Raw genomic sequence first — 72089 nt, forward strand, 5'->3', positions numbered from 1 at the left:
AGATTAGATTAATCATGATCTGTAGTGCTCCAAGTGGCTCAGTGGTTTGTTGCGCTACCACTATGGCCCAGGGGACGCAAGGTCAAATCCTGATCCATGCCGCTTTGCCATCAGCAGCCAGGGTCAGAGTCAGAGAGAGCACAATTGGCTGTTTTCTCTCCAGGAGGGTAGATGATGCTCTCTCCCCTCATCATTCTTAAGCGATGATGGCTGACACAGGTGATGGGGTGGACTAGGGACTTGCCACTTTCCTCTGAGCGTGTTGGCTGCCCAGCGATGCCGCATTGCTATTAGTTTGAAAAGAGGCATAGGCTGGCTTCACATGTATTGTAGGAGATGTGTTAAGTCCTTGTCAGGAGCATTGCTAGTGCTAGGGGGAGCTATGAACGGGTGAGTTAATCGGCAGTATTGGAAGAAAATGGGAGAAACAAGCAAACAAAACAGACTTTGTACATTCATCTGTTTGTTTAATCACTCCTATGTTGCTTTGGTCTTGTGTCTGGGCTTAGTGTCCTGCTAAAAGGTCTCAAGCTTTATTTTTGTTTAGCTGACAAAAATAGCAGGTTGTCTTGCAGCATCTCATTGTTCTTTGCACCTTCCATCCATCCTTCAGTGTTAAAAAGATCCCCAGTCCCAGCTAAGGAAAGGATCCCAGCAACATGTATATGATATATAAGTACATATATGTATATACACGGGTGCCATGTTAAAGACGTGTAACACCCACTTGCTTCTCTGGGTTTGATTTTGTCGTTGAGCTTTCTGTCTCACAGAAAAAGCCTTGGTAACAAGGCCTTGTTAATGTAGCAACATGTATTCCCATAACTAACAGAGTAATTGGAATTGGCCCATTTTCCAGCCATGTTTAGGTTATGGCAGATTTTCTTTTCACACAAGTGCTTGAGGTTCACTGTATGTCTATGTCTCATTATTCTGCTGTGCTAAGGTAAGTACAGTTTCCCTTCTAATGCACCTTTAACTTGCCCACATTTTTTGTGTTTTTAATGAGTGAGTGGGATGTTAATGAGATCAAAGAGATAAAACAGACTTCTCTGACATATTTAATGTTATTCCTCAGCCCCTTTGCATTTCTTACAGCCCTGCAATACATGTGTTTTTATTGGTTTATTTTCTTTTACAGTTAACAGTACCACAACAATGCTAAAATGCTTTTAGGGCACCTCATTTAAAAGAGAGACAGAGAGAGACAGAGAGAGAGAGAGAGAGAGAGAGAGAGAGAGAGAGAGAGAGAAACCATGTTCACTTACTGTACAGCACATTTTACATATGGGTACACTAGATTGAATCATCAACCTTGGTACACTGTTCAACACTCATGTACACTGTTAAACACATCAGATGATATTGTACACAGCAGTGGTGATATTACGGCTATAAATGTGCTAAATCTGTAATAAAAGAAATCAGGCTGGTATTGTTAAAGCAGGTGGTCAGAATGCTCTTATGTTTTGCTTCCCATAAAAACTGCAGTTGATGCTAAACATTCTTGGCTTCAAAGAAAATGCCATTTGACGGACAGTGAATGAATGAAGTCCATAGCGATTACCAAATTGACCTAATCATGCTGTGACCACTAATGCGTTCTTTCACAGCAACGTTGGACAAGCTTTACAGAATATTGGAAATAGTCCAATTCAGTCTAATGGGAAAATTGAGTTGTAGACTTTGAGTTTTTTTTTTAAACAAACTGCCAGCAAATTTGTCACCATGCTAATGTTAAAAATAAATAAATAAATAAAATAGTAAATATAAAACAGAACTGAGCTGTGCACTACAGTTTCTCATTAGCTTCAATTTGATTTTTGCCTGCAGGTGACCAGTAAGCCTCATATTGAGCAAATTCGAGATTTCCACAGTTGTAAGTGTAAATAACTGGATCCGACAAATGCCTTCAGCTTATCGCACACTGTTAAAAGTATAAGATCCTTAGGGAGCTCTTAACGTGCTTTGAGAAACCTTCACGGAAGCTTTTTTTTTAAGAAAACGACTCACTGAAGGTTCTTTAAAACACCTTAAGAGGTTCCTCCACAGTTTCAAACTGAAGAACTTCCAAAAGCTCCCCAAAGATCTCGTACTTTAACCAGTGTATGTCTGAGGTCCCCAGTCTCTTCTTTCTGAACTCCTTAAAAACCACAGAAAGCTGTGCAGCTGAGCAGCCCTGAACACATCCACAGGAGACAAACACAGGGGCGACTCGTGGGGAGACTCACATCGTCAACTCGTCCTACAGTTGTACATTTGTATGCAGAGCATGGCTAGGTCATTTCTGAAGGTTCCAAAACACTTTGTCTGTCTGTCTGTCTGTGTTTCTGTCTCGCACTGTGTGTCCTCACCTTGTGTCCTTTGGCTCTGTATGTGTCAGCCATACTAGAGCCAGATAGAAGAGACGATGCTTGCTCATCATAAGAGATGCAGTGAACAGGATTAGTTGGCAGATGCTTTTCTGAAATGTGGGACTGCAGCTGAGCACAAGAGGTTACAAGCTTTTCTCTGATATCTTTAAAAGAGGAAATTAAAGTCTGTCTACTTTGGAGTCTCTTCCTGTTACCAAAAAATGGAGGGTCCTTATTGTCTTCAGCGATCCTCGTGTTTCTCTGCAACTCCCTTTTCAACAGCCCTTGTGGACGATAAGTAGCACAAAAAAACAAGCAATCTCCAACGCTGTATTAAACTTTGCACAAGTCCAGTCTTCACAAAGTTCGCGGATGACCTTTTGCTTCCATGTCAGTAACTCGCCATTTTTACTTCTGTCCATCAGCACAGGTCCTCCATCGGTCCGAAAGAAAAAGCGGCTTTAGCACATGTAGACATCAACACCTCGTACAGCATCACTTGCAGGAGAAGATCAAATACAACAGAGTGGTGAGTATGATACAGGAGCAGTCCTACTTGGGGCCGGGCTACAAAAGCAGGGCCTTGTGGGGCAGCAGATGAACAGTGGAGAACAGAGCCAGCAGCAGCACGTGGAAGGTCACAGAGTGGACGTGGCCGGCCGAGCTCCCTGCTATAGCATTGAAGTTGCTGGGGTCAGCCAGGGGAGGATCCTGAGGGACACAGGAAGGTAAGCGCTCATGTATTTAACACAGTTTTAACTTTTTTGAGACTTTTTTTTAATTCTACCACGTCAAAAGTTTGGGGACAACTGTTCTTTTAGATTTTTTTCCCTGTTGCTTTCCCCAATAAGCAAGGTAAATACCAGCCCAGGCTTTCTCAACACAGAAATACATAAACATGGTAATTTACGGTAATTTTGGACACTTTATAACACTTCATGCTGTTACAAGCACATGCTGTTATTTATTTATTTACGCCCAGTTTTCTCCCTCATTTAGTCATGGTCAGTTTCATCCAAGTTTGGGCTCCTCCTATTACACAATGCTACTAAGCTTACTGTCTTGGTTGGTTACATCAACGAACACACCACAATGTCTAGCAAGGGACAGAGAGAGCTTCTCCCAGGGACAGAACAAACTGGCAGTCTCCTGACAATAATAAACAAAACATCTAATCCTAATCCTGGAAATCCTGCAGTGAGTTTGGCTCCAACACCAATATAACACACCTGATCCAGACCTTCTGGGGTGTCCTGACCCATGTAATGACTTGTAGGGCAGTTTTCAAAAAAAACAAAAAAACTAACAAAAAAAGTCTTGACATGCACTGTAAAGCCAGTCGTTTAATGGAAACTGTGTGCATGACTATATTCAATGTATTTTTGGAACAATTAGAATATGGTTAATTATACAACAGTTAGTTCTGATCTCACAATCTGACTGGTTGAGAGGCGTTCTAACCGTGCCGATATTTGGTGATAACAGCATGGCTTTTTCACACTGGAACTGCATGACTCCACTGGCAACAATTAAAAGGCAAGTGTGTTCACACGACGGCCATCTTTGCAAGACCTCTGTGCAGTTATTGTTAGTCCCACGTGAACAGGGAGCCATCTCTATGAATGAGGAGAGACCAAAATACTCCAAACTGAAGATCAAATTACTGAATTTTTTTGGCTTGTTCTAGCAGATCTCCACATTGAGGGGGGCTTTCCCCCATCGTCTCTGGCTAAACGTGATACTTCAACAGTTCTATGTCTCTATCCGTTCCACAAAAGATGAGCCTTACAGTATCAGCAGTTATTTCAGACTCTGTACCTTAACGAACCTCCACACAGTCTGGACTGTTGTTTTGGAATTGTTACTGTTGTACAGCTGTACTACTTTTTGGTGGAAGGAAAGTATTAAAGCAGTTTCTTTATTTTGTACAAACTGTTGTATAAAAGCAATACAATCCTCAAGGTTTTGTGTTATTTGCATTAACACGTTCCCTCTCATAGTCTATTGCTTAAACATGAGCAGAACTTACCATGCATGGAACTTCTATTGTGGTGTTCGCCTTTAGTTTCTGAGCCTAGAGAGAGAGAGAGAGAGAGAGAGAGAGTGAGAGAGAGAGAGCAGAGGAAATTAAATGAGGTATTTATTAAGACGGAAACCCATTCTGGTTAAGTGACGGAGATGGTGTCTCCTGCTGAAGCGGTTCTGTCTGGTCTAGCTCCAGGGACTCTTGGCCTTTCAGTGTGAAACAGTTTAGTTCAGGCCAGCAGGGTAACAGTCTACTCTTACCAGTGGTCAGCGAGCCTTCAGAGCGATGCTTCTCTAAAGAAGTGTAATGTTACCATAATGAGTGCTATAGGCTGCACTGACTGCAGTAAACTCTCGCCGGGCCGATCGCTCACAAATCGATCCGCTGCTGTGTGAGGCTGTGTTCCGGTAGCAGTGACTGCATTAGTGTGTGTGTGACAGACCAATACATTATAATAGCCAGTTTTATGAAACTTTGCTGTGCTGTTCACTTTCCGTACACACACACACAGGGAGATGGGATTTGGTGGCATGATAAAGTGATTCCATAGAGAGTTTAGAACATAATAAACCTGCTGCACAATAGAGAGAATGGAACTAATTCTGGGGGATAGGATTGTGGGAAAGGATGATTAATGGCCTTCCCGGAGGTCTATTCTGCTGAAGAAACTGCGCTCACTAATAAATCATATTATCACTATTAAAACAATATGATGAATAGTCGCGCTAAAGGTATGAGAGTATATCTAAGGCGATCAGATTCAGCTGTAAAGGTCTACATGTTTGGATGGGAGGGGAGGCATAGGTTTATAATCTTTATTAAAGGGATGCACTGATCTGGGAATTGTGGGCAGATAGCTGATGATCAGTCAGTGCTGATGCTGATCTATTTGCATTTACCAGACGTAGCAACTAGGACTACCTTGTGTGAGTTAGCATTACAGAGAACAGTAACATGTTTTAGTAAGTAGATGGAAGTAGATGTTTCCCTTCCCAAAAATGTCTTACTTTTTAAGTTGTTATCTTACAACTAAACCACTGAGAGTAAACGATGAGAGCAGTCCGTACCCTTCCCACAACCCAATTAATACAACGGAAATCATATGTACTAGCTTGAATTGTGTAGTTAGCATGTGCCTAGTATTACCTATATATTATGGCAGCATTACATCCTCCCACTATAAAGGAAATAAATCTGAGCATTATTGTATGCAGTATTTCATTGTATACTAGGGTTTAAACCATTTCATTCAAATGACAAACAAGTTAAACTGATTGACGAAGAAAAATAGATTATTTGTTAATTAACAATAATTAATATTCTCTAAGTTTTGAAATGAATTTTGTTCCTTTCCAGCCAACAAGGTCAACAAAGGTAACTCCTTAAAACTTGTATTTTTGTACAATCCATAATTTTCAAGACTAAAAAGGCTTTTGAGAAACTCTTGCAAAGCTGGTGTTCGTAATGGTGTTTGTAATTCACTACGATGAATCGTTATTGAAAAATGGGAGCTCGGAAAAAACTCACCAATGTTCAATCGGCTTAAAAATATACAGTTAAGTGACAATGAGTTAATAAATGCTCCACAGGACATCGAAATATGGGCATTTTTGTACAAGTAAACAGTAACTCTGCAGGAAAATGTTGTCTGTAGAGGATGTGTAGGGCAAAACCTGACCCCTCATTTTTTTGTTAAACATGATTAAAAGTATTTGAGCAAGATTAATAATGCTTCTAAACAAGCCACCTGCACATCTCTGCTACAAAAAAAAGGTAAACTTTGCTTCCAGCGTTTATGAACAATTCAGCAGTAAAGTGTGTACAAGCATAACAACTTACCCCATAGGCTAGGTTTATTTGAACAGATGGAGGGACTAATTGTAACAAATGATAACAAATTGTTGCTACTTGATTCAAACCAGGGTTCCAACCTAAATACATAAAAATATCTGCATCAAAATAAACCTGATTAGAAAAGAAGCTGCTAAACGTGGGAAATTTATTTTTGACTTCAAAGTAGAAGAGCAAATACCAACAATATCGTACCTTTCTGATCATTTTGTGCATTAAAAAAAACAACAACTTTCAACCTTTCTGACTTTATTTGATTGATATGAGCTTCTCCCATTTTTCTCACTTTTGTGGAGGCAGTAGCATGGCTAGCTCTCACTGTGGTTTTGCTTACATGCTTCAGCTTTCTGCTACTTTACAGCCACCAAGAAGGAGATTAAAATAATTCTGGGACATATACACACAACGTGAGTATATGAATATTGAATATAGCCAGAATTAACAAATGACTAAAAGACTACTATAAGAATATAATAACACATAAAAGTAGTGAAAATAGTAGATAAAAATAGTTTGCATTGATCTGCATTTTTCACATTTAGCAACTGTTAGAACTGTGGGGTAAGTTGTAACATCTAAGCTGAATGGTCAATAAATAACGGGTGCAAGTTTACATTGTCACTTGAGATGTGTAGAGTGCTTGTATTAAAAAATAACTACATAAACTATATAAAAGAAGGAACAGTTGAGTACTGCAATGATATTCTGTCATTTTTGCCTCTGTGTAATATTCCCATAGTTCTTTAAACTTCAATACTTACTGATCTATAGTGATTGCCTAGTGAGTACCCAATCACTGCCTAAACTTTCTACTCTTCTGTAATTTAATAAATGACTCAGCATTTAAAAAAACTACAAAAAAAATATTATCTGCTGATACCAATAGGATCCTAATATGTATCCCTACTTTTCATCTTTGGAAGTTCTGAAATCTTGATACACCAGTCAGCCAAATAGAGAAAAAAAAGTCTTCTCGTAGTCTGGGTGTGTGTTGAAGCTGATGCCAGATGAGGCAGATGATGGGTGGGTGAGATATGCTATCCTCAGTGGAGACTCAGTGCTGCTGGTGTAAAGGGAGAAATGTTATGGGTGGGTTGCTCCTGCTTAAGGGTTTTCCTTATGATAATGCGACAGCCAATTAGGCGTGACATGGCAGCTCTGGCAGTTTGATGTATCTCGTTTCTACCCACAGGGGTCCTGTGTGTATGTCAGTGTATGCATGTGTGTGTGTGTGTGTTATCACTGTGACAGCTCACACCCATCAATCAAAAGTGAGCCTGCGTCTCACTCGCTGAGTGAAAGGCATCATATGCAAAGCTTCATCTGTAAACAAGCTCCTGGCTGTTTGTAAAGTCAGCAGAGGTCATGCACCATCTGTGAAGGGCCACCGAAGTGTGTGTGTGTGTGTGTGCGTGTGTGTTTGCGAGCAGCACTGCTAGTAGTGTGTGGCATCTCCTGATTGACACAGCTCAGTCTGTACCTGGACTGCTGTGTCTGTGCCTGGGACACGTCCAGGGCAAAAGCCGTGAACTGTGCTAGTAGTGAAAGTCACTCACTCAGCTTGCCCTAATCGACAGCTATTTCTAATGGTGTGTCACATCTTGCAAGTCACACAGCTGCCTTCACATGAGCAGGTCCTGTTTTAGATAGAATAAACAAAAATATACAACTTAACTTAAAGGATCTGTTGCTAATGTATTGGTGCCAGATACCACAGGACATCTTCAGAGGTCTTGTGGAGTCCATGCCTCGAATGGTCAGATCTGTTGTGGTGGCACAAAGGGGACCTAATCAATATTAGGCAGATTATGTTATGGCTGATTGGTGCATAGCTTTTTGTTATTCCCACAATTCTTTACTTCACCAGATTTATGAAACTACCTCATGCTTTGGTCAAAAAAATCCTAAGGAGGAGTTGTTGATTATTGATGGATTATTGATGCCCAACAGTCTGGAAAAGCTTATAAAATCAGTTCTAAAGCGTGTGTCCTCCATTAATCGACTGTGAGGCAGATGGTAAATTTATCAACAAAATTTAGCACCGCTGTCACTCTCCCAAGGAGTGTCTGTCCAGCAGAAATCATTTCAAGAGGGTAGTGAATAATAGAATGCTTGGGTTTTTAATGCTTGGGTAAATTAAGTAAGTTATGGTTGGTGAAAACGACTGCGTCCCATCAGTGAAGCATGCGGGTGGCAATCTCGTGGATGGCGGCTGCTTTGGTGCTCCTGAGAAGAAGCCTCCTGACCTCACTAACGCCCTTGTCGCTGAATGCAATCAAATTCTCACAGCATAATTTAGTAGAAAGCTTTGGCTGGACAGTAAAGACAGTTACTCAAACAAAAGCAGGTGAAACTCTTTTTATATGAATTCCTGTTTTCTAAAGAAACAATGAATCAGTAGGTGTCCCAATGCTTTTGTCCACATAGTGTATTTGTCTATTGTCCAAGAATTTAGACAATGTAAAGAATAGCTGTTGTGAAAAAACTTACATTTTCTCACAATTATAAAATATCAAAAATGAATTTTGAACAGTGGTGGAGCTTTTGATAACGCTCATGGTCTCCTACCTGAAGGCTTCCACAGAAGCTGTAGAGATGGTCATTGCTTGGATCCAGGTCATTGGGGAGTGTTTGGTCATCCAGTGCGTTAGATGTCCTGTCCCGTCCTCTTTGGGGGTTGTTGGGTTGGGGACCAGTGGGTGGGATCGGGGGCTGGGGCTGCCACACTCCAACATCTGTACCGTTACCAAACGCCTGGATTGCATTACCTACATAAGGTGCACATGGAGTCACAGGTGCAGATTAACACACTGCACACGCATGGCCACTGTGCTGACAGAGGAATTACATTCATCTCTGTTTGTTTTGTGTAGAGCTAATATTAATAGGTTGGGTCCACTGCATTCAGTGCCAGAGCTGATAAGCTGATAAAGATCCTCATGCTGCATAGAGTCCCCAGACAGGAGCATTACTATTCCAACATATAAGCCTCAGGAGGGCTGTACAAATTTTTTGGATGATAAAATGGAGGATCATCAGAACAGAGATGCCTCTTTTATAACAACTTCATTCCTTAAACCACCTTGAAAGGGTATTCTTCTCTCTTTCGTCCTATTTTTAGTCTATATGGAAGGAGAAAGGACATCCGAGATGCGCTCTGCACGTACACGAGTCCTGAAAACAGGGCTGGTATTCTACTGTTATTACATAAATATATACAATTGTTTATAATAATTTCAAGTATTATTGCAGCATATAGGTAATGACAAATGTAAAGATGGACAACTCAGGTATAAAAAGAAAAAATCCACCTCAGGATTTTGTTCCAACTGCCTTGGTTCCAATTTTTATTTCCCGTACCTGAATTTTCCATCTTTAGATATAAGTATAATGCATAATGTGTAATTTTACCATAATTAAGTGTTGATTTGCCAAAGCAGGGTGTTGGATGAAACATGTAGTACTGGGTTATTATGAAGAGATCTTATATACATACATACACACAAACACACTGTATATGTCGATTGTGTGTGTGTATAAGCAAGTAATTTGTGACTGCTATTTCTAAAGCACCACACAGATCCTGATCCTGAGCTCTTATAGCTGAATGCAATCAAATTCTCACAACAATGCTCCAAAATCTCCAACAAACAGGATGAACTCTTTTTAATACCCTTGATTCCCATGAATGAGCAGGTGTCCCAATACTTTAGTCCATATGGTGTATGTGTGTTTATGTGCTGCCTACTTTCAGAGTGTGTAGCTGTTGTGTTGGCACAGAGTTTTCTCTCTTTTCCTACCCTTTGCTTGTTTACCCTTTCCTAGGTCTCTGTCTTTCCCTGTAGGTGGGCATGTTGTTGGCCGGCCCACCCCTCAAGCAGAGACATGGTATAAAGGGGGTGTATTTATCCCCTGTATTTCTGGCTAGTTTAGCCAAGTGTGGTTAGTAAGGATTGCTTTTTTGTGTTGATAAACAGGCTAGACCTTAAAATGCAGTTCAGGGTAGCTTTGTCTTGCTCTGCTCTTTTCTTTGGTGCCATCTGTGTTCTGTCCTGGGTATGATTAGCTTAGTCTTAATACCTGTGTTGTGAGGCTTGTTTATGTCTTTGATTTTTGCTGAATAAATCCTATTTTACTATGCGCAAATCCTATGTGTCATTCTACTATCACCAGCACTCCCACAATATATCTAAATGAATATCAGATTTTTGTTTACCGTCTCTGCCTACTGCCCCTGAACCAGAGAGAGCCCTCTCTGCAAAGACGTAGCAGCAGCTGTTTGGCAAAAGGTGCTGAACCGGTGATGTTGAAAGATGCTCAGACTTATAAACCTTTTGGTTGTATTGTGCTTCATCATTGTGCATCACTGGCTCTGTAAGTGTAATGTCTGCCTCTCAGCACAATAGTCCATCGATCTGTATCTGCACACTCTATTCCCTTGGCACCACATTCCAGTAATCTTATAAGTAAAGTTAATGGTGTCATTTCAGGTATATTATGGAGGCTTCAGGGCTAAATTATGTGATGTGGATTATCCAGATCAACTCTTTCCACATTTTCCTTGTTTGAGACCATCTTTGCTGTTCTGTGACCTTCTCCTCGCATTCATTTTTACACAGAGAGGATGGAGGCGATTACATAGCCACTTCACATAACAACACTGTAAAAGAGGATCCTTCACCAGCTCTCCAACTGAAGCTAAAGGTTCACTATTAAACTGAGCCTTTAGAAGTCATTGTGATTTTGTCTACATTCATTTTCCACTGCAATTATTGTAATTACATCCCAATTATTACACTGCAATTACCTAATTAAGTAGTTATAGCGAATAACATTTGTATTGTTTTCTTTATCGAGGAGGAGAAGATTTGGTGTCTGACATTCCTTCAGTTTCACACTGGAACTACTATTAAAAAAAAAAAAAAAGTAATGGAAGCTAACAGTTCCAGTATAGTTACAGTTATATTTTCTAAATGATCACACACTTGTCTCATGCAGTATGGAGTTATTAAGTAATTTCCAATAGACTGTTTACATGGTATCTGACAGAGTATGCAATAAAATATATGACATTATAATATAAACGAATCAGCCAAAACATTATCACCACCTGACTAATGTTGAATAGGTCCCCCTTGTGCTGCCACAGCAGATCCAATCATTCGAGGCATGGGCTCCACAAGACCTCTAAAGGCATCATTTTAAGATGCTCTGACCCAGCCGTCTAGCCATCACAATCTGGGCCTTGTCAAAGTGGCTCCGATTTTTATGCTTGCCTGTTTTGTTGTCCTCACCTTCAAGAACTGACTGTTCACTTGCTGCCTAATGTATCCCACCCATTGACAGATGCCACTGTAGATAAAGATAATCAATGTTTTACACTTCACCAATGGTGTTAATCTTATGGCTGATCAGTGTTCACACTATGCAATACAACATGTAATACAATAACCAGTTCTACACAGCAATCATGAAGTCCATCCTGACCTCCTCCATAACTGTCTGGTTTGGTGGTGCGTGTGCTCAGGCCAAAGGCATTATGCATTATCCATGCTTTTTAAAGGATAATTGACTAAAGTCTGGCAGTCATCCAAAGCTTCTATGAGTCCCTTCCCACCTATGCCCCCCTATGTACCACCTATGTAATGCTTCTGATGCTTCAGCTAGCAGTCCCCTGCGACTGAGGCGATGTTGGGAGAGAGAGCAAGCCCACCTGCAGAGAGAAAAGCCAATTGTGCTCTCTGGCCGCTGATGGCAGGCAGCATGATCCACGAATCAAACAGGCAATACTTCATGGTGGCAGAGCCTTAGCCTTAGTACTGCTGTGAAGATTTGACTGAATTCAGGATTAGTGAGGTCAGGATGTTGGATGATTACCACCCTACCTCATCCCCAACTCACCCCAGAAGTATTGGATGGAGCATCATCATTCCAGAGAGTAAAGTTCCACTGCTCAAGGGAGTCATACTGTATATTCATATACTGTTAACAGCGTGCCATTCTGTATCAGAAACCACATAAGCAAGTGTGCTGGTGGACTTAGCGACTTTTTTACTGTGTCCCGTACACAAGTACGGGATGGTTTAGCATGTAGTTTGCGTGACGCTATTGGTGGGACATAAGCTTCTATTACATGTAGCTATGTTAGCCACTTAGCTCCTGTGGAAAGCTAAAGAAACAAACTTTAGGCTTCAGAAGAATGTCTGGACTAATGTCTGGACTAATTCTCCAGCAAGCTATTTCTATATGATGCTCCCTGTGCTGTTCTGTGTAATAACTAAACTCTAAACTTCCCTTACCTACTGAATCTGTTGTATGTTAAGTGTGTTTGTGCAGGTGACCCTTCAGAGTTGTTGTTTTCAGATGTGACAAAATTCCTCGACTGTTCTCCCAAAAGGCCTCATAAACACACATCCTCCATCTCATCTCCTTCCTGTCCATCTGCACACATGTCTGCTTCATCTGCCTGACAAAATAATACCTGTTTTCCACTTTCCCCAGTTCAGACACCTGAGTAATACTTTATTGCCTTTTTACGTCAAAGCCTCCCTGACTCGCCCCACTTAAGCATGATTTCTCTGTCTTGCTGCTGTCTGACTGTCCCTCACGAGTGCTGAGCATTTACACACTACTCAGGCTTTAGATTTACAGGTGTGGATAATGAATAATCACCAGGCCGCAATAAAGCAGAGCTCCACACTGCACTTCACATTGTAGTCCTGTCAGTCAGCGCACTGTGAGGTACAACCGCCAGGCCCTGAGTAAGCTGTCAATCAAACAAGAGTGGACGTGTAGGAGCCTGCTGATGTTGAGAATTAACAAGAGCAGGGGGAACTCACGGAGACAGCGGTTGTTAGTGAAGAATTCAGAGAACTTGTCACACTCTGGCTTCCCATTGCCGCTGCTGCTGCAGTCGCACCAAGGGGACACGCTGATGCTGGGAGAGCGAAGGTAGTTTGGGGTCATCACTGTACCTGTGTTGAAAAAACAAACAGCCAACACAGTCAACCCATAAGAACTCTGAATAATAACTTCTGAATCCTACAATTAAAGGATTACTACAGTGATTTCCCATTAACGCATTTCCTTGTACTTAGAATAGAACAGAAACCCTTTGACTCAAAGCTCACTTATAATAGATGTTATTGGGTAGCTGCTGAATTCCATTAGTAAACCATGTGCAAATAAAGTGTGGTGGTGAGGAAATGGGTACAATGGAACAAGCCCCTCACCTGGGCCTGGAGACAGTCTCTAACGTGACACACCTGGAGTTGGCTAATAGGAATCTCCCCAGGTGTTTAAAAGGGACAATACAAGGAGTGGAGAAACCCTGGAAGGACATGTCAGCTAGACACTATGTCGGAGTTGACACACAGGGGTAAGCACACAGGACCTGGAAGCCCCATGGAACTTTAAATGGATTGTTTAAAGCCAAGCAGTATCCTGCCAGTAAAGTGTAGCCCTTAAAGGCTCATTCAGGCTTAGTATTGTGAGTTACTTTGTGGTGACGGTGTTTTGTGTGTAAATAAAGGGCGCTTTGTGTTGCTCAGAAATGTGTGTTGCCTCTATGCTAAGCTAAGGTCATAAATGGCCAGGCCCTTTCCACAAGAGGGGAAAATTTGTGCTGAAAATTGTATCCTGCTTTTGTTGGAGTAACTTTCTAGAGTCCAGGAAAGCCTTTCTACTAGATTTGAGCATTGCTGTGAGGATTTGGTTCAGCAACAAAAGTGTTAGCAAGGACAGGATGTTGGATGATCACCACCCTACCTCACCCCCAGCTCCCCAACTCATTCCAAAAGTATTGGATAGAGGACCATTGTTCCAGAGAACACAGTTCCACTGCTCCATAGATCAATGCTTGGGGCTTTTTACCATTCTAGCCCACATCTGGCATTAGGTGTGGTGCCAATAAGTTAATATTTATCTGCTCAAGAGAGTTCTAATTTATTGCCCATACTTCTGTATTTCTGTGCATTTGAACAACTGTGTCATCAATGGGTGCGACTTAAAGTAGCTGAACGCATTAATTAGAAGGGGTGTCCACAAACATTTGCACATATAGTGCATATCAAATATATACATTTTATAATTTAAATCCTCAAGACTCTGCAGGACAACATGTTTGATGAGAGCAGTAAGATGTAGTTAACAGTTAGGAGTGTTATATGGCTTATCCTATAGCACAGACAGCTGTAGCAGTATAAATCTGTATTCAGTTATACGCTCCCTCTGTAGCTGTAACTCACCTATAAGACCAGAGTAAGCCAGCAGACAGTCAGCATAGCTCTCCTTCAGACAGCCCGATATTGAACGAGCCTCTGGCTGGCAGTTGGTGAAGAAGTCAGCTAGGCGAGATCTAGGAAGCACAGAAGCACAAAAAAGTTCTCTTGAAATAAGCTCACATCACGGACCCGGAACTTACTCTGTAAGTGACAAGCCATTACTTCTTCTCAAACACTTCTACCCTGGAGGGAAAAGGCAAAGTGATAATGCATATGTTCACCTCTGATTTCAGTCACATTGCTTCCTGCTTCCAGCCTCATTCATTAGACGTAGTCCTTCTGTACTCTACTAGACACTGGAGCAAGTAGTGTGTTCACACTAGGAAATGAAATGGGATGTAGTGGACTGCTAATCAGTGTGATATGCAAGTCTGTATAGTGTATATGTTTACTAGGACTGCTAGTGGTGCTTCCACCTTATTTGCCTGCCTGGTTGATTAATCGATCAAGATATATCAACAGCCCTTTAGAATCTTGATGCTGAAGGCTGGCAGAGAAATGCTCTTTTCCACTTTATCGCAGCAGTGAGCAATTCTGAGTGAAACCAGTAGCTATTTCAATCAGCACTGGAGGCGGTGTCTAAAATAATGAAGTGAAATTACACTGCAAATGTAATGTTAATGGGTGTTTTAGTTACATTAAAATGTGCTAGCAAAGGCTCGTTTTGCTAACAGCTTCACACACAGTCATGAGGGTAAACAGTTTTATTTATTTATGTATTACAGAGTGATTCAATATCATGAGTGACCATGCGCTAATTTGTCACTTGCACTATTGTTCAGACAATAGATCTGGCTTGTCCTGGAGAACCATACCTTTGCATATACACTGAGATACCAAATCAAGGGATAGCAGTAGGTAAATTGATTATAAAGCATTACCTCAGGGGACCGCTTGGGAATACCCATACCTGTATAATTTAGCTTTCATGGGATATGGGAGCAGAAGACCCACCAGACCCACCAGCCACTGTTAACATCACAACACCGGACACATTGCCTGACCTGGGCTCTAACTTGCAAAGGTTGATAACTAGAGGACTACTAGAGGCAACATGTGGTGTGGTCTAATGAGTCACAGTTGTTTGGGGCTGATGGTAAGGTTTGTGTGGCGGAGACCCCATGAAGCCATTGAACTGAGCAGTCAACAAGGCACTGTACAGGGTGTATTGTAATGGCATGGGTTGGGTCCACTGGTCCCCCAAAACATGCAATTTACCAGTGTCCATAATTTTCACATTGGTAACCATTTGCAGCCCTTCATGGACCTTATATACCCTCACAATGATGGGATATTCCAGCAGGGTAATATGCACTGTGCTATCGGACCTGGAGTGACCAGCATGTTCATCCAACAATTGAATTAAGCATTTATGGGATGTGGTGCAGAGGTCAATTCGCACCTACAAATACCACAGAGCTGTGTCCAGACTGCATAGCTCAACATTACTATATATATAGCCTCTATACTGTGGTACCTAGATCCTGAATGTTCTGATAATACATACTGTATGAATACTGTATGCACTTCTGGAGAGCTAGGTCATGGCTTACTTGCAGATGTAGTTGGTCTTGCAGGAGTCTTGCAGGTTCAGGCAGTTGGGTTTATCCTTGTCCTCGTAGGAGCATGCTGGAACGATGGTCTGACGCCTGCGCTCGGAGCAGGCAGAGTGGTCTCCAGACGGACATGAGCAGAAGAGCATGCCGTAGCTGTGCTTGGCCGGCACCTTGTCGAAAAACTGCCGCAGGGCCTTGTGGCACTTGCGCTTGTTGCACACCTCAGTGGTGGAGACCCTGCTGGTGCAGGGGCTGATGTAGGCAGAGCGGTATTTCTTGCACGTGTCGTTCAGGTTGCAGGCTTTGGCTGCACTCAGGCAGTTGTTGTCCTTGGTAAATGCCGCTTCACCTGTGCAGGAAGCGTAGAGGACAGGAGAAGTTTAATGCAAGAGTCCTGAGAAGCAGTCATGCCTGATCTTTCTGATGCTTATATTTGTGACTCTGCAAATGTCACAGAGCAGTACTGCAGAAAGGGGCAATTCTGTGACCTTTCTGAACTCCTCTAGCTCAAGTTTCTATACAGTTTTCAGCGCAGGAGGCTATGAGTGTCACCGTGCAGTGTTTACATGAGTGCATGAATAAATCATGCGCTTGTAACCCAACACATGCAGGGAAACAAATGACTCCGCTTCTGTATGCACGTAAGTAATGATTTTACTGACATTTACTAACCTGAGTGCCTCGGAACAGAATGGGTTTGCATGTCAGATCGGCTTTGTTTAGGGCAGCGGCAAACATGCAAACATTAAGCAGCAATTCCTCTCTCTCTATAAGCTCTGAACTGTAGCCGCTCGCTGATAGATCCTTCAGAACATATCCTGAATCCCCTTAGCCGTGCTCCTCAGGCAGTCTGCTTGTACTGTAAAGCCCAAGACCGATATGATTCAACAAATATTAAATAATGTGTGGAAAAGTGTGTAATATATGAGCGTATGGCTCTGTTTTCTGGGTCTGCTTTCTTGTTTGTTTTTCTCTTTCCTCACATCTTGCTCTTTTTCACCCTCACTCATTCTCTACTCCTTACTCTTACAATTTTACTGCTCCTTTTTCTCACTTTCACTCACACTCTACCACTTTCTAATATACAGACTTTGGATCCTGCACACAAACACACAACTAAGTACTAAACTGCATATCAAAAACTGGTTATGCACACGTCACTTTAAGAGTCTACAAGCTCCAGTTTGCACTACTGTTTATATTTGCACTGACCATACCCAGATTTCAAATCTGCTGCATCTGTCATTTCACAAGTGTCTGAACTGAAATGACATAAAAATGTACACTGCTGCATATGACACCTCTATTTATTTACACAAACTAATAGCTTAATAACACTAAAACCCTTACATTCCTACAAATTAGTAAATTACCATTTCTTGCTTTGTGTTATATGTTTATTTAAATGTTTGATGCAAATTTTGAATGTCTCCCACTCTTTCCCTGTTCCTGTTCTTCTATTTTCTTGCTAATTTCTCGCTTACTCATCCCCTGCTTCTGTCTTACACTCTATTCCTGCTCCTTTCTTTCTCTCTTCTCTTGCTCCTTTCTCTCTCTCTCTTCTCTTGCTCCTTTCTCTCTCTCTCTTCTCTTGCTCCTTTCTCTCTTCTCTTGCTCCTTTCTCTCTCTCTCTTCTCTTGCTCCTTTCTCTCTCTCTCTCTTCTCTTGCTCCTTTCTCTCTCTCTCTCTTCTCTTCCTCCTTTCTCTCTCTCTTCTCTTGCTCCTTTCTCTCTCTCTCTTCTCTTGCTCCTTTCTCTTTCACTTGCTCCTTTCTCGTTCTCTCTCTCCTTTCTCTCTCTTCTCTTGCTCCTTTCTCTCTCTCAGTCTTCTCTTACTCCTTTCTCTCTCTCTCTGTCTTCTCTTGCTCCTTTTTCTCTGTCTTCTCTTGCTCCTTTTTCTTTCTCTCTCTTCTCTTGCTCCTTTCTCTCTCTCTCTCTTCTCTTTCTCCTTTCTCTCTCTCTCTTCTATTGCTCCTTTCTCCTTCTCTTGCTTCTTTCTCTGTCTCTCTTCTCTTGCTCCTTTCTCTCTCTCTCTCTTCTCTTGCTCCTTTCTTCACTCTCTCTTTCTCTACCTCTTTCTCACGCTCACTCTTTCCCTGTTCCCTTCTGTTGCCCTCACATTTTCTTTTGATGTTCTCAACCTTTTCCCTGTCTCTTTTTCACTCTCCCTGCTCTTTTCTCTACTCCTCCTTCTCTTTACCTTCCGTTTTCTATTTTCCACTTTTATTTCCTTTCTCTTTCCTCTTCTTTCCCTCCATCATTCTTTTCATTACTCTTTTACTCTCCTCTCCTCTCTCTCCCTCAATCTCACTCATCAACTTCCTCAACTGTTCCTGTCTTCGTCTCTTTTTATCTTTCTTTTTCTATCACACTCTTTCTATTTGCCTCTCTTCATCTTTCTCACACTCTCCATCTGTCCTCTATCTATTACTCTCATTCCCCCTCTTCATCTTACTTTCTCCCTTTGTTGTCTTTCTGCCCCTTACCCACACCCCCTCCTATATTCAGTCTTTAAACAGCCCTCTGATCAAACAGCCTCAGGTAAGTTATGAACCATCGCTCATGTGAATCGCTTCACCGCCCCTCAACCTCGCTGTTTGTCTCACACATAAATATGATCAACAATCCTAAAACGTCCTGCCAGCAGCAGCAGCAGTCCATTCAGACCCTGCATGCTTTGACTAGAGGGTCGAACGTTAGAAGAAAAATAATCCATCCATCTTCTTCCTGGTCGGGGTTCCGGTGTCATTGGGCACAATGCAGAAACACCCTTTGGACATGGAGCCAGTCCATTGCAGGGTACCACACACACCCATTCAATCACACACTTACACTTAGGGACAATTTAGCATAGCCAATTCACCTACCATAAGTGTTATGGGGAGGTATGAGGAAACCAGAGCACCCCGTCAAGAAAACCACTTCAACACGAGAGGACAAACCCCTCACAAACAGACCCAAGCTTGAGGATTGAACCCACAAACCCTAGCTTACCTGTATATGGGGCTGGGTGAGGCAGAGGATGACTCACAGCACTCCATTATAGTCTCTTTTTAGCGGAAGTGCTTACCGCTTCACTAATTCATCCCACTCAGACGAGCCGCAGCTTTTGCCTGTGCATGGAACACTGCGTTCTGTAATTATGCTTTTTGATGTGGAATTTAAGTTTATTGTGGCCTTTCATGCATCAGAGAGCTAGACATGATTAAATGTGAATACAGCCCTGAACCTGAGGTTAATCACATATTACAAAAACCATTACTTACATCTGACAAGATCAGAAAGGTGGGTTTAACGATTACTACAGGGATGCTTATTGTGTATGATGTGTTCATTATTATGTCAGATATTATTAATTATATATCAGAGTAGCTATTATGCCAAACAACTGAGCTCTAGAGTTAAGTTTTTTTTATTTATTTATATAAATAAAACCTGCATTTAAAGACATCATTAAAGACATATGATATAATGACCAGCAGGATCTACATGTAGACTATATGTGTGCACATATACACTATATGAACAAAAGTATTGGGATACCTTTTGAATTCATTTAATTCAGATGTGTCCTTTAAATTCAGTCTCATTGTCACAGGTGTATAAAATCAAGCACCTAGCCATGCAGTCTGCCTTTACAAACACGTGAAAAAAATGGGTAGTTCGAAAGAGCTCACTGAATTCCAGCGTTGTACTGGAATAGGATGCCACCAGTGCAACACGTCAGTTGACATTTCTACCCTCCTAGATATTTCACAATCCACTGTGAGTGCTATTACTGAAAAGTGGAAGTGTTTAGGAACCACAGCAACCACAGTGGCAGACCACATAAGGTTACATAGTGGGGTCACAGAGTGCTGGGGCGTATAGTGCATAAAAGTCACCAACACACTGCTGAACTGCAATTCCTAACCTGCTGTTAGAGCTGCACAGGAGGGCAATGTTAATACATATGGATTTAGAATGAGATGCCATAAATGCTACTCTAGGTGTGATGTGTAGGTGTCCCAAAACCTTTGTCCATATAGTATATATGTCATTGCTACCATGACATGACATATGACAAATATGACGTCTCATATTTGTCTTTTGCTGATTAGGGGATTAGGGGAAAACCTCAAGCTAAATGTAAAAGAGATATTTGGCAACTGAGAAATTCATAATCCAAATAATGGATTGTTCTTTTCAATAATCGGTAGGTAATAGGATAGGATATAGTCACGGGTATCATCAGTACTTCTAGAGCGCTGGAAAAGTGCATTGTAATAACCAGTACACGGTTAAAAAAAAAATAATTATGACAACATGATAAAGTAACTGATAGTGACAAAGCATTTTTGATTGCTCAGTTGGGCAACAGCACATATTGATTTGAAAAGATGTGCTGCAGCTGAAACTGCTCACATAGTCTGTAAAAACGTTTAGTCTGTCTGCCTCCACCTCAAGATCTTATACTGATAATTCCAATCTGCAGTAAGAACTACCCATATCACATGATGTTCCCAGACTGGGAGTGTTGAGCCTTTGGGGATTTTAACTCTCTAATCTCCTCACACTCAAAGTGCAGCAGTTAGACTGTTGTGCCACCCTAGATCTGTGCAATTACACTACATAAAGACAGTTCTGAGTAAATTTACCTTTCTGTTCTTTCTTGGACACAGCAGTGTACTAGGGTGGCACAACTGTCTGAGAGAGATGATTATTAGTTCAACATTACAGTCCTCCATGGGCAGAAGTCTGGGAATGGGGAAAAGCTCCCCTGATGTGATAGAGGGAGTCCGAACATGCAGATGGGAATAAACAGTAAACAGTACAAATGTATTTGTATACACATAATGTATAATGTCAGCTGCAGCCCATTTAGTAATGCATTAGGCTCACCTTAATGGGTTTTGTTGACCAGATTGACATGCAGAACTGAAACATGTGCGTTAGGAGAACTTTTCACTACACTAAATTGAAACATCAGTTCATTTCACAAATTTAAATATTTAATGTTGTGTAGAAGCCTGGATATCAACTCATGCCATTATCTTATTTCATTCATTTATCTGAACAACTATTTGGTGAACCTCACTGACCATTAGATAAACATACATCCACATATAAGAGACATTAAGTGTACTGTGATGTTTGACTGTATAGCGCCTCTTAGCAAGGAGCTTCAGTATTCACTTTCACACATTTCCCTTGTGTCATATTGCTAGAGTACATTTATATAATAACCATCGCACTGGGATACCACCATTAGGAAACAGCTTAGTCAGGAGTGTCACTGTATTTCATTTTTCATTCTACTAATGGCCTAGTCTTGGCTTCATTTTTGCTGATTAACAAATACTGGCTCATGTGTTTCACTGCTAATGCAAGGAAATTGAAGGCGGAAACCTGAGGGTAAAAGAAAAATGTCTTGACAGCCACCGGTGGTCAAACAGTAAATGACACAATAGCGGATTAAACATTGATTTTGCAGAGGAATGAAAGCTATGTACATTAGATGGTTTTTAATCACAGAAATGAGACTTGATGTGGTGTAACATCTTGTTTGCACATGGATGATCTAACTGCTTTGACATACTTGGCCTGAGTGTGAGTGTGTGTATAAGAGAGACACACACAAAGGGAACAAAACCCACCGCTGTCTCTAAAAGAGAACAGAATGAGTTCATGCTGGAGAGGCTCCTCATTCTTAGTACAGGGTCTCAGCCTCTAGAGTCACCTTAGAGCCATGATTACTGCAGGCTCCAGACACACACACACACCTCAATGTTCTCATTATACTTTATTTTTCTCTCTCCTGCGCACACACACATACACACACACACATATTAGCTGTGGGCACTGACCTGACACCCACCACTTCAACACAATGTCACAAAGAAAACTTCCCCAGCAGGGTAAATCTTGAAGCTGTCATTTGAAGTCAGTTGCACTGCTCAAGTATCAATGACCAAATAGCTTTAAGCCTCTGTTAATTATATAGGATCAGTCTTATGTCATGGACCCGTAATGGCCTTAAAGAATCCATGGATCAGGAGTTTCAATTCCAAGTGCACACTGTAGGGAGCCCCTTTTTATAGGATTCAAGCTAGCATAACACTTACTGCTAGCAAGAACTGGAGAGACTACAAAGACTGCAGAGAATGCTGGGAGGCGTAGTTCTTTGTTTTTGTCAGCATGCTCAACTGATTAAACACACCAGCTGTTTTGTTAGTTGTTGTTCAGTTGTTAACTGAACTCGAAAGGTTGTCTGAACAAAGTTATACTCATTCTCTGAATACAGTGTGAATGTAGTGTTTTAGGTTGAACTATAAAAATGACAGTTAATGACGCATTTTCTTTGGTTTAATATTTACATCTATAAACATAGGCCACTAGTCTTTAATCTGAATGCTATTATTTTGAATTAGTATTATAGTATCCAACTCTGAATTTTTCAAGTCAAGTGGCTTTTATTGTCATTTCTGTAAAAGTACAGTGAAATGAAATTACGTTTTTTTACAGAACAAGGGGGCCACATAGAACAAAACGAGAACAAAAAAACAATACAGTACAGACAAAAACAATACAGTACAGGACAGACTGCAGAAAGTGCAATGTGGAAGGTGCATCGTGGGGATGCTGTATACATAATGAGGCAGTTTGCTCTACGACACCACTGTTTCTGCCCCAGAAGTTGTGAAAACTCCATTCCTGCCACCTAGTAACCTTAACGGCTGCAGTTGGCATGCAATGAATTTTGAGATATATTGGCTGGCTTTGTTGCCTTGAAAAAGAACTACGTGTTTCTCAGCCACATTCAAAGGAGCCATCGAAATGGCACAGCCTAGTTGCACCGCTGTGGCGCAACTGTTCTTCGAATGCAGCCTCCAAAAGAGGCAGTCCCTCTTGTAATGTGAAATTACTAGAGTAATGTAAAATCTGACACTAAATTAAATTCCGTACCTAGCCGATTTATTAAAGCTGGGTATCCAGCGCTTTCCTTAGACTACTTTGTTTGCCAGGGGATGTTGCATCGGTGGCAGTTTGAAAAGAACGGTGGCTGGTTGCGCATGTGTCGAAGGATGCATGTGTCAGTCCTCACATTCCCAGTGTCAGAAGCATTACATGTGATAGGGGGAGAGTGAGCTGGGTAATTAGCTATGTCAAATCGGGGAGAAAAATTGGGTAAAAAAAATTAATGCGCCAAAAAAAATTGCCAGTACTCACAATGACTTTTAAGGTTTAAAATTCACTGAAACTTTAAGCATTCTGATCTGCAAAACCAAAGATATAGATCCACAATGCTCATCCTCTCGGCTAAAAGCCATTCATCAATAAATCAATACACTTTCTTCATGCGCCAAATATATATAGGTATCAATAGGAATGGCTAATTCCTCTAATAAGCTCTCCAAAGCTTAGCTATTGGCAGGGATCACTCCAGAGCTCCATTAAATATCCCTTGGCAGTTGTTTATTAGGTTGGTCATTTGCACAGAGCTGATCCATCTGCAGCCTTGAGCACACATCCGGTTTAACTAGCAGAGCCTCTTCATTAAGGCATAGAAGAGAGAGTTTGTCTCATAACAAGCCTCAATGTGCTGAAACAGCACTCTTGCCGATTGATAGAGACTTGGAGGCACATCGACTCGATTGCTGTAATTCTTTTTCTCAGTAGATTGTCTGTTTTTTTTTAGCTGCCTGCCGGTATGTGTGAGAGGAACTAATGAAGAGAGAGGGCTGCGTACGTGCAAAAGGAGAGGAGAAAGCGAAGTGGGAAAGAAAAATAGAAGCACTGAGTGCTACAGAGAGAGCAGAGTGACATCGGAGCGAGGGAGAGACAGCGTGAGCGTTAGATCAATTATGGGGGTCGAGTCCTTGTATGATTTGATTTGCCGCAGTGGCGTGTGTTTTTATTTGAGTGGGGCCGAGTTGGGGATAAGCAGTGAGATTATTAAGTGGCAGCCAGAAGAGCTCGAGGTGCCCTCCATCAGCACTTTCTGCATCGCCTGCACTCTCAACCCACTCAAGGAGCCAGCTGTGGAGTGCACTTATTATTTGAAAACCCACAGAGCAAGATCGGGCCGAGCCATCTACAGCCAAAACACACATCCAACTAGCCATCTGCACAAACATCGTGCCAAACACACTCACAATTGTTTTTGCACCATGTCAGGACATTTGAGATTCCAGATTTCAGTGTTTACACAGGGAGCACAGATTACTATACACTGACTATTTCATGTAATTATCTCATCAGCCTAACCTGTGCCCGCAGTGCATATGATCATGCAGAAACGGGCCAGAAGCATCAGGTAATGTACAGATCAACCATCAGAATAGGAAAAATGTCAGTGATTCTGAGTAGGATTCGTGGTAGGACTGATGGTGCCAGACAGGCTGATTTGAGTATTTTAGAACAGGGCCCTATAGGGCATTGGTATAGTGTGTAAATACACACACACACACAAGGTGTCCATTATAGAGGTTAACTGGTCCACAGTGCCACATCAATTGCTCTGCACTTTCACTACGGCAGCTCTAAAACATCCTACAAAGACAGCGGTTTCTGAGATACTGCCACCCTTTCCTACTATTATCACGGGTAGAATCACGGGTCATGCTCCAAAAAGTCCTCTTTCTTAACCTTTGATTTCAAAAGAAACAATGAATGAGCAGGTGCCCCAATACTTGTATATAGTACTTGTATATGTGTATATAGCGTATCATCCATCATCTTGTCCTCTCCTGATGTTTGTTTTATAATAATATGTGGCCAGTGTGTACAGTACAGGAGCCACAGCCGCTTGGTTTAGGAGCTAAATCCAGCATTTGGGATTTATGCAGGGGAATACAGTCTACAGGGCTGTCAGTGTCAGCTCAGCACATCAAAAAATAGCTCTTTCCTCCCTTCAGTTACTTCCCAAGCCATATTCTTATATATGACATGCATCAAATCGGTGTGACAGACAGTAAAATCACACACTGCTGGAAGAATGTTCAGCAGCTACTACACTGTACACGCATGTGTTCATGTGTGTGTGAGTGCATGTATTTAGTTTTTTGTTTTTAATGGACACATAATAAACAGGAAAAGGCTGACCTAATTAAGCTATTTTTATATGAATACATTCATAGTGATACTACAGGAATTACTACAGGATTCCTAAAAAAACATGATACGACAATACATTATGATCATCTACTACTACGATATGGAAATGTGTTCTCTGTATTAGGTTTATTTTTGGTCAAATATATATATATACTTTTATTGGATGTATAATTTGCAATGAACTAGAATCAAATAAAAATGATGGTTCAATCACTTGCATCAAACCATTGTTCTTAAATGATCATTTTTTTTGTAACATTTAAGCTCATCATGATCTCTACTGGGTCTCTGCTCCAGTAATGTAGTACAGAGGTAGAAACAATCAGATAGATATGACCACATATCATTTCATTTCTGCTTCAGACTGTAGAACGAAAATAGAACACATCTGTTTAACAAACTGATCAGATCACAAACTGACAGAAACGTCAGAACTTACAGGCTTGAACAACCAGACGTTAATCCTTCAGCAGAAAAAAATCAACTTGAAGGGAGCTGGATTAGAGGTTCTCTCATTGTGGGTTCACAAACATTTTTATTACAAACCCATTCAGATTTCTATCAAATTACAGCTCCGGAACTGTTCTTTCTATTTGCTGCTGAGACGAATCAAAGCTAGCTAACATACTACGGTCCAGTTTAACCCCCGAGCTGCTGCTGCGAGAACGTCAACTTGCACAGGTGGCCATTAAAGAGCAAAAATGGCTTTAAACAGTATTTGGACTTTGGTCTCGACCAGAAAATCAGACTGAACGGAAAATTGCGAAGAACAAGTATCTGTTAATACGACAAACAGAGCAACACAACACGACTGTCAAAACATCTAACAGTAATAAGTATTAAGTAATGCTAAATAATAATAATAATAATAATAATAATAAATTATATGTTGTTATATATAATAATAATACCATTTACTAGCTAGTTTGACCACTTCACTACAACTCAGGTTCCGCAAGTGGTCTCTTTGAGTCAAAACTGTCAATCACTTCCTTCTAAGTGTAACCCCGCCTTCCTACAATATAGCAAAATCTGATTTCTGGGGGAAAATGTGTCAGTATTAGATTAGGGACAACTAACTAACTGTTGGAGTTAGACACTGGAGATGGAAAACTGGCTGTTTTGTCATTAAAACACAGGGAGATGGGTGGAGAAACACATCATTCTGCAACCAGCCAACAGAGGTGGTGGACCTGTGGTTGCTTCACTTTTGAGAGGACCATGCGCTGTCATCGGTCATCTCCAAAGACTCGTGTTGTGCTTGACCAGTTGGGGCATCAAACCCTAAACTGCTGCAGGGAAGCTGTTGAGGTCACCCACTACACCTCAATAACCATTTCAAAGGGAAATAAAACACTTATTTGACGGTTGCTAAGGCTCCGTAGCTATACACACAGTACATAAAAGCAACTGTTGTACAGGAACAGATATGAAGTTTGTAAATGTGTGTGCTACATAAGCAGGTACATAAACACACACACTCGTAAAGCGGTACTGTGTCTCCTTAATCTTTTTATAAAGCAGAGGTCACAGTGACTTCAACAGCACAGCTCTGTAAACCCACTCAGCAATGAACTGGGAGCAATTTCACTGTTTATGATGGATTTAATGTCCAACATCAGCGTCATATTATAATGAAATGTCAATCTTCGGGCGTGTAAAGGCCCTCGGAGATTGATGTTAAAATGTGTATGTAGCGAGGCAGTATATTCATAGCCCCTCAGTGACCCCGTTAATGACGGCTAATTAATCACACTCATCTCTCTGGCATATTGAGTGTCCAGACTCACTGCAACATGATCCATATTCACAACATGTGACATATATGATGTCACTGACTTTTCAGAGTTTTCATCTCTATAGACAGAAATATGGCAATAAACAAATGAACCATTTAAATTTCATGATGAATTGACTTGCAATAAAATCTTTTTTTACGCTGACTTCCACTGAAAGTTAAGTAGCTTTTAGTTTTTTTTTCTGTAAAGTAGACATTTATGTTTATTGCTACTTATGTACACTGTAAATTAACAAAGATTAACAATATATAAGGAAAAAAAATTTTTTTCTAGGACAAAACACAAGTTTTTAGTTTTCTTTTCACATTAAAGTTGAAGTCATCTTCATTTTCACTGATCATACCGCCATTAAATGCTTACAAAATATAAAGAGAAGCAGGAGCTTTAGCGCAAACTAATTTAAAAAGCCACATTGTGTCTTTATAGATCCAGACCTGTACTCAAATGTTAAATTGTGGTAAGTACTTTATATTTCTCAAAAGTGGAAAATTTCTTTTTATTGCTCGGAAATTAAGCTGTTTATTCAGTAACATCGAGCTTTCTAACCTGATTTAAAACCATTCAGAAATGAATGTATTCAACCAGGATAAGACAATCAGGTTTAGCCAAATATATATTTATTTATATAAGGTACAATGGTGTAGATATCAGTATTTTTAGACACCTATCGAGTGGTTGGGTAGAAAGAGTTGGTGTCTGTATCCATATTGTATTGTATTGAGGATTGGGTATCAGTATCAGAAAGGAAAAACAAGTGCACCCTTAGTTCATTGGTATTTACGGTCATGTCTAAATCTAAATATCAAATGCTTTATGCAGTACTGTACAAACTCAATACCCAAAACCACATGTGTATATATATATATATATATGGAAAATGTCTCTCTTTTGATAAAAACAAACTGCATGTGAGGAGGAGCTCTACTGAACAATTTTATTTCTAGCTAATGATTATTTTCATTATTTATTTCTCCATTAACTAAACAACTAGTGCCATTTTTTGCATAATTTTTATACCATGGTAAATATGTACACAAAATGATGAAAAAAATTCCATCAGTCATTTAGCTAATCTGTTGTATGCAAACCTCATGAACTCATATTCCGAGCTCTGTCGGTTTACTGTATTATGCATAATAAGTGCACCACTGCAACCATAGTGTAAATATATATATATTAGAGTTGCAGTGGTATATCACTTTTAGATACACTTATTATTATACAATAAACAGACAGAGCTCAGAATATGAGGTCATGGGGTTTGCATATGACTGATAAAGTGATACTACATTACAAGTGACACAGTTTACAATACTGAAGATAAGATGTACAGAAGTGCACAGAATTTACACTGAAGTAAAGTTCACCACTATGAATCGTTTCTTAAGGTGACAAACCAAGCAAACATGGCAGCAGAAGTAAAATCTAACAGTAATGCAGAACTATCCTACACCTCAACATGTCCCGACACCGTATCTCTCCTTTACAGCCTGCACACAATGTAGCTATTTCTGCATTTTACTACACGAACACTTCTGTATTTATAGAGTGGCTTTTCCAGGAGAGAGTGTGTTCAGAGTTTTGCACACACTCTGATAATGCTCAAGGCCACAGAAGGAGATTCCTGGAAGAAGAATGAAGGAATGTCCAGGTGATTAAGACCCACACTCCTGAACACAGCCCTCCACTGCATGTGATGTGTGGTCATGTTTAGTGCTATGAGGGCAGAAGTCAGAGTCCGCAGCAGTGCTGTCCTGATATGGTACTGAGAACAGGTTCAGTGAGTTGATTTTACACCATGTGTTTTTATACTACGCTAATAAACTCCACATGCAGTGGTGAAGGGCAGCCGAGCACCAGTATGTTGCTATCGTAATTAAAGGGCTCATTTTATCCATTTTTCCTTCTCCTTCACCTTCCTCTCTCTCTCTCTCTCTCTCTCTCTCTCTCCTTTCTTCATTCTCTTTCGCTAGTCCTCTCCTTCACCTTCCTCTCTTCTTTCTTTTCCCGCTCTCTCCATTCCTCATTCTTACATTCCTTTTCTCACTCTCTGGCTTCCTTCTTTACTTTTCTCTAGCTCGCCCACACCCCTTTCTCTCTCGCTGTCTCTCTTCCTTTTTCACTCTTTTTCTCTCTCTTTCACTTTCTCCCTGTCACCTCTTCTCTTACTCAACTTCCTTTCTCTCTTTTCTTCATTCTCTCTCTAGCCTTCTCCTTCTCCTCTCTCTCTCTCTTTTCTTCATTCTCTCTCTAGCCTTCTCCTTCTCCTCTCTCTCTCTCTCTCTTTTCTTCATTCTCTCTCTAGCCTTCTCCTCTCTCTCTCCCCCCTTTCTTCATTCTCTCTCTAGCCTTCTCCTTCCTCTCTCTCCTTTCTTCATTCTCTCTCTAGCCTTCTCTTTCCTTCCTCTCTCTCTCTCTCTTTTCTTTATTCTCTCTCTAGCCTTCTCCTTCTCCTCTCTCTCTTTTCTTCATTCTCTCTCTAGCCTTCTGCTTCCTCTCTCTCTCTCTCTCTCTCTCTCTCTCTCTTTTCTTCATTCTCTCTCTAGCCTTCTCCTTCTCCTTCCTCTCTCTCCTTTCTTCATTCTCTCTCTAGCCTTCTCCTTCCTCGCTCGCCTACTCTCTCTACCCTCTTCTCTCTTTTCCCTCTTTCAATTCCTCATTCTCACACTCCCTTTCTCACTCTCACTTACTGTCTCTTTCTCTTCTTTCCTCTCTCACTTTACACTCCCTCTCTAACTCTCTCTCTCGGTCACCCAAACCCACACACCTTCCTCTCTGTTTCTCTCACTCTTTCTCTCTCCTTCACTCTGTTTCTCTCACCCTTTCTCCCTCCTTCACTCTCCGTTTCTCTCACTCCTTCTCTCTCCTTCACTCTCTGTTTCTCTCACCCTTTCTCCCTCCTTTACTCTCCGTTTCTCTTACTCTTTCTCACCCCCCGTATCCTCACTCTCTCAGGCCTCTGGCAGCTGGCTGGTTGGCATGCATGAACAGCTCAGGCCTGGTGTCCATATCAATGATGTGAAATGAGACTGGAAATCAAATTGCACTTCCGAACGATAACTGCTGACAGGGCCATATTTTCATATTTAATAAAATCTTTCCCTCGTAGAGCTGCGTTTAGATTCATGCCAATACTAGAGAAGTTTGAATAGATTTCCTTCAGACAAACTGATTCCATTCTCCTGAATATTGCATTTAAGGTGTAATTTAGATCCAGGCAGACATTTAAGACAATGGAAGAATTTATTGGGAATATCCGGAATACTAATTTATTATAGCTTTAGGAGTGCAAACGGAAACGAGGCAACAAAAGATACTCTAAATGTATTAGACACCAGAATGAAATTACAAACATATCTATAGCTTTTCAACATGAAATGAATATATGTTAAAATCATATTCATAGTCACTCAGGCTAACAGTCTCTCACCCTCATTCAGCAGCTTTTTATTAATCTCCTCATTGCTGTTCCCATTATTTGCTCAGGCTGTTTCACATCCGTCCATTTGCCCGAGCTTGAGCGACAGCTCTACGCTCAGCACTTACAGTTTAATTGTGTCTTTTCAGAACATCAGAGAAGGTCAGTTTCTCAGCGCTCCGCACAAGAAACGGCCTAGTCATGCTCTGGACTCGCTCCCTTCTCATAAGACAGAAAGGTCTTGTGGGACTTGTTACAGTGTTGTGGCTCTGCCTGAGGATGTAAATTATTCAGCAGGCCTGTGGACCCCGAGTTTTCCTCTTAAAAGACCACGCACGTTACTCTTTATGGTTTTCATTTCCATGCTCCCCTTTTCAGAAGCCAGGAGGGGGTCAAAAGGCCATGTTCACCTAGCAACACTGTTTACAGCTCACCCAGAAGGCACAGCAGTGAAGAGGCTGCTCCCTGTGACACATTCAGCATATATTCACTGTCATAACACAATCTTGTATCTCCAGGATCATAGCTTCATACAGGCGACTGGGAGCTCGGAGAGATTTCCTGGTGACCCGGCCTGACAGCTGGCCTGGATGGTCAGGCCAAATGCAGAGATGAACTAATATAGAGGACTACCACTACCTCTCGACCCAAGTCTATCACACAATGGTCTAAGACAGTGTGCTTGTAATAAGATGAGAGGTGCAGTAGTATTAGGCAGCAAGTTTGCTTAATCTACTAGCCAGCTAAGTAGATTAAGCAAAGAGACATCTACTAGCTAACAGGTTCCATTAACATCAGCACATTCAGTGTCTGCTCACTAAAGTAGCCCTGATTCTGCCCGAATATGCCAGCATAGCCCTCTGTTTATATCTGAGTTTACCCAAACAGAACCCATGAATTATTATTACTCAGTCTGGCTCTCCCTTTTTCAGCTAAGCTGTTATAGTGAATCCTGCCAGTCACTGCTTGCGCTCTATCTGCACCCTACACATTACGCTCTACCTTACATATAGAGGGGATGCATTGATGTCACTTTCCCACTGGAACACGGCCCCTTTAGTCGGACTGACATGGCAACACATTCTGCATTCTGAAACCAGCGATTATCTGCTCAAGTTAAAAGCAGTTGGACAACAGCGATCCATTCAAATTACTCAAGAACCAATGGTCCATTGACAGCGATGTGCAGCCAGGAAAGTCCAGCTAACTGAAGCTCAAATCACACAAGTTTAGGGGATAAAACCTCATATCTGAGAGCACAAAGTCAAGTGAAAGGTCTAAGAAATGTTTTTGCCTGTTTTCAGGCACATTTAGTAGAGGTTTGCTTGCTTTTTACTTCAACTTAGCATGTTGCTAAAATACCAACTATAGTGGGCTTGTTTTTTTTTTATTTCACCAATCAGTGAGCTCTCATACATTCCAGTGTCTGTATTCCAGTTGTTTCTGTGAATTGCAGCAATCCATTAGTTTCTCTTATCTTTAGCTTTTGGCAGTCTGTAAAAGGATAGCTCTGGATTCTTACTGAATCTGTTTGTACAGTCAATTGCATTTTTGTGTTAGCGCCATTTCTGTCTGGTAAGATCATTAACATTAACTGGGTGTCCTTGCTGCTTCTGCTGCTCGTTCTCCAGACCAACTGGAGTTTGTCAGCATGTGCATTTCACCCTCATGCCAATCCAGGAAACCTCACCAGTATGTTGCACTCATTCCCCTTAAAGCCCAGTTGTCTATAAAGCTGCTTTGCATCAATGTCCGTGGTTAAAAGGCTACATAAATGAACTTGAACTATGAACTGTATCCATACCCTTACAATTCTGCTTTCTGTTCAACTGTTGGAATGGGCCATTATTTACAGCTGGAAGATTTCTGAATATAAGATTTAGGCACCAATTATATCAAATGTCATGTATTGGTATTATGATTACGATGATGATAAATAAAAACAGACACTGAAGGGTGTTTGTAGTCGTTAGGTATTGTAGGAGTACACTGTGAACAAAAAGGAAGCATTACATATGAATAATACTTTGATTACTTATTTTTCCATAATGCTTATTTTAATAGACAATAATATATGCTAACGTTGCTAAAATGAATGGAAGTTTATTATGATTTCAGTGCAGTATGGTTGAACCATTACTTTGATCTGGCTCAAGATCAAGATTCCTATTCTAAGTAATTTAAGAGCTTTTGTATTGATTCCTTCTTCCTATAATATGATCTCACAATATAAAAGACAGCTGGTGTTTTCCCAAATAGTGCACTGTAAACAAAATGAAACTAGAAGCTAGAGGAGTTACGAGAACTTGACAGTGTGACAGTGATGATATGGTTTATGGTACTGAAGATAAGGTCTTTTAATACACTGTACAGAATGCACAGACTGCACGGGAGGTTTTGAACGTGACCTCAGTATACACATCAACACCATTTCCATAGCTGTAACAGTTAAGCTCTTCTTTTAACAGCAGTAGGAAGGTCATGATTTGTTTTTTCAGTCCCCTTTAAATTATGTAACCACTCTGGTTACATAATATACGCACTTAAACAGTGTTTGTGTTCCATCATGAATTGATCCTTATGGTGCTTTGAAAAGTATCTAAATACTATATCAAGCATATAGTGTTATAAGCTGTGATACATGTATTAAAACACTTATAGTTAATCAATCATTATCTGTAACATGGCCCCTTTCAACTATACACACAGCAAAAAGACAGCAAATCGTTGCCGTCCAAAAAAAACATGTATCTCCAAAACAGCAACTTTACAGGAGGACTAAAAAGCTTCCATTCTTATCTTTCAATGGAAATCAATGTAAAAAAAAAAAACCCTTCCAATTCAATTTGGAGCATTTCTATTGGTCCATTCATCTGGAATTATTTACATAGGGTATGGGGCAGCTATAGGGTTCAAATGAAGGACAAAATTAACAAAAATGGAGATGCATTTTTCATTGGGCAGCAGCAAAATACACTGTATATGATAGAAAAGTTTTAGCCAGATAACTGCAAACTGCAATTCATCATTTAACTGAAATTGTGCTGTGCTCTTAACCCCTTGTGTTTTTGCCTCCTTTTTGTTTCTTTCTCTCTCTTTACCATGTATTGAGATGCCCAGTTCCAACTGCTCCATCCCGGTACTGCCAGACCTTGCTTTCCACTACCCTGCTGCCCACTGTCTTGCTTTGAGGCCTCGCACTGATTCATCCTCACTTTACTGCATGGCTTGCTTGTGACTGTTTTTTTTTGTACCTGCATGGACGTTTTCATCTTGTATGGCCCGGCGGCACATTTGCCATACTGTCTTAATTCAGCATTATTTTATTGTTGTTTTTTTCTGTTTTGCTTTTTATTGTGCTTCTGGTGTCGAGCAGGGTAGAATGGATTCCCTTGTTTGAATCTAGGTTCCTCTCAAGGTTTCTTATGCTTGAACGGAGGCAGTGTTTTCTTGCCCCTGTCGCCACTGGCAAAAGTAAAAGTTATAAAAGTTATATCTCGTAACATTCTGATATAATGTAATTGTAACACAAAAATCTGTGTTATTTAACTTTTTGACATATTGAAATCTGACAGTTGTCAATTTTGTGAGGAAACTACAAATCGAAATGGCCCAAAATGGAACCTGGAATAAAATTGTTTTACACTGATTTCCATTCTCCTTTTTTCCTTCTCCTGTAGCGGCCTTATTGGCAGCATTATTCATCACAGCGATGATATGGTACAAAGAAAATATTTCACCATAAAGTGCAATGTTTGCACATGAAAATAGAGACAAATTATTGTACCTATTATTTATATGATCACAAAGACAAAAACATCCATCCATTCTAAAAGTAATACAGCTTAATTTTACAGTTAATTGGATTTTAATTAGGCTTTAAATATAAATGCATGGTCATCACTTTTCAAGATCAACCTTTTCTCTTCATAGTAAGCTCATTTCAGTATATTGATTTCTGCTTGTTGTGTATATACAGCATTATAGTGTAACAGACGTTTCTTGGAGAGGAAAAGAACACTTTGAGGGTGTTAACCATTATGATCATGATGTAAAATGTGTGATAAATACAGTCATAAATAAATGTTTTCAGGTCCTCTTTTTGAAAAATAGTTCAACAGTGTTACATTCAGTTGAAAAGGAGTCATCCCAGGGTCACATATTCTTTGCTCCTCTAGAAACAGCACCACAAATGTAAAGTGAGTATCTGCAGTGCCTCAGTAATGCTGACCTTTGCCTGTCAGAAGATGCCATAAATATGTAAAAGCCTTGTTCTACAAGCCTACAAACCTCCTGCTGAAGATTAATTTGATTGTTCAGACTCCAGTTCTTGTCATTAGAGAGATACTATTCTACATTCAAATGAGCTGTCTGTATCTGGACATCTCAACAGGCTGGTAAAGATCTATAAATAATAAATGCTATTTAAAAATTGACCATGCAGATCAGATGGAAAGACAAAGGAGACTTTTTTTAGCACAAGTCTCCTGCTGCTCAAATGTGTCTCCTGAGATAAAGATCTCAGTAATCTCGTGTCTCCACCTGACTTTTAGTATAGCTCTCAATAAAGTCTCACACTGTGCTCAGATTTACCAAAATAACAACCCTTATTTACTAAAGACAGGAGTCTCAGTAGGAACTCCGACATTTCTCATTCAGGACTAATCTTACAGGACTAAATTTTTTTAGTTCTACAGAAAGTGTGAATTACTGTGTATTTGGGCTGTTTTATTCACCTTAATAACTGAACATCTAGCAAATACATGAATGTGTTTTTTTTTTCATTTTTAACAAACTAGTGATTTTACAGTATCCTTGATCAAATAAACCACCATCTCTCACTGGATGCCCAGATAACCAAACTGAAGCTCTCTACTTTGGACTCATTACGAGAAAAAACAAACAACTTTGCTTGGAACAGCTGAGGGTAAACAAGGAAGAGGATGACCAGCAACAAGGTGGAAGGTTATAAACAGAGGAATCATGAATAAGCTATTAATAAACCTGAAGATACAAATAGAGGACCGGGATTTCTTTAGAAACATAGTTCATATGATTTATTTATTTTTTTACTATGCAAAAATATTTCAGTTCCAGGAAAAAAAACAATAAATGGTAAAACTGATTGGACAGCTGTTTGCTTTAAGTGAACTGAATTAAACTTAATTATGGTTACAAAGCTTTAGACCATAACCTCCGAATGATTTTGCCACAATTTTTCATTGCTGTACTGAGTATTCCCTGTGTATATATTAGGATATTTTAGGAGAAACCTTTGTGACCAAGTTTCTCTCTAAATTAAATGTAAATGAGATCACAAAGAAGTCCGAGACATCAAAGATCAACATTTGAGCATTAAAATGGTCCTCTGGGGAACTTGAACTCTGAATGTAACCCTAATCCAACTCTACACTTAGTCATAATCCTTGTTTTGACACTAATGCTTTATAGAATCAGCTTCAGCAGTTGGTTGGTTAATAATCTGAGCACCTGTAGATGGTCTATACAGGACCACCTAAATACAGTTGATCCGAATACAGCGGATCTCATCTGCTTAAAAGCTGTTTTTTTAGAGACACAAGGGAATTTAGCTATAAGGCTACAAAATCTTGACACATACTTACACGCACTGACACATACACAAACAGCCTGGAGGAGGTTCAGGTTGGTAGGGCAAATTAATGCCGCTTTCTGTCTGCTCCATTACCGGCCCAAAGCAGAGACACAAGGAAATCAATTAACAAGGCTTGTCATGAGATTCATCACAGTCTCAGAAGCAGAGAACAGTCGACTGGTAAACGTGGTTCTTTCATTCTTCTCACAGTCTACCCACACAGACAGCAAAGGCCGCAAGAACATGGACAGAATCTGTTTTAGAGAAATGACTTTTCTTTTATTTACTGGCCTGCATGACCTGCAAATGCCCAATCTGGTTTTCCCATTCATCTTTTTGTGCGTCTCTCCCCCTTTCTCTGTCCCCGTCACTCTCTCTTTCCTCCCCCTGATCCCTCCCATTCTCTCTCTCTGTCTGTCTCTCTCGCACATCTCTCTCTCTCTCTCTCCCCTTCTCATTGCATCGGAATGACACTGGATGGTGACTGAAGTGCGATCATTTCTCTTCCTTCAAGGCCGGCTCCTCCATTGATTTATGAAGGAGACGTCTTTTAATTCAAACACTTCCTCGCGAATTTATTCCAGCGGTTATTGGACTGCGGTGTCACACGCTTCTAGGTTTGGATTAATGATGTAATAAACACATCTGAGGAAAGGCCCGAGCCTCTGCAAAGTCACAGCTGGGTTTACACAGCGGGGAGTGAAAACAACTGACCAGCTACACCAACAGAGCCCCTCGCAAAGCCATTAGCTAGCCAGTCGGACATGCCCTCTTTTCTTTCTGCTCGGGTCCATGGCAATGCAGTGCAAACAGCGGCAGACATAAAACACCTTTCAGCACTTTACCATAGAAACCCTCAGCCGCGTAATTGTCTGTAATTGGGCAACCCACTGGCAACTGCCGCACATTTCAACTCACTTTTAAAAGACTTTTTTGCTCTCGGCTCAGAGCGGCTGTTCTAGCTGAACATGAAGCTTGTCTCTCTTGCTTGCTCTCTCGCTCTCTCTCTCCCTCAGCTTATTTTCCCCCCTCATTCTTGTGACTGAGGGGGATCTGTTACTAAAACCTAATGCTGACAAAAGCCATGTAGAGCTGGCGGGGGTGGCGTCACATCAAAGAGCAGAAAGTGGAGATACAGCACGGGCTCTGAGACCGCCTCTACAGCAGCAAGTGTGGCTCCTCTGAGCTCACCGACTGCGCTCTATATATACACTGTGATATCCGAGCCACCTCTCCACAATGCCAGGCTACATTACATCCTTTTATAAGTGTAAGCTATAAAGGAGAAATGATCTCCATCACGATTTATCATAGCCTATTATTTTTGGTGATGAATGCATAGGAAGGACATTAGGCCTGTTGGACTTTGCTCTGTTATGCTATGGGAGTTAATTGTCTAGCTCAGCAATAAACTCATTCTTAATGCAGCTATTTGTATTGATCTCGCCCCGTAGCAATGGAGGAAGTGTAACTTGAACACATTTCCTCAAATTATGGTGTTTTCTCTCTGCATTAAGGCCTCTTACAGTAGCAATTAATGGGAAAGGCATTCCTGTTGCTCACATGTACCAAAAAAACAACAACGTTTGTGACAGCGAATGCTCTACATCTCCTTCTTCCCTCCCTGAGCTTCAGGTTTCCTCTAAGGATCTGCCGTATTGACCTGCGTTACAAAGCGTGCTTCATTACACAGGGATACGTTGTCTTAGTATGTATAGAAAAGGGCTTTAAGAGATGTCTCATATGGGGGTGGGCGTAGAGTAGGGGATTAGGATCAGTTACTCATTGTGTTCATGAACCATCTGCTTGTCAGGTGGATGGATTTAGGTGGGAATTGGACATAGAGTATGCAGAGTCAGACTGCACTATAGATCACTTGTTAATGGTTATCATCATATTGGCCTTCTGTGATGCTGACATTACAAAAGAGTTTTATATGCAAATGAACTCTCTGTAACAAATTACAGGCCAACCTCAGATGTTCCAGATGAGTCCTTGATGAGTTCTTATGGGTGCTTTATTAATGAAATCGAGCCAATATGATGACCTCCAACCTAAAAGTGGGAATAGCCACCATGATACAAGCCAGACATTGTGGAATGGACTGTATTAGATGACAGAAGGTGCTCATAGGCAGTTTAGTCATTCCACTCTGGCATCAGTGGCCCATGGGGCAATACGGTCATGCAATTGGGAAGTACTCAGTGTGCGAGAAGACATTTTTAAAAGCTGTCAAAAGGTAGTCTTATGACCAAGGGGCAATGTTGCCAATCGATGAGGCTGAGACAACACTGTGACGATATTGTTAGAAAACAAACAGTGCAACCTTTGGACAACATGGTAGCAACATTGGAAGAAAGTGGACAATGTTGTGTGTTTGTTGGGAAACCCGGTCACATGACATCTGTGAAGTCCCGGGCCAAATTTATTCCAAACCGGGGGGTGGTCATAATATTCTGACTGTGTAGATTCTTGTGGTTCAGTATGTTACAAGGCATACTGGAATACCTGAACAGTCTAAAACATTTCTCAGCAAGGTTACCAGACAGCTGCTGTAATTTACAGTAGGATACTGTCATTTAAAACACTCAGTAAACTGCAATATCTGTTTACAGTCATGATGTAGAGTTCTGGTAACTGTAATTCTTGAGCCTAATTTATGTTTGTTTGAGGTCATGCCAAAGTCACCACGAACACTACTTAACATTTTGCATTCACTCGGGTACACTGATATTAACACAGCTCAGTCACAAACTGAAAAACAAAATTAAACTGCAGCGGAGACAAAAGTCCTGTGCTGATTCCGACACACCTGTTTGGAGTCTAATTTCATAGCAAAGCACTTAAATGTTCTGATGAGTTATTTTAATAGTATTACATTAATGTTTCAGTTGCCATGCAATAAGGCTTTTTAATGTTACTGTGGTAATGTTGAGTTCTGGTGCCTGAGGGAACAGGGTCCAACAGAGGCAGATTATTGTGCCTGGGTATTGAACCCACAACCCTGTCAATAGCTCAGTGCTCCAACAACCACTGCCCCTAAGTCACCACTGCCCCTTAAATGACTACAAATACCATTACAGTAAACAATTTGAATGCACCTATTACAATTACTATAATTCATTTCAATATGGTATTTTGTGCATATCATAGATCTAATAATAATCTAATATTCCAATAATAGTGAGTAACAACTGTTAAAATCTAGTTCAATTTTGTTCAGACCATTTTCTTTGGATAAAGTGAAAATTAGCTTTAATTTGAAATTTCCTTTGTTGTTGTAAATATCATTTATACATAATATATTGCAAAACACCAAACCTTAATTACGTCATTATGCCTAAACTCTTCAAAATAAAGGGGCTACAAAAAGATCTTTAAGCGATGCCACAGTAGAACCATTTTTATAAAAGATGTGTGTCTGACGAATCTCTCAAAGGTTTTAAGAAGACAATGTAAAGATTTAGCATCTTTATTCTTAAATGAGTAGGTCTGATATATGCCATACATTTTTACCTTTTTCTTCCAGTTTCTGCCAATTAACCCACCAGTTCCTAACTTCCCCTAGCACTAGCAATGCTCCCGACACTGGGAGGATAAGAACTTAACACGTCTCATCCGATACACGCAAAGCCAACAGCTGCTTGTTACAAAAGTGATGAGGGGAGAGAGCGAAGACCATCTGTTCAACCGGTGAGAGCAGAGGCAATTGTGCTCTCTCAGATTTCGGCCACTGATGGCAAAGTGGCACGTCTCGGGATTGACAGCGCAACAAATTGCTGAACCACTAGAGCTCAAGTACCACAATATGTATTACAAATATACAAATATGTTAGTTTTCAAATGGTTTTTTTCAGTATCACTTATCCCTACTTTACATTTTCATTCCACATAATGCACAACTTAGCTGAGTACATTCAGTAGAAAGGGTGTCCACAAACATTTGATCAAGTTGTGTCTATTGCTGACACAGATGTGCAAACACACACACACACAGGTTGTCTAGTCTCTGTAGAGAAGTATTGCCAACAGAATAGGACTGGTGCAGATAAACATAAACCTATTGGCACCATGCCTAATGCCAGGTGTGGTTAGAGGGGGAGAATCCCCTTCAGCATTGGAGCAGTGGAGCAGTGGAACTGTGTTCTCTGGAATGACTGTGCTCCATCCAATACTTTTGGAATGAGTTTGGGGAGTTGGGGATAAGGTAAGGTGGTTATCATCCAATTTCCTGACCTTAATAACACTCTTGTCTTGTCTTGTCTAAATACAATCAAATCCTCACAGCAATGCTTCAAAATCCAGTTGAAAGCCTTCCCTGGACAGCAGAAACAATTACTCCAACAAAAGGATAAACTGTTTTTTTAAACCCTTGATTTTAGAAGAAACAACGAATGAGCAGGTGTCCCAATACTTTTGTCCATTTGTATAAATGAGACTTTTACATGCTGTACATTTAAAACAGACTTTTGCTACACATGGGTTGCATGTCCATCTCCAGCCTCCATAATTTTCTGCTATCGCTTTTAGCTTTCAGAGTTTAAGTACCCTTTCCAGCCGAGCCTGGCTGCCTGTTTCCGTTCTATACCAAAAGTGTAAAAGAGCTGCCTCCTCTGTGGTGAGAGGGCTGTGGATAAGCATCTCGCCGCTGCAGTCGTACAGCTCTGGCAGATGGACTCTGAGCAGAGATATGTGCCTCTAAACCAAATCAATCCTTTATTGAAGCTGTGATGGCAACAGCCGTAAAAAATGCCGCTTGCTCCTGCAAGGGCCAGCTGTGAGCGATTACTAGAGGATGCTGCGATCAGCCAAGCCCATTGCACCCCCTTTTCAGTGGCCCTTTATTCACTGAAATCATGCTAGACGTTAGAGGGATAAGCAAACAGCCCCATGATTGGGTTTGGCTCTAGATTAATATGTCTCTGCGCTAGGCCTCCAAATATGGAGATAATTCTACTAAGTGCATTCTCTTTCTCTGCCTCACTCCCTAAAACTCTGTGCTGATTTACTGCACCTGCAGGCCACTGGTTGCACACGGACTGTATGATTTTAATAGTACTGAGGCCTGAGAGTGCAGCAGCAGCAGCTCACTGTTGATGCCGAGTGTGATTTATTTTCCACCAGTGGACCTAATGCAAATTACAGCGGTAGTGGAGGAATGACAGTTTAAAGCTGGGTGTTTTTAAACCCAATGGCTTTTTGTACTGCATTGTTCTGCTGCAGGTTTGATAGAAGGCTACCATAAAGGGCCAATGGCTGCGATGACTTGGAAAATGATCTTATAGAGATGATGCATTTGAAAAGCTCACGAGTCGTCCAGTTTTCACGTTTTTTCCATGAACTTTTGCCTGTATTGATTGCTGCATAAGCTGCTCTTTCGCTGAAACGCCTATTGATTGTAAAGGGTTTGTGAGCATGTGGGGGGACATTCGTACTGTTTATAAGCTCTCCAGACTCAGGATTAAACTGAAGTACATCAAGAAACTTCATAATCAGTCTATAAGCCATTCTGGACATGAGGTGGCTATGTTCTGATAGTGGAAAGTGTGCAATAACCTACAGTATTGGTTAAGATGGTTTGGGTATTTATGCAGAGTATATTGGGAAAGGTTTTGAAAATTCATGTTCATCCTGTAGCGTCACTTTTCTAATACAGTCTCAATAACTGTATTAGTGCATGTATCAGCTGTACTGTGATGCTGGGTTTAATAAACAGAACTGCGATGCTGAGGAAAAACAGCATGATCATTCTGTGTCCTAGTAGGCATGGACATCAGGGGTGCAATGAGTAATCGACTTAGCCCACTAAAAAGTTGATGATGTAATCACGGGTGTTTCTCTTTCTAACTAGGAACAGTTCCATATGCATGTGAACCACAGATTAAAAGCTGAAAGATTAACCATAGCAGGGTGGAACACAGATCTGGAGGCAGAACTGCACGGCAAAAACACAGACAGAGTAGCTGTCCATTATGGGAATGGAGCGGAAGGCAACATGGCCCCACATCTACAGCAACCTTGCTTTGGTGTGTGAGTATAAAGTTCTGTGAGGCACTGTGAAGTTCTAGTGTGAGTCTCATGTGGAGATGGGTTGAGTGTAAAAAGGAGAAATCTTCAAGTAAGTCGACCCCGAGACAAAATAAATGAGGAGATCTCGTAACGCTCAACACGGCGTCTGGTTTTTAAGTCCCGCCCTTTTAACAAAAAGAGCTGATTTAGCTTGCTGGTTACACTGCAGGCAAGGGAGGGTTGGCGTGACTCCGCCTACACTGTTTCAAAATAAAAGTCACTAATACAAACAAAGCAGCAACACAAAATAGGATCAAACTGAAAGCTAAGATCAGTGTCTCACGTTTGTCTCCTTTTTTCTTTTTTGCTAATCCAAAATTATCAAATTTTGATAGGAAAAAAATTTTGGAGTTTTGTCTCTCTCTTTATATTAGCAGGTTATTTACCAAAGTTAATCATCTTTATGGTTTTCATTCATAGTTAGGAAATATCTAAACAAACTCAAGTTAAATTTAAAAGCTGATAACTACATAAGAGTTATTTGGTTATTTTTAGCAAGTCATAATCAGAATATTTGATTATTAGGTTATATAATCATCAGATTATTCGACTATCAAAACAGTCCTTTGTTTCAGCCCTAATGGACATCCAAACATTTGCTACCAGAAGAAACCTGGATAGATCTGTTGTTATTGCCTGTGTTCTCACATGTTATACTACATAATGTAGCAGAACTGAGGACCCTCAGACAGCTGGAGGTGCACATCAGAGCACAAATAATGAGTAACGCAGCAGTGCAGGGAAAACTGCAGTGATTTGCTGTAACTACTGACATTCACTGTGAATTACTGTTATTTTACACTAGACTGTTTTACAGTGTAAGATTCATAAACAGTTTATGGTCTAGGTAGGCCAAACACAATATACACATTGAAACATTTATAAATAATAATGATACTAATAATAATAAGAAGAAGAATCAGACATTGAATGATTCTTTAAGGAACCAACAAGTGTTTCTTCAATTACAAGCCTCCTCAGAAACCTTCCTGGCATCTTTATCATTAAGCCCTTTACAGTAAAAGAACCTGAAGCCCAGTGCCATAACAGAGAGCTTGGGAGATGAATGTTCTATGCTAGCAAGTGACAGATTACAGTCAGTGTTGTCCTCATATTTTCCTCCATTCTTATTATTCACATGGGCAGTGGTGTTCCAGGGGATGAACAGCACCATCTGCAGAGCATTACTATCCTCTGTAATAGAACTCCATCATTGCCTTTGGTCTGCTACACTTCCACATAAAGCACAAAGATAAACAGCCTGTTATTACTGATAACCGCTCACACTCTTGAGAAGATAATTAATTGCTTCAGGTCCACCACACATATTACATAGCCAAGACCATGATAAATGACTTCATAGCAAGGGCCTGATCCGTGCCATTGTAATGGCCAGTTAAGGAGATGAAGCAGTGGGGGAGAAACAAAATGGACCTGATGCCAACAAAAACTGTCATATGCATGAGGTAATGAGATTGAATAGGCCCAGAAGTTTTTTTTTTTTTTATACTCTGAATACTTCTCAGCGACAGTTTCTCTGTAATGCTTTCTGTTTCAACAGGCTCTGCGATAACCATAGCTGGCTTACCTGATATGATGGGCGCCAGGCGGAATATGTCAGACAGACGGCTGTTCACTGGTTCATATGGAGAGTCCTCCAGCAAATCATTGCCTGGAAAATGAGAACAAACAACTCAATTAGCACACTCGAAAAACAGCACCAGGAGAGGATTCAGCAGAGGTAGATAGCACTGCGTGCTTCCAGGGCATTACATACATGAATGCGGCTCGCAGGTGCGTGACTCCGATTTAGATGTAAATTTGCAATTTGCTGCTCAAGAGTGACCTTGTTCTTATCAGTGGTGTCTTTCAGAAGATGTTCAATTCAAGGTTACTTTGTGCCTTATATATATATATATATATATATATATATATATATATATATACACATACATTTACATATACACACACTATATGGACAAATGTATTGGGACACCTGCTCATTCACTGTGTCTTCAGAAATCAAGGGTGTTTAAAAAAAAAAAAAAGAGTTTAATGAGATTAGGAGATGTTGGATGAGCACAACCATCATTCCAGTGAACAAAGTTCCACTGCTCCACAGCTCAATGCTGTGGGACTTTATAGCCCTCTAGCCCACGCCTGGCATTAGGCAGCATGGTGCCAATAGGTTCATGTTTGTCTGCTCCAGAGAGTCCTATTCTATTGGCAGTACTTCTGTACAGGGACTAGACAAGCTGGGTGTGGGGGCACTTGCACATCTGTGTCAGCAATGGGTGTGACTTATAGTAGCTAAATGCATTCATTAGAAGATGTGTCCACAAACATTTGGACATATAGGATGTGTATATGGTAGAGTATGGTATATATTGTGCATATATGTACACAAACTCCAAGCAGAGAATTTATTGGATATTTACCCTAAAGTACAAAAGGTCATCTTGATATTTGGAATTCATTCATTTTATTATTATTATTATTGGCAGTAATTAACCATTTTCTCACGCACAGTGCATAACGTGCCTACCCTGCAGACTCTGGTAGATGCTCCAGAAGATGCGCAGGCAGTTCTTTTCCTTCTTCATGCCTCTCCTGCACTTGCAGTTGTAGAGGGGGCTCTGTTTCATGGCCTCGATTGCGCTCCTGCACTCGTCCTGCGCTTCAGGCTCGGCCAGCATGCTCAGGTTGCTCGCCCTGCCGGCCACACACTGCCTCATCGTGCGGTACTTGGTGCTGCAGCCGTACCTGGCCAGACACTGTTCATGAGCCCTAACGCAGTCCAGGCGAGACGCACGAGACTGGCTCAACTCCTCAGCCTCCGCGAAGGACACCACGTCTGGGAAAGAAAGCACGAAATGTCCTTACTCTGAAGAAATCATTTAGCATGAGTTACACTCCAAGCAACAATCACAACACTCGTGGATTCCTACGAGAAAGTAAGATCCATTCAGCAAGTGAATCTCAAGCAATGCTTTATTTTGTGACGCGCAAATCTCCGTGCACAAGGGTAAAAGCGCATTACGCACGAACAATCTGAGGGTTGAATTACAATGCAAACAAGGTAAACGTGCTTTAACCTTAGCATCTGTTGAAGGTGCCAACATTACGAATAGCTTTAAATGCATTGCCCTACTTTTACACGAACGGACCTTTGACCACATGCGTTCCAACTTACCCAGAAGAGGAAACAAGGTCCAGAAAGTTAAGAAGAGCATCGTGGCTTAGTTCAGATCCCTTTTACGTAGTCTGTACAAAAACTTTTCTTCAGAAATCGCGACGCATCACTGCTTCCCCCATAAATCCACTGCGCGCTGAATGCGCTCCGGACGGGAACAAGGGAGCGAGCATGGTGCAGCTATACATCCACCCAGCCTGCTCTCTCCACTGCTGGACACACCCCAAGGGTAAAAGAGAGCACAAAAAAGCACGTCCCCAGATTTTAAAAAGAGCAACACTGAAGGTGTAACGCAGCCAGAAGCCCGTGCGTAATCGTGGCCATTCCCGTGCGCCTCCACTCTCACGCCGTCTTCACCGTCCTCGGCTGAAAGGTGGTCTCGCAGCAGATGAACTCATTCCTCATACGTGGCAGAGATGTGACTGTTGGGGGTTCAGAGTAAGGCAGTCACAGACCTTTTTCCTCACTAACTAATCACTCACTCATTCACACACACACGCGCGCGCCCGCACACACACGTCACATGTACTCTCACATCCAAGTCAGTACAGGCGAGTGTAATCCGCACTTCAGCTCGCAGCGCGCGCTCTCTCAGCTGTCCCTGCTGGACAAACCCAGCAGCCTCTCAGGGACTGAGAAGCATCTGGGCCACTTTACTCTTTACCCCCCCCTCCCCTCCCCTCCCCCCCAAAGCTACCGAATTACTCACTCTGGCTTTTGGCTCAAAGTTGGGTTCACTTCCCTCCAGCTCAAGGAAACAAGAGCAATAGCGTCCCCTATCTGCTGCACTGTGTGCCCCACGCAAATATCTGCATATAAGATAAGATAAGATAGTCCTTTATTAGTCCCGCAGTGGGGAAATTCACAGTGTAACAGCAGAAAGGGATAGCAGGACACTCCGTTACAAAAATTTAGATAAATAAATAATTTACACTATATACACACAATATAGATAAGAATTAAAAAAGCAATAAACAATATTATTTACAGTAAAAGACTCTTAATTGCACATGGGGGTGGGATATTGCACATAGTATTCCCTGAACATGAACATGTGTGTGTAGTTAAGTGTGTGTGTATGTGGTTAAGTGTGTGTGTATGTGGTCCGCTGGGAGCAGTGCTGGTTGTGTAGTCTGACGGCAGCAGGAAGGAAGGACCTGCGATACCGCTCCTTCACACACTTGGGGTGAAGCAGCCTGTCGCTAAAGGAGCTGCCCAGTGCTGCCAGAGTCTCATGCATGGGGTGGGAGCTGTTCTCCAGCATGGATGCCAGCTTGGTTGTCAAGCTCCTCGCATCTCCTCGCTGGAAGACAAGCTCATTTGGGATCGTTCCAACAAAACATTAGCAAAATGCATCACTTTCTGGCTAAGAACCCATGTTCAGTAAAGCATGCATAACTGCACTGATTGCAGGATAACATTCAGGCCAGATTCAACACACTCCTTTCTATGGTTGTAGGAGTATGATATAAAAAAAGACTGTCATGACATCTGTTCAAAGTGAATCCCTTCTAGACATCCACTGCAGGTGTATTATCACTTTTCTTTTCTATCACTTTTTATTATCATATCATACAACATGAGGGGGAGCCTACACACAACAATTAACATAAAAAACACTGTCAAATGAATAACACTGTCTCTTCACAATGGCGCCGGTCCAGGGGAGGGATGATCTTCACATTAGGGGTGGAATAGCTTCATATTAGGTAGCTAGTGAACACTCAATTCTTGAAGTTGATGTGTTGGAAGCAGGAAAAATGGGCAAGAGAAAGCATCTGAGCCTCTTTGACAAGAACCAAATTGGGACGTCTTGACGACTGGGTCAGAGCATCTCCAAAACATCAGGCAGGTCTTGTGGGTTGTGAGTCTAGTGTTCCTGGTGTGCAGTGGTAAGTACCTTCCAAACTTGGTCCAAAGAAGAACAACCAGTTAACCGGAAAGAGGGTCATGGGCACGTAAGGCTCACAGAAGTGTGTGGGGAGCGAAGCCTAGCCCATCTACTCCGATCCCACAGAAGATCTACTGTAGCTGGCTTGTGAGGTTCATGCCTTGACAAGTGAGAGCTATTTTGGCAACATGAGGGGGAGCCTACACAATGTTAAGAAGGGGGTTTTAATGTTATGGCTGTACAAATACACACAAATCACTGTTTTAAAAACATTTTAAAGCTCTACTCATGGAAGTCTACTATTATTAACAGTTCTCATCCAGATCATCCATCCACTGATAAATCAGTGCCTAATGATTTTAAGCTGGTGAGCTAGGGATGGAGGCGTCCAGGAGAAATCTGGAACCAAGCTCACAAGAAACGGCCCATTTTCCTGAATAGGAAATAAGAAATTCTTGTTTTTAGGGTTACTTGCATCCTTTTTAATGTGAGCTGGTGTTTTTGCATGTAGTATGTCTTTGAACGTAGCTGTTGGTGTTTACATTGTGTCATTTCACAAAGCATAGACCAATAAATGCTCCAAAAAATTCCCTGAAATCAAAAATTTAGGTTCACTTCCACCGAAAGTTAAAAAGCTGTAATGTTGATTAAAAAAGAAACTGTGTGTATATGTAATACTTATTATAGAAACCCAGCATCAGCTTTAATCTGAAATTTCCACTGTGTGTTCGATCCCCGTCTGAGCTGAGTGTTTTCAGTCTCGCTCTGATTGCCTCTCAACAATATGTTAACAAGTCCCAATTTATCCAAGATCAATATTTCTCATGTTTTATAAAATGTACAAAACGCATAAAGCGGTTATGATTTAAAAGGAGTCTCACTTGATGGTTGGAACGGGATAAATTACGCAAATGAGATTTCATTGAACACGCCCGCACTTGATTGAAAAGTCAATAAGTGATCAATACTCAAAGTCAATAGAGGAAGTGAATGTCTTCCTGATGGAAATGCCATCAAGGAAATGAAGTGGGTTGCGCTGTGAATCAAGACCATTTCTGAAGATGCCAGTAGATGATGAGACAAAGAGAGCTATAGACGTCAGACTTCCTTCGGCTAGTGCCTGCTCTGTGTTAACCCTTAGTCAGTTTTGTAGAAGACAGTCTACTGCAGTCAGCAAGTGCTTTTTATTCCCCTTTCATTCCTCCCAGCTTTCCTCATTCTTATGGGCTTTTTGTTAAATTCGCTCAAAACAAAGTTCATTACTGTGCGCTGTGATAAACCCATGAATACGCTGCAGATGATGGTGCACATATGGCATGCAATTATCACCCAATAATACACAGGCAATGGAGACACATGTAAACAAGGAGTAAACACTATTACTGCTGCTATTGATCCACTCAGCTTCCAGTGCTGCTGAATTTCAGTTAACTAGGTTGTTTGCTTTCAAGAAGCTAACTAAGCACTCATCAGGAAACGGCAGTGTCATCATGTCAGTCAAAGCCCAGCACACATGTATTATACTGATGTCTTGTGTTAAGAGCTTGATTAACTTCATAAAAGAAAACAATCTAGCTAATTGAAAGCCAACTGGATTTCAAACTAAATGGATCAATCGCAAGTTTGAGTGCTAAATCGATGGCGTGTATCCGCTGGATTACATTAGTACAATAATAAGGAAGAGTGTTCTTGTGTTGTGCAGTAATTTATGTGGGTCGTGCAACATTTAAATACGACAGCGCACATTAACATCCAGATTTATGTGTTGTGACGAGCACAGTGAAGATCTAAACAACTCCTAGACATAGAGATTGACAGGTGAAGCCTGCGTCTGCGCGAGAGAGTGAGTGAAGAGGATGGGATGGTTCAGTGGAGAAGTGTCTATTTATGTATTCATTGTGGCTATCGGGATTTGATTGAGAATCTTCAGTCGTACATTATACAAACTTGATGTCGCCACACAACCAGGAGCGTGGTACCAGGCCACTGTGCCAGACAGTCTCATCAAACAGAGTGCTGCAGTGGCTTTCGCTTTGAGTGTTGATAAAAGGAAGATCAATGGCAGATTTGTGGCAGGAAATATCGTATATAGTGCTTCAATTATCCCGGCGGGGTAAAAGGGAAGGGGCTATTCTGCATGTGTCAAACCCACAAATCTTTGGCCTCGCTGGGCCTTGCGTGTCCACCGCAGAGGAACGAGTATGAGGGCCTGGCTCTAGAGAATAATTCTCCAATGCTGTTCTCATTAATCACACTTTGAAGCGTATGCTGTATGAGGGGGCACTTTTTCAGGAACTATCGATTCCGGGTAATCGGAACTGTATCATCTGTATAACTAATTGATCGCTTGTCTCTAATTCTAAATCGACATGTAACCATATCTAGCCTTTGGTTGAGCCTATTAGGCCCGTTCTTTTGATCCCCCTGAAATGTATTCATTTGAAAGGGAAAAAATAAAATGGCGTTCATTTCCCCTTTTCATGTTGTGTCCTGTACGATCATAGAAGGGACATTTCTCTCCTCAAAGCAATTGTACGTAATTAATTCAATTACATTGGAGAAACAGTAATTGCAGTCTCTGATAGCACGCTTTTGATGCATGATCAAATCTGTACAAGACAAATCTGCTGCACTTTCAGCTGCCTCACTAATTGACTCTACAACACTGGAATATTTCACACAGAGGAATTACACTGTGTTTTGTAATACAGAAAGCTGCTGTTGTATTTGATTAAAATGCATCAAAAATGGACAAATTAATGACCATGATTAACTGCTGAACTAAAATACTTCATTAAATTCTCCTTCATTGTCAGCTGAGACTACTTTATATAGAATGCTTTGCATACCTGTAATGACATACTTTCAAAAATAGAGGTCGAGTGATTCCTTACAAGAACCATTGGTTTTTATAAAAAATATAAAAATTCATAAAGAATGTTATAATGTTGTAAATTAAATATGTAGGTAAGAAAACTCTTACTTTTGTATTTAAGAGTGCTGAATTCAAGAACACTTCCACAGGTATAATCATTTTATTCAATAAAATTTGTGGACACCCCTTCTAAAGAGCTACTTTACGCTGCACCCACTGCTGACACAGATGTGCAAATGCACACAAACAGCTTGTCTAGTCCTTGTAGAGATGTTTTGCCCATAAAACAGTTCTCTCTGGAGCAGATAAACATGAATCTACTGGCACCATGCCTAATACCAGGCATGAGTTAAAGGAGTACAAATCCTATTTGCACTGAGCTGTAGAGTAGCGGAACTCCAGAGTGTTCTCTGAAATGATGGTGCTCCATCCAATACTTTTGAGATGATTTGAGGATGAGATGGGGTGGTGATCATCCAACATACTGACCTCTCTAGTGCTTTTGTCTCAGAATGCAATTAAATCTTCACAACAACGCTCCAAGATCTAGCAAAAAGCCTACCCTATACAGTAAAGACAGTTACTGTAAAAATAGCAGGATAAACCTTTTGAATACCCTTGATTTCAGAAGAAATAATGGATGAGCAAGTGTCCCAATATTTTGTGTTGGGAGCCTTTTCTTATGAAGCCCCTCAATTCTAGAATAACCTTTTTTTTATTTAATGTTTATGTATTATGTAATTAATGTATCTCTTTAAATAAAGTTGAAGATCCAGGGGTTCATGGACATAGGGAATTGTGGTATACGGAGATGCTGGTGCTGTCGCCTTGCCGCTTGCATGTGATTACTCAGGTTTGGGTATGGTGGAGTGGATGGATACCAATTGTTTCAGGATGCTTCCGTGTCTGTGTTACCTTCTGGCTCTCTTATTTTTAGTTTACTTATTTTTAGTTTTAGATCTGCTGTAGTCATCAGCTACACTCTGATGACATTCACATTCTTTGTACTCCATAAATCCAAGCAGAACCTATATGATTTCTTTACCTTTTTCCGAGATAATGACTGCCCACCTGGCCGGCCTGACACTGATGGAAGACTATTGGGCTTTCCTGCTACCCACCTCAGATCATATGCTCACCCTCCAGGTACTGCTACCTACCCTACATTACCGACTACACTAAGGTTTACACATGAACTCTAACTGCTGCTATTAATATCATCATTATCATCATCATTACTTTTATTATTCTTACAATCACCATGTGGTGGTACTGTGACTGTTTTTTTTACCAGAGGAGGATGGGTAGGCCCTTATGAGTCTTGGTTCCTCCCAAAATTTCTTCCTCTAGCTTTGATTGTGTCAATATTGTGTATGTTATTCAGTGAAGGTATCATGATCATATGTGAACAGTAATCCCTTAATGAGTTATCTGCTCTGAGATAATTCGCAATTATTATAGAATCCTCTACAGCTCTGTTCACCACTTTGGACATTATGGGGTCTAAAATGTTGTATTTTCTTTGGAAATAATTTGACCTACAATCTAATGCATTCTTTATAAACAAAATATTCATTATTTAATTTTTAATTCCAAACTTTTAAATGGTAATTCCATCATTCTGTGAATTCCATAATGAGCTGAGACTGGGGAGTGTTTGAGTCCAGTGCTTTCATATAGAACTTCCTTTTTCCTGTTATTAGTATCGGATGTCAGTTCACGTATGCATTGTTCATTTCACATCTGGACTTTACTCCATCTCCTTTTAAGGCTGCCTCTTTGTTTTGCTGGAATTATTCAGCTGAAGTCCACTGTACAGTAGCTATGCGCCCCACATATCCAGCATACCAGCTTATCCAGCATAGCCCTCCACCTAGTGGTCGTGATCTGATTTACACTTGCCAAGCAAGAGACACACACAGACACACACACACACACACACACACACACACCTTTAACATTCACTGAAGTGTTTGGTATGTGTTTTATGTATGGAAATAAAACACAACTAATTCGGCCTTCATGAGCAGCCTGAGGTAACAGCAAGCATTTATGAATTCATGGATCGTGAGCTGTGTAGGCTATTAGTGCTATATGCAGTGTACCACTGTTTGTTCCACATCATATATTACTAAATTCTGCAACTGTGATGCACCTTACAATTTATGTAAATGCATCTATAATTTGATGAACAGGCATTCTTTTACTTTGATTTGTTTACATAACAACATATCGTAAACTCAGCTGGAACTCCCCATTTGTCAAAATGCTCATAGCATCCAATACACAAATTTGGCATTGGTTGGAGGTCCTGTTTGCATATTGGAAATATCATACAGCAAATCAGTCCTGCAAAGACCAGTTTTACAGTATATTTAGCAAGCAGTGTACAGAGTGTATTGTGTAGCCCTGCTGCATATTCAGTATGCATTAGGTTTTATCACCGAGGACCGTTTACATCTAATGTCAGTGTTTGGCCTGTGACACAGACAGAAAGTAATCCGAGGCTGCAAGTGTCTGTCAGTGGCATCCTGCTGCCCGACAAAAGACTATTCCAGCAGCCTTAAACGGACGCCCCACTGAGACAAGAGGCATCCCGCCACTGCTCTGCTGCACAACGCAATCATCCTCCATCTCCGGGCCTGTCTCTTTAAGTGATATATTGTGATACACAGCGTGTCCCTTTCTTCTTTCATGTTTTTAAAGAAACACATCTTTAAAAACATCTCTCGCCACCTCACACCCAAACGGGTGACATTATGGCACATTGCCAGGAGATGGCAGTGTTGTACAATGTGGCCACAGGGATCTGCATTCCCATCACGAGTAACTATGATGCAAGGAGACATCTCCCATATGCCCCATTCACAGCCTGTCCAAATTCGCCTTAGCTGTTAGTTACTAGGAGCACACAGTTGTAAATATTGCGTATTTCTGGCGTTATTTCTTTTACTGTTTTTTCCCCCCAGACTGGCTACAGTCTAACTGACAGTGCATAGTGTAATCAGCTGTCTCTTCTCTGAATCCAGGCGTGTTTCATTTATTTATTTATTATTATTATTATTTAATTTTTTTACCAATTGAGAAAAACGTTATATCTGAAATGTGATATCTGAAATACTTCACCTGAGAAATCACTGATCATCTAACAGCTCTAATACAGACCATCTTAACATCTGACCTGCTGCTGACACCAGTCTGGAACTGGAGCTTTACTGGATTAAGAGGAGATTAACGAGGCAGGGTTAAATTAGGATTAGGAGCAGGATGAGAGTTAGGATTAGGTTTTGGGTTGAGGGTAAGGTTAGGATTAGGAGCAGGATGAGAGTTAGGATTAAGTTTTGGGGGAGTTAGAATTAGGTTTTAGGTTGAGGGTAAGGTTAGGCTAGGGCCAGTATGAGTGTTAAGATTAGGTTTGGAGTTGAGGGTATGGTTAGGATTAGAATCAGGAGAAGAGTTAAGATTAGGTTTAGGGTTGAGCTCAAGATTAGAGCCAGGGTTAGGGTTTGGGTGAGGCTGGGTTAGATTTTGCTTCATAGAAGTAACATATTAAGTCTACTGGATGTAACATATCAATAGTAGATCTGATCAAGTACATTTGACTGTTGCTACTTCCCTGATTTGTTGATGTGTTACTGATACTAAAGTGTTAGTAGAAAAATTTGCATTGCCTACAGGCTTTTATTTTAAGGGTGTTTTGTGTTCCATTTTATGCTTTTTCTTCTTGTTTTTTGTATAGAAAACAGTATAGTAAAAATGGTGGTAATCAAACATAAGAAGTAGTGCTGACGTAGTGGTGCTGAGGGGGGCACAGACCCCCAGATTTATAGATACAAAAACACTGGGCCACATTCATCAATATCTTCCAAGGAATTTTCTTAAATATGTCAGTGAGAAACATTCTAACAAAAGGTCTACATCCAGACTGCACAATCGTTCAAAGCTATGTTTTTATAATGATGGGTCCCATTGTCCTCATAAATTGAACAAATTTCAAAAAAGAAAACATTGGAGAAAGTCAAAATCGTTGTGAAGACTATGCAAGTATGTTTCTTCTTAAGAACTGCTGGAGAATAATGCCCCATAATCTGAATACAGGAAAGTACTGTGTGTGTTTGTTTTATATCTTTTCCAACCCTGCAGCCAGGCACTATTGAAGTTAATGCTGCATTTTCATCACACTGAGCTGAATTGCCTCCCTTGGCTACTGCTGGCTGTTTTGGGAGTGCAATGCTGAGAAAACAAGCACGTAAAAGTATATTGTATGCTAGTTCTGTGACTTAAAATTGCCAGATGTTGTTTTTCCAACATGAAAAATTCAATTAACCTAGTAGTGACACACATTTTGTATACTATTTGTGTGCTCCCCTGCCCCCCCCCCCCCAACCCCATTATACACCGATCAGTTATAACATTAGCACCACTGAAAGGTGAAGTGAAAAACACTGTTTATCTTTACCTAAAGTGGCTTCTGTCAAGAGGTGGTTATACCATGCAGCAAGTAAACAGTCAGCAGGCAAACCGGGCAAGCATAAGGATCTGAGACACTTTGACAAGGGCCAAAGTGTAATGTCTAGACGACTACATCAGAACAACTCCAAAACATAAGGCAGGTCTGTACTTACCAAATGTGGTCCAAGATGGGATAACGTGAACCAGGGACAGGGTCATGGGCACCTAAATCTCATTGATGTGAGCCATAGAGGCTCCACCTCACAACGTAAAGGATCTGCTGCTAATGTCCTGGTGCCATATACCACAGGACACCTTCGGAGGTCTTGTGGAGTGCAAGACTTGAAAGGTGTGTTGTGGCAACACAGGGGGGACCTATTCAATATTAGGCACTAATGGTGGTACTAATGTTATGACAGATTGGTCTCCCACAGCCTGTCTATATCGGTGAAACAGTTGCTATGCCACGTATCAAAATCAATCCCTATATGTGAGAATGTTTGTGGACACCCTTTCGAAAGAATTCATTAAGTAACTTAATTGCACCGAGGTGCAAATGCACACTGTGCATATTTAGCTTGTGTGGTCCCTCTAGAGGAGTATTACCTGTAGAATTAGACATCTGGGAGCAGATAAACACAAATATATTGGCACCATGCCTAATGCCAGGCCTGGGCTAGAGGGGTATGAAGCCTCCCAGCCTTGAGCTGTGGAGCAGTGTAACTGTTCCATTGCTCATGCAGCCCTCAGCGACCAGGCAGCCTAAACTCTTCATTAGGCCCCTCTTATAGACGCTGGTACAACTGTACAGCCATGACTCGCAGAAAAATTCAGTTTAACAACAGCATACCTCAGCAGTTATCTTCCATCTATTTATCTCCTTCTTATTCATAATACATTTCCTCCATGGCAACCATTTTCACGGATCCTTTGCAACCTGCAACGTGATTCATTTATTATTTATATCTATAAAGTCTTAAAAGATCAAACTGATCCCACTCTAATGCCACAGCCACCCGTGGCCGGGAACCCAGGAGAGCATAATTGGCCTTGCTCTCTCTGGGTGGGCAGGATGGAGGGCCCTCTTTCTCTCCCCATCATTCAGTGCAGTGCTAACAAATGTGGGTGTCTGTTAGGGGTCTGATGTAACAGAATTGGACAATTGGTTCTTTTCCAAGCATGCTGAGCTGTCCAGCGATGATGGATTAGTGGCAGTTTGAAAAGATGCAGTTGTTCTTCACATGTCTTGGGAGCAGCATGTGTTAGCCTTCATCCTCTCACTGCCAAATTAGTGGGAATATTAAGATGAATAAAAAGAAGGGGTGGGGGGTTGGGGCGGATGACTCTGAGGACTGTGACTGACAGGGGTCCTAATAAACATACTGAATATTTTGGCAGAATTGTTAGAGTTGGGGGCCCCAGTGTAATATCTTTTTCTGGGGACAAAAATCTCTAGCTGTACTCCTGTGTATAATGAAGATTCAAAGAGGCAGTCTAATCAAGTATCAAATATATAATCAAAAATAGGCAAATCTGCTCACAAGGCGGCCATCTTTGCCATGTCGCAGACAGTTATTTCCAGTCAGGCAAGACCAGACTCCCATCTGTATGAATGGGGAGACACCAAAATACTGGAAAATGAAGGTCAAACTCCTGTTAGTTGCGTTCGGCTCAATAATGCACAAAAAACGTGATGCTTTTTGGCTTGTTCTGGCTATTTCCAATTTGAGAGTGGCTTTCCCCAGTAGCACATCAACTCTTCTCCGCTTGCAGCATAACATACACATTACGAGAACTTAACGTTTGACCAGTAGCCGGTCTCCTTATTCATAACTGTGGTCTAACTGCGGGGTTACACTACACAATATTTACCCCGATTGTACCCCTGTGTTGGTTGCCTAGTCCAATTTTTTCGTCAGTCGGTATCAGCAATTGGAGACAGAATCGAGTAGTTTGGGAGGAGTGTGAACTCAGATTTTTTTTACCTCCCTTTTGCATTTCTGACCAGTCAGTGCATACCAAATGTTTGCTTTTTTTGACCCGACGCTGGGAATTATCTAGTAGTGTATACTGGTCAGCGACTCAATCTAAACGGGTCCGGTCAGAAGTCAATACATATTGAGCACGGAAAGTGCAATTTTCAGACACTCATTTTTTAAGCAGTACAGCAGCTACAGTGCCCTCCATAATTATTGGCACCCTGGTTAAGACGTGTTCTTTAGCTTCTAATAAATTTGAGTTTTTTTCTAAATAATATAGGATCACGATGGAAAAAAAAAAAGAGTAAAATCCAACCTTTAACTCAAGTGAATTTTAAGGGGGAAAAAAATATCCCTGACTAAGAAATAATTATTCTTCATAAAATCACCTGTTCCACAATTATTGGCACCCCTAACATTTCTTAGGAAATAAATGTAATTAAAGTATTTCTGTCAATTCATACAGTAGTTTACGAAGTTGATCAGAGTATGTAGGAACATTTAATTAGTAATTCACAATTTCCTGTTTCCCTGGGGTATAAATATGACGTGACACAGAGGCCATTTCTCTTCAACATGGGAAAGACAAAGGAACATACCATTCAAGTAAGGCAGATGTGTGTTGACCTCCACAAGTCAGGCAATGGCTACAAGAAAATAGCCACTCACCTACACCTGTCCATATCTCCTGTCAGAGGAATTATTAAGAAGTTTAAAACAACTGGAACAGTGGTGAACAAGCCTGGACGAGGACGCAAGTTTATTTTGTCACCACGCACAGTGAGGAGGATGATAAGAGAAATAAAAAGGTCTCCAAAGCTCACTGTTACAGAATTGCAACAAATGGTAGCTTCTTGGGGTCACAAAGTCTCAAACAACCATCAGGCGCTATCTGCATACCAACAAGCTGTTTGGGAGGCATGCATGGAAAAAACCTTTTCTCACTCACAATGATAAACGCAAACGTTTGGAGTTTGCTAAGCAGTACTGGAACTTCAACTGGGACCGTGTGCTTTGGTCAGATGAAACTAAGATAGATCTTTTTGGCAACAAATGCTCTAAGTGGGTCTGGCGTAACACAAGAGCTGAGTATGCAGAAAAGCACCTCATGCCCACTGTGAAATATGGGGGAGGATCAGTGATGCTGTGGGCCTGTTTCTCTTCCAAAGGCCCTGGGAACCTTGTTAGGTGCATGGCATCATGAATGCTTTGAAATACCAGGACATTTTAAAACAAAATCTGGTGGCTTCTGCCCAAAAGCTGAAAATGGGTCGTCACTGGGTCTTTTCAGCAAGATAATGACCCAAAACATATGGCCAAATCTACACAGAAATGGTTCACCACACACAGAATCAAGCTCCTCCCATGGCCATCTCAGTCTCCAGACCTCAACCCCACTGAAAACCTGTGGAAGCTGAAGAGGAGAGTGCAGAGGAGAGGACCCAGGTCACTGGATGATTTAGAGAGATTGTGCAAAGAGGAATGGTCAAAGATCCCTCTATATGTATTCTCCCATCTTGTGAAACATTATAAGAGGAGATTAGGTGCTGTTTTGTTGGCAAAAGGGGGTTGTACAAAGTATTAACATCAGGGGTGCCAATAATTGTGGCACACATGATTTGATGTTAAACAATTATTTCTTAATGTGGGATTTTTTTCACTTGAGTTAAAGGTTGGATTTTACTCTTTTTTCCATCATGGTCCTATATTATTTAGAAAAAAACTCAGAAGCTAAAGAACACATCTTAACCAGGGGTGCCAATAATTATGGAGGGCACTGTACATTACATTCCGGTGCTAGTTCATGTTTCGTACGGACGCACCATTTCAAGTGGAGTGGAAACTTGTATAAGAAGCCAACATAGGTAGAGTAGCCCCCAGTATGTGCTGTGCTACTCACATCCAACTCCCTCTGCAGTCTATACAGACCATGCTAACTGCTACCCACCCACAACCTCACCTAAAGGCATTTTTACATTTCTTTCGCTATGGGTCAGTGCAAATTTGTGCCACAACATGAGGCATGCATGGTTTAGGGTTTGTTTGGTTTGATCCAGCAACAGGTTCAAGTCATATCGTGGCTGGTGCCTAGTCATTTAGCGTATGATGGACATTTTTGTAAAAATCAGCAGAACTCCATTGGGAAATGTGGGAGATACCCAGCCGTTTTATATTCTGCTCTGACTTTAAAAAGTCTTGCAGTGTACCCAAGGCTTCTTGTAAGCTTTTAGGTTAAAGGTATAGTTTGTCGAAAAAATCAAACCAACAAATAAAGGTTCATCACATACCCCAGATGTGGTCAACACCTGTTTAATATCTGAAGTTTGCTTCTTTTGTTTAAACTGGAGGATGCTAGGCTAACATTGCTAACAAACACTGGACTCAGATTGTCACCAATCTCATTTATGTAAATACATGCCCAAGGATGTCTTTCTACCAGATAGAAATGCCCTGGACAGTCACAGAAAAAGACACACGAAATAGGTTGTTCTGACAGGACGTGTTTATGTTTCCTCCTGCTTTTTTTTGCTCTCGATATCACACTCTGTATTCACCCCACACTCCCAATTATCTGTGATGTGATTGCACACATAATGTGACAAACAAGGGCAAGTGGCTGCTCCCCACTGAGAGGACCTGCCTCTGTCCCAGGCATTTTTCAGAGGGTCTTCTGGGATTGCATCAAGCTGGTCTTATTATGGGGTGCTCTTAAGAGGAAGCACTCCGGTTATAAACGTTTCAGAGTTTTTCAACTCGCCTCTTTATGCAAATCCTTTTTGGCATCCTCCTGGTTATGGAGCTCAAGTTTCAGGAGCATTCTGTTAAGGCCTTGGCAACCCAAACATGTACCACATGTACCATCTGTGTGTGCCTGAGGCATCTATAGGAAGTGCTAGTCCCCTCACACTGTTTAAAATGTTCTCCTTGTGTTTCACAATGTTCCTCATTAAACTGTACTGCAATGCACTCCCCATTTAGAGCGGTCATAGAATATCCCCCTATTTACACTCCTCTTCAGTCCAGGCCCAGGTCTACGGTCTAACCAGTCAGAATTTCTGCACCCCGAGTTAGCTTGCAAGGACAAAAAGTAAAAGTTCAGCAGAAGTCAAATGAAAATGACTGATCCACCCCAGAAGCAGTCAATCAGCCTAGACATGTTTGATATTTGAAGTGAGCTTCTTTGGTTTAGAATGGGAGATGCTAGGCTAACGTTGCTAACAAACACTGGACTCAGACTGTCACCAATCTTTTCCCAAAGAAATTGAAACCTGCCGAAATATTCCATTTACACCTGGTTGCCTCCTTATAGGAATTTGGCTACATGCATTTTTACAGTAAAATTCATCTCCGGTTAGTGAGACTGAAATCTGATTACTGTGTGAGAAGGAATATGCAAGTTTGCTCGTTGGCATGTCTCATCAAAAAGGCATCTCTGACCACCTACTGAAGTGGTTTGTGTAATAGGATTTGTATCAGTTTAAAAAATAGCGTTCGGTGTGGTTTTACTGGCCTTATCCAGATAGAATCCTGATACTCAAGACCCATGAAGTGACCAGGTGTAAACGGGGTCTAAATACACTCAGATCACCTTGTTCTAGAATGACCCCCCATTCGTACTTTTCTTGGCAGTGTTTCACAACGGTATCGTACTGTGTTGACAGAAGTGAGTCAGGGAACATGATGTGATTTACTTTAGCATATTAAAACAAAAATAAACTTCTCAGCATAGCTTTATTTTGGCAGCCATTTGAAGTAAGCTGAACCAAGTTTTACCAAAATTCATTCAGAATTCATCCTTCAATAGCTTGCAAACCGTAGGTTATAAAAGCTACTAATAAATTATGAATGAAATAATTCCACAGATGTCACCGGTTGTGAGTTGTTACCTAGGAATAATGCTAGCAGAAGATTCGTTTCTGAATTGAACATTTTTTGATGTGTGAATCAAGACAACTATAAATATGCTTTGCTTCTCTGTGAAAATACACACATAAAAAAACAGAATAGTAAAACACATACATATCAACTCGGAAGACTGCATCTGCTTTTTCCTTTGGGAAAAATGTGTTACATGAGTTTGTTAAGAGAGCTTCTACAATATGATTTGGTTTGTATAGGCTGAACTACGTTCTTTTATTGCCTGTCTGCATAACACACACTGTGTCAATGGGTGCTCCTCCACTTATTTCCAGGGCACATTTAACGATTTTGCTCTGAATCTGGGCCTGCCCCTGCTTTCCTGCTTTTTAATAGTGTTCTATAGTGTCCCCATCTCCCTCCGCAGTCACACAGCTTCATCTGGCTTGTTAGCTTTTGTTCTAAATCAGTATAAAGTCAACTGCCTAAATATATTCACTTGTGTCTGTTAATAAAAGTTGGGTCAGGGTGCATGGCCTTAAAGATTTATCAAGGAACAGCTGGGGAAAAAAACCCAACATGGGTCTGGTTCTGAAAGCATTTTTTAAACCCCAAGCATTTTTTTGTGTGTCATCTCTTCACAACCTGGGGACATGCCTTTCAAGCATGCCCGGAGAGAATGCACTGCAGTGGTGTCGTTGGAATATGAAGCACTGTTCCTGCTTAATCTTGTTTCCATGCTGCACCACGGAAGAATCTGAAACTGTAGACTCATGGTTATGGATGTGAGCCACTGAACCATTGCTGCATTAGCAAAACTTCATGCGACACCTTCCAGAGTTCTTTAACGTAGTTATCGATGCTATGCTTCCATGGTTCTTCAGATTATTGATGATCCATTCATGAGGTGGAAGGAAAAAAAACTGGATTTTCCATTTTAAATGACCGCATCCCCAACCACACATGAAGAACCCTTCTGAGAAGAGAGTGTGGCGAGTGAAATGATCAGTGGAATGAGCCTGTGGCTATACTGAGAGAAGCAAGAGCTTTTGCATTTTGTTTATGGTGTCTGCCTTTATTCATTCACAATAGAGAAGGAGGGAAAAAAGAAAGAAAGTATCCTGGTTTTACAGGCTGGCAGTCGAGCCTTGTGTGAACGTGTTGGAGAATCACATCTTTGGAATGCATGAAATATAAATGGCTTACTCCACACTAGTGACCTCACAATAACTCGGCTCCATATTCTCGCAATTCTGTGGAGCTTAACCTCAAAAATCAGCCCATTCCAAGAGCCTAGAGCTCAGTTCCTCTTTGCTGCCCTGCTCACTGATGCGTCCAGCATCCTCCATCCTCTGAGAACGCTTCCCAGATAGCCTCCCACCGCCTCCATTCCACATGCCAATACTGCTTGCGTGTGATCGGCCCTTGACGTGAAATAAATAATAGGAATGAAAAGCGAGCGGCGGCTTTGTCAAACACTTCGCCTATACCTGCCAGCCGCTGTAAGACAACAGCATGTCTGTGGGGGGGGTGGCGACGTGCATGTCAATAGGTTTTTATTTGGAGCTTCTTCGCTCGCAAATGTCAGGGCCTCAGACGTTGCCTCTATGTTGACGTGGTGTTCAGAGACCACTCTTTCAGGCAGAAGCCCTCCCCTGAGCAGCTCAATGCTCGCCGCCTCAGCGCTCCATCTCCCTGGCTGAGGAGCCCTCGCTCTACTCAGGGAACAGCCTTTTGCCTCCTAGTGGGAGGCCTCTGGTTTCTGCTGTGTGCGCTTCTCTGCGGGAGCTAAAGCGAAGTGCTATTTTACAGTAAATAGACAGATCGAGCTTGTTTTTTCCCCCCACCGAATGGAATATAAAACTTTTTCTCTATAACGGCTGCCAGGACGACCATCTTGCTTAACACAATATAATGTCCAAATCTAAGATGTGAAATTTCTTGAAATCTGCATGCTCTTTGGGCTTGTCTGAGCACAAGCCGGAGTAGATTTTTCATTTCAATTAAAGCACACAGCTAAAAGGTTTCTACACTGCAGAATTAAAGTGAAATGTCTGGTGCTGATGAAATGTTTGAGAGCAGAGAGTCAATCTGACTACTGAGTTAATATCAGGATTGAGCTTCATCTGTTAGGTCAACAAAGAGATGGTGTCAAAACCATGTTAAACTTCAAACTAACTAAGAAACATGTTACAAGTATCACTAAGCTCAAACATTTACTGATTCACTCCTAGAACAGTCCTAGAGTGATTAACCCCTCTATCCTGCATATTACATCAACTCAACAGCAGAGGCATCTCATTCCTCCTGGTTTTGCTGTGCAAAGACTAAAGATCTTTGCACAGTAAAGCTCAACGTCAAATACGGATATGGTTGGAGCATTGTGTCCATACTCCATGTGCAGGTCATCTGTATTTATGCACATTTTCTTGCAGCACATAAATATGGACAGCATAATTAAGATATTCTTTAGTGTGTAATGTGAACACTGACATGTTTCCTTGTTCAAAGCAACCCAATGGCCCACAGCACAATGCAACTTAACAGTGCACTGCTATAGAATACTTGCAGAGAGAACACCACATATCTGGTGTGCCCTGACCTTACGGTTATCAAGTTGGTGAAGGTTAGGTGAAGTAGCTAGCTAGATAAGCTTGTTAGATTAACAGCTGGTCCAGTTTAAAACAAACTACGGTGTTTGTTATCTATAGCTTACCTTTTAAATTCATTTAACGCCAACACTGAACTGAACTCACCCTTATATAAATCAATTTTAAGGTTTGATAACTAGGCTAACATTCAAGCTTAATAAACTGGTCAACTAATAACTAGCATTTGTAATCTTGTTATTAATGAATCAGCTTCATCTGTAGTGTCCTAATTCATCTGAGTCGTCATAGAGAAGGTGGACAAAATAATTTGTGGATCGTTAAGAAGACAGGTCAACATTGACGAAATACATTTATGTACTGTTATTGATCCATATTATTTTGTAGTTAGAGTTAATGAGTTACAGTATTTAAGGTGTTTCTCAATTAGAAGGGTGGCTACAGAATTAGCACACCATGGCAATGAATTAGATTTTGCCAGATGGTTAACACAGTTCTCAAGGCCAATCCAAAAGGGTGAAGAAAAATTCATGAAGTTCAGCAAAACTAAAAGGCTAACAGATGCAAAACGTAAACAGATGGTCAACATTCTGTTTTACTGATATGACTGAAACTAAGAAATTAAAATACTCTAATAACGGATATGTAAGTTCATATTATTGCTCACCTAAACACCAAAAACTGCTGCCTCAATAATTGCCAATTATGTCTTCCTTAATTCAGTTCTACAAGGAACCTGAATGGGGGGGAGGGGGGTCTCTCAAAATGAGCTTTTTTTGGTGATTACTAGCTGGAGGCTCTTGAATAATTGAAATGTAGAAACAGCACCTCCTTGTATTTGTCTGGTTTTATTTATTCACTATTTAGTTCTCATGTGCTGAAACTGAAACACATGCTTTCGAAAGATTACTATGGTCTTTGTGGGTAAAACTGGCTATTTCACATCCAAGGATTAAGACAGTTCAGTGCAACACCCCTGTTGTCTCCCGGAGTCATTCCATCTCATCAGGATAGTCCTAAAAAGCAGATGAGAATCTCTGCTAAGTGGTTAACAGCTATTTGGTGGTAAGTGCAGAAAGGCTTTATCTACAATGAGACACTCAACAGAGGAGACTGTGGTCAGAGAGAAAATAAAAAGCAACTTCCCAGTACAGGCAGAAGGTGGTTCAGGACAAGGATGCGTTCAGTTTCCGGGCCTGGATATTCAAGAGGTCTACATTGTGTGCAGAATTATTAGGCAAATGAGTATTTTGATCACATCATCCTTTTTATACATGTTGTCCTACTCCAAGCTCTATAGGCTTGAAAGCCAACTACCAATCAAGTAAATCAGGTGATGCATCTCTGTAATGAGAAGGGGTGTGGTCTAATGACATCAACACCTTATATAAGGTGTGCTTAATTATTAGGCAACTTCCTTTCCTTTGGCAAAATTGGTCAGAAGAGAGATTTGACGGACTCTGAAAAGTCAAAAATTGTGAGATGTCTTGCAGAGGGATGCAGCAGTCTTGAAATTGCCCAACTTTTGAAGCGTGATCACCGAACAATCAAGCGTTTCATGGCAAATAGCCAACAGGGTCGCAAGAAACGTGTTGAAAAATAAATTTGCCACCAGTTTTGCCATGTTTCAGAGCTGCAATGTTACTGGAGTATCAAAAAGCACAAGGTGTGCGATACTCGGGGACATGGCCAAGATAAGGAAGGCTGAAAAACAACCACCTTTGAACAAGAAACATAAGATAAAACGTCAAGACTGGGCCAAGAAATATCTTAAGACTGATTTTTACTAAGGTGTATGATGAAATGTTGAAATGCGAGTGACTCTTGATGGGCCAGATGGATGGGCCCGAGGCTGGATCAGTAAAGGGCAGAGAGCTCCACCCCGACTCAGACGCCAGCAAGGTGGATGTGGGGTACTGGTATGGGCTGGTATCATCAAAGATGAACTTGTGGGACCTTTTCGGGTTGAGGATGGAGTGAAGCTCAACTCCCAGACCTACTGCCAGTTTCTGGAAGATACCTTCTTCAAGCAGTGGTACAGAAAGAAGTCGGTATCGTTCAAGAAAAACATGATTTTCATGCAGGACAATGCTCCATCACATGCATCCAATACTCCACAGCGTGGCTGGCCAGTAAGGGTCTAAAAGAAGAAAAAATTATTACATGGCCCCCTTGTTCACCTGATCTGAACCCCATAGAGAACCTGTGGTCCCTCATAAAATGTGAGATCTACAGGAAGGGGAAAACAGTACACCTCTCTGAACAGTGTCTGGGAGGCTGTGGTGTCTGCTGCACGCAATATTGATCATAAACAGATCAAGCAACTGACAGAATCTATGGATGGAAGGCTTTTGAGCGTCATCGTAAAGAAAGGTGGCTATATTGGTCACTGATTTGTTTTTGGTTTTGTTTTTGAATGTCAGAAATGTTTATTTCTAAATTTCGTGTTGTTATATTGGTTAACCTGGTGAAAATAAACAAGTGAGATGGGTATATATTTGTTTTTATTAAGTTGCCTAATAATTCTGCACAGTAATAGTTACCTGCATAAACAGATATCCTCCTAAGATAGCCAAATCTAAAAACCCACTCCAACTTCCCAAAATATTAAGCTTTGATATTGATGAGTCTTTTGGGTTGATTGAGAACATTGTTGTTGTTCAATAATAAAAAGAATCCTCTCAAATACAACTTGCCTAATAATTCTGCGCACACTGTACAATCTTTTATGAAAGATACATAAAACATATATTGACTGTGTGTCTCATTGTTTAAAGATTGACTAGGACTGCTGGAGTCTCCCCCAAATCAGTATACTGCTGTCAGCATCTGAACCCTAAACTGAGAATGGTCAGGTGAATGATCAGGAGGTCTTCTGAAAAGCTCATACTCATCAGATATTCATCCATACCATAAATGCACAGAATATTCAGCAAAAACAAAAGCATTTTCGGAGTTTGGTGAACAGACAGATTATATTTTAAACCCTGCTGGTAGTTCCTTTGTGCATACATCCAAAGTGATTGGTCTGACAGCACTCCTACACACAGTACAGTGCTCAATGCAGGTCTAAGAAGGATGACCATAGATTTACATAAGCCATGAATGCCTCTTGGAGCCATTTCTTATCAACTGCAGAATCCAAGATCATCAGGTCAAACATAAGATTCCTGATGGAGGCTTTTTGTTGAGTACTCCCAAAAGCATCTGTTCAAGGTACAACTTGCTAGGGGACATGTGTTTTGCCAAATATTAGATGTGATGCATGTAGAGCTGGGCGGTAGAACCATAAATGTGCATCTGTTTATTTTTTTAAGATTAGAAGGTTTAGCGGTATATCGTGGTATTTGTAGTTGTATGTATTTATTCATTTCATTATGTATTAAAGAGTTTTAGAATGTAAACAATTTCCATTTTAATATTCAAGTATTGAACTTGCTGTTAATCAGTCACATTTCTACTGGTACAATCTGCTGGTACTGGTACAATCTATGGGCAAAAATTCCCATCACAGAATATAAAAAAAATACTTTAAATACTGAATACTTTACTTTTTTAAAAACTTAGATCTATTATTTATTTTAGACTTATTATTTTATTACTAATATACATGTAGAACAACTGAATTGAACAGCAAATATTTTACAGTCCAAAGGATACAAACAGAACTAAACAATAAACAGGTAAAGGCTTATTTATGCTCAACATTTTACGACAAGTTTTCTTTAAATTATGCTGATGCAAAAACTGCCCAGGGGTCCTTGGGGTGATAGTGGTGCAAAACGGTATTATGGTTTGCAAGGGGTAAATTTGAACACAATATCAAATGACCTGCCATACCACCCAGTACATTTCAGACCCCCCCCCACCATTTTCTATTAAACATTTATATTGTAACCCCAGTAAAAAGACAGTTCAAAGAAATCACTGAAAGCCCAACCTTGCCTTGTCATTCATACCATGATGAGCATATAAATGTCTGACCGCAACTGTAAAGCTTTTCTAATGTAGAAATGTTGTAACAAAGCATTTGACACAACTGATTGTCTGTATATGATATAATTTGCATCAGAAGCTGATCCTCCTGGAACATCTGCGACATCTGTTTATGATAGTATATAGTCAATTTACTGTCAAAAACAGATCATCCAAGTACCATCTTGATTCATTAAATCATATCAATATTACACATTAAGGATTAATGAAGGAAAGTGTTTAATTAATTAAGGGATATAAGGATAAGGATGAACATCAATAGTAATCATAAATAACAAAGAAAGGAACTCTTTCCGCTGACTCTCTCACTCCTGCAGTCACGATTCTGGAGGAGAACTTTCTTTGGAGTTCAGCCATGCAGTGAGTCTTCTCGAGCCTGCACGAGTTGCAGCACATTTGGTTGGAGAATGGAGTGAAAGTTCAACAAGTGGGTGTGTAGAGCACGATGTCTGCAATTAAATTAGTCTCTTTCCAGAGCCGCTTTTTCTCCTGCCCTCCTCTGTCTGCTGGGCTCTGTGCTGGCAGCCCTGTGTTCCTGCGAGCTTTAACTATGCTAAACATGTGAATGACTTCTGTTTCTGCAGCCTAACCGTGACGGCGGGAGAGAGGTGAGAGCATCACCATGGAAACGCACCGCAGGCCTGAGCGAGAGTCAGAGACGGTTATTGTCAGCGTTTCATGTTTTTTGAATTCTAACGTTCGCGTTATTGAAAAAATGCATCGCCTAGACACAGCTAGACTGCGCATGGGTCTGGATACGTGAGGAAAGCAGTCAGATGTTTAGTTCTGGGGCCAGAACAAAACCTCTTATGACATCTAAATGGGTCATGTCTTAAAAGAGGGAGGGGAAAAAAAAAACCCTCACAGTCCTAGAGCAAGCGCTGGCACTCTTCCCTTCAAAGCTCTAGCCTATTTCTCGAACTGAATCTGCCTTGTCCCAACTAATTAAGCCTTGCACACAATCTGGACCATTTTTTACATGGGAAATTATACACTTCATTACATTTCACATGCTACATTATATCCCTTCTACGAGGGGGTTTCGCATGAAGCAGGAGGTGCGAGTGTCAGCTGCACGTTGTGAGGAAGACTGCCTGCTTGTAAGCTCCACTTCACTCAAGTGAATTACCATTAAATGCAATTGAGCTCAGGCTGAGCGTTTCCAGTGGTTTAGCTGTTTAAATGAATGCAGTTGACTGGTTTGATGGCATGTCTGCGTGGGTGTGCGTCTGGGACGGGAGAGGAGTACTAAAAGGCGGGGAGAGTGACGACGGTTACGTGAGGACTGTAAATGTGGACTGTGGATCTAGGGACTGGAAATGAGCTCTCACTCTGGTACAGTCGGAACCTGAGGCAGGTGTTTAAGTAGTTAGGGAGCAATGCTCAGGATCCAAGAAGACCAGGAGTAACCTTCTTTTTTTTTAATCTACTGTGTGCAAGTACACTTCTGAGTGCCCACTGTTCCTCACTATAAGTGGGTTATGAGGGGTAGTGGGTATTTCAGGCCTCCTTGGCGTATCCTCTAAAGAGATAAATAATGCAAAATGGACTGACTGCACTGCATACTAAGTTGTCAAAACCAGCCTCTTTTGTAGAGCTTTGGTTGCTCTGATGTGACATGTTTGGTAAATGCTCGGGCTCCTTCTGAATTCTTTAACAGCTCAAAGCACACGAGAGTCCCCTCTATTTGAGCGTACCTCTCCAATCGGTTTGATCTTGAACTCTGACTTGTGCATGACTTTTTAACATGTCCTTGCCTTTCTGCTTTAACATTTCATGTTCTATTTAAGCTGCTGGATTCAAGGCTGAATATTTCTAATGTCATGCACAGCGGCTGCCATGCCAAACCTAATGGCAGGGCTGGTTTAAAATTGCCACAGAATACATTTACAAAAAAATGCCCAGATGCGGTTTGACATGTTCATTTACAACCCTGTGCTTTGGCCCTGAAACTAAACATGCTGTTTCCCTTTTTTGTTGGATTTATTAATAATAAAATAGAGCTCTGCTCTGATTGGCTGGTCAACAGAGAGACAGTGTGAAGGCTCACACAGAAACAACACATACATACACACATATATTTTATATATAAACACATACATACACTAATATATATATATATATATATATATATATATATATATATATATATAAAAAAGCCCCGAAAAGGGACAATGGCTGTCTGCACACAGGGAAGACGTCCATCCCCTCCTAGTGTTGGGAGCATTGCTAGTGCTAGGGGGAGCTATGAAGGGGCGTGTGAAATCAGGAAGAGCTGCAGTCATGTAGTAACCCAAGGTTGCTCAACACCTGCAACAATACACCTGGTAAGACAAGCAATTGATGCAAGTGCTGTAAGTGATGTATCTAGGACTCCCAGAAAGCCTACGGTAAGTATTTTCCTCATGAAACTGATCAAATCATTAAAATCAGTGTGTGATTGGTTGATGCCTCTCTATATATATATATATATATAAAAAAGCCCCGAAAAGGGACAATGGCTGTCTGCACACAGGGAAGACGTCCATCCCCTCCTAGTGTTGGGAGCATTGCTAGTGCTAGGGGGAGCTATGAAGGGGCGTGTGAAATCAGGAAGAGCTGCAGTCATGTAGTAACCCAAGGTTGCTCAACACCTGCAACAATACACCTGGTAAGACAAGCAATTGATGCAAGTGCTGTAAGTGATGTATCTAGGACTCCCAGAAAGCCTACGGTAAGTATTTTCCTCATGAAACTGATCAAATCATTAAAATCAGTGTGTGATTGGTTGATGCCTCTCTCTCATGTCCTAAATATGTCTCATTAAGCATCAACATGTTCGGTGTTTAGTGTTCAGCCTTTGTAGGCCTAACCAATGGAAGCTTTCTTGGCTGAGTCTACTTAGATACCATACAAACTAAACACAAAATTAGGGATATATATATATATATATATATATATATATATATATATATATATATATATATATATATATATATATATAAATAAAACACACATTTTTAGTTCTCAGAAATTAGAAATTGTTCCCTATAGGTGAAGAAGGCACTAAATGTTCCCTACTGCTTAAGTAATATAGTTATTATATTATTACTGCTAGTATAGCTTACAATGTATAACCCTATAACCCCAACAGGCTTCTTACACTCTGTTCTCATTCAGTAATTACATGAAAAGCAATGCAGAGTGGTCAAGACATTGGTACATTCCAGGAGAGGGGAATGGAGGCCTAATAGCTCCTGGTCATTTAAACAGCAAAGAGACATAGCAAAATGACAGTAATAGGTTTTGATTTCCAAGGGTTAAATATGGTAATATGAGAATGAGGAAGACAGAAGGATGAGCAGTGGGAGCTGACACTGCAGAGAAGAATGTGGGCCAGCTTTTAGCCTGAAGAAAAGAACAATTTAGAGGCAGGTCTACCCCACACACACTCCCACCCTGCCGTGTCACTCTAGCAAAGTGTCACTTAATCATCGCTCCAACAGCGGAGCAAAACAAATCAGTCGCAACAAAGTAGAAGCATTATCAAGAAAGATGGATGCTCAATTTCCCCCCAGCCATCAAGAGTCCTATTGTCCAGATCCACTGCGTCCCCACGGCAGCCGGACGGTCATGATGGATCAATAATGACATCACACGCAGAATGCCAGGCAGTTTCAGCCCGGCGTGTGCCTACAGTTTCAATGTTGACCGAGGGATTGAGCACTTCCTGACCTCATGACTCCTGTCACATTAGTGTCACCTCACTGTCTCTGGTTAGGATATCATCCAGGCTTCATCTGTCTGGGCCAAGTTGACCCAGGGTTTAACAAGCCAGTCAGGAGAGGTTATTGTCACCCAGTTACTTTTTAATCGGCGCAATGAAATTAGCATCATTTCCGAACACGCTGCATAACCTCCCTCACCTTTAATAGCCGCTGCCTTCTTCCTTTATTTGGGGATATAATGAGAGCATTCCTCACAGCTCATTAGCTTGTGCTGACATTATGTCACACAGGAAAGCCTTGAGCAAACAGGGTGCAATCACCCGACATTTTCAAACACATAACACTCCCCCCTCGCCGCTTAGTGTAACTCCTGGTGGCACCCTCAGTCGAGACTAGAAGAAAGGCTCCAGGCGCAGGCTGAGAGGAATGTGTGTTGTCTATGTGAGAGAGAGGACAATGGCAAATGCTGAACCAAGCATGTAAACATGTAATTATCTGCTTGCCTGCATGCGTTTTTCTATCCTCCGTTTGAATAAGGAGTGCGCTTCTTAGGAGCACGCTTCTGAGCTGACATGCTACCAGAGCAAAGGAGGAATATGGAAGTGTCTCGCATAGGCACACTATGTTTGGCATAAAGCCTAGGTGAAGGACACAAACTGAAGAAAACAGTACACTGCCTTTCATCCGATGAGTGAGTGAGTGTGAGAGAGAGAGAGAGAGAGAGAGAGAGAGAGAGAGAGAGAGAGAGAGTATATGTCATATCTGAACTTTTCATCTTCAAAGTTACAGCAAAGCAAGTCCTTCTTAGAGAACAGGTGCCAAATATTAAGCCATAAAACAACAGGTAACAGATGGAAACAGATTTGGAAAGTATACGAAGATTAAAACTACCAAAGACATAATTCAGAAGAAAGCATTCTATAACTTCTAAAAAGTGAGCAGCACAGAATGAAATCACTCCTGTTGTTCTGCGTCATGGGAAGGAGTTTCAGTTCCCTTTACTTATGATAAATGTCTGCTGAGGCGGCTTGTTCCTAACAAGCTTAATATGAAAAATTGTACTTGAAAACTGTGCCGAAAGAAATCAGAAAGCTTATCATTAATGTAACCGAAAAGCCAAATGTTTAATCACCAACATTAATTTTTACTAAGCCTACTGTAAAACTGGCCAAACAGATCACATGGATCAGCACAATCACCACATGTAACTTCACGGATCCAAACACAGGCTCATCTACTGAATGTTAAGAAGCTACCACCACCAGGTTTGATACTTTAACACCAGTGTCAATCCAATCAGGGAGGACTACACCGCCTGCAATCCTGCAACCCAATGTAGCCCACTCTTCCACTTAATGAATGCACAGCTAGGTTTTAGCATTTCATCTGCTGCTGCTGCAGGTCAAGAATTGAGATTGAGGTCTGAGGATTTGGCTGGTCAGTCAAAGGCCTCTTTTCCACTGCA

General features: G+C 41.0%; 1 protein-coding gene across 1 annotated transcript; it reads right to left on the reverse strand.

The window, feature by feature from the left end:
- Positions 1–1055: 1055 nt before the first annotated feature.
- On the reverse strand, positions 1056–45879 carry gfra1b (gdnf family receptor alpha 1b). Its single transcript, XM_072667775.1, has 9 exons — positions 45258–45879; positions 44610–44918; positions 43653–43736; positions 16067–16418; positions 14478–14587; positions 13071–13205; positions 8800–8999; positions 4384–4428; positions 1056–3065 (listed from the first exon to the last, which is right to left on the reverse strand). The coding sequence occupies exons 1-9, from the start codon at positions 45295–45297 to the stop codon at positions 2922–2924; spliced, it is 1419 nt and encodes a 472-aa protein (XP_072523876.1). The 5' UTR covers positions 45298–45879; the 3' UTR covers positions 1056–2921.
- Positions 45880–72089: the final 26210 nt, after the last annotated feature.

Source organism: Salminus brasiliensis, chromosome 22, assembly GCF_030463535.1.
Source record: "Salminus brasiliensis chromosome 22, fSalBra1.hap2, whole genome shotgun sequence".
NCBI classification, from domain to species: domain Eukaryota; kingdom Metazoa; phylum Chordata; class Actinopteri; order Characiformes; family Bryconidae; genus Salminus; species Salminus brasiliensis.

Excerpts from the sequence above, each read along its gene's own strand:
- gfra1b (XM_072667775.1), bottom strand. The coding sequence starts at position 45,297 with ATGCTCTTCTTAACTTTCTGGACCTTGTTTCCTCTTCTGG. Across the intron at positions 43,737-44,609 it reads CATCTACCAGAGTCTGCAGG|GCAATGATTTGCTGGAGGAC; the intron begins GTAGGCACGTTA and ends CTCATTTTCCAG. Across the intron at positions 13,206-14,477 it reads GGCTTACTCTGGTCTTATAG|GTACAGTGATGACCCCAAAC; the intron begins GTGAGTTACAGC and ends TTTTCAACACAG.